Genomic DNA, 60,948 nt, shown 5'->3' with positions numbered 1-60,948 from the left:
TACATTATATATGGTTTTATTCACTTAGTTTTACAAAACAGATAATAAACAAATACGTATTTCCTAAAAAAACAAAGATACACAGTATTATTTATACTTCCTTTTTCTAAACTACATGTAAGTCTATTAAATCCTTATAAATGTATGAAATCCGTCCAAATCTTGCTAATATGGGAATCTTCAACAGAAGCTAATTTAGGTCTACAGTAGTCACATTATCCATATATCTAATGTATATCACTCATCACGAGAGTTATGTCTTATATGGAAAGACCTATGAAAATATCATACCTTTAAAATCTTGTCGTTTAATAATGAAGCTTACACTTAGGTCCAGATTCTACAGATAAGAGCACTGAGAGATTTCCTGGAACCTCTGATATAAATATCTCATTATCATAATCATTCTGCATTTGTGGACAAATGGCAATTAAGAGAACTAATTCAGCAACTTACTTCTTACTTTTTCTCCACCTTCTCCTTCCCTTGGCCTCATGCAGCAACAGGAAGCAGGTCTTTCATTTTTCATCTACTATATCCTTCTCACTCTTTTTTCTTTTACTCTCTGTCTTCTGGTTTTCCATGTGGATTATACTCTAATGTGAAACAATCTTTCTCGTGTTCACACAGGTTTATGTAGTTGAGTTGTTCCGAGATCACAGCATTCATAGTGATAAAACAGATGAAGTTGAGAATACCCATCACGCTTTTTTGCTTTCTGTTAAAGAAACTGAGGAGGAAGCACGAGCTTCCCTTCTTTATAGTTACAAACACAGTATCAATGGTTTTGCAGCATTGCTTACCCCAAAAGAAGCCAATGAGCTCTCAGGTAAAGCTAAATAATTCTTCAACAGTTTTGGTTTTAAGTTTTTTGTTCCTCTTTGAACCTCTTTTTATTTATCTGTATGTCTAACCTTGGAAAGAAAACATGGACAGAAATGGAGGGAGTGGTTTTTGTGCATAAGAACCAGCCAAAGATCTACTCTTTGCACACCACCAGATCATGGGAATTCGTGGGATTGGATACGCCTTTGAATCCATGGAAAGAAAACTCAGATCAGAAAAATGGAGACTTGCTAAGCAGAGCACAATATGGGAAAGATATCATAGTAGGAATGATTGATAGTGGTAAATTTTATCTTCCTTATATGTCTATGCTTTAATCTTGAAAATAATTAAATAAAAGATTGTTATTTACAACATTTTTCCACAATGTTTCTTTTCTTTCTGTCTCTTATCATTATATTTCGAATATATCTGATTTCATAATTTTCTTTCCTTTCTTTATGAAGGTAATATAGCATTACTGTAATTATCGGTGTGGCTGTTCTCATTTTACTCTATTTATCTAAATAATGTGTTATGTAATTATATAACTAATCAGTAGCATCAAACCAAACCAGTGAGCAATGTGTTAATTAGTATGTGCGTGTCTGCACTGTGGTTCTACTTGCAGGTGTGTGGCCAGACTCACTGAGCTTCAGTGATGAAGGAATGGAGCCTGTTCCGACGAAATGGAAAGGAGAATGCCAAAATGGAACTGCTTTCGATTCATCTCGATGTAATAGGTGACATTGCTTTTCTTTATACCACCTATGAACTTCTAAATTTTTTTGTTAAATTAGGATGATATATGTGTTTATACATAGTTTGGAAATAAATATACTTAGTTTGATTTTATCTTGAAAGCTTTAGAGATGACAGTTTCTAAAATAGAGTCTTTGTGATTTCTGAACAAGCTATTCAGTGTAGCTTTTTCACTATAGTTACATGTATTATAAAATGACATGACAATTGTCTTTTCATATGAAAGTTCTTCAGTGAACTTTGGAACCTTTGAATGGTTTTCTTTATGAGTTAGTCAGCATTAGTGGTTTCTTTCTTCATTTATTTAATCTTGAACTGAACACTGAGGAATGGCTTAAATATTACTAAAGTAAAAGTTCAATTCACTATCTGTTGCATAAATTATAATCATGTCATTGTCAAGGTGTGTGAATATTCATATACATCTATTTAAAAGATAACGAAAAGAAAGTGTGCATGGGAAGGAAGATTAATATATATTAAAGGGATAATATATACTGTGAGATATTATACTTTTATATAAAATAAAGGGAAACATTTAACTGAAAGTAAAACATTATAAAACTATTCCTAGGAAATTGGAGATGCAAAGAATTATATAATAACTATTATTCTTGGAGTAGATTTATCAGATTAATTCAGAAGCATATAACTGACATGTAACATGGTTTTCTCTGTGTGGTCTTTTTCGTTTCGTATACATATTTGTATTTCGTTAATTTTCTGAAAAAACAAAATGATAGAGAAAGTATTTTGAAATACTACTTTGGCGGTAGGTGGGGTTAAATTCTAAATAGAATATCTATTGAGGTTGTGAGTGTAGATAGATATGATTTGTAGCTTTTTTGTCCTTTTGACTTAATTGTTTTTGGCTTGTTTTTATTTTGCATCTCGTGAGTTTCTCTACATGTATATCTGTGTCTTTCTTTTGTTTTCTTTGTTTGTTGGGTCAATGTCTTTTCCCTTGACCTGTGGTGTGTGACTATGCACACCACTCCCATAGTGTAGAAGAAGATGATTGAATTATTGAAGAGGTATACACTGAAATGATCAGTGCATGCCAAAAGACCCAAACATGTGAACGAGAGAGAAAAAGAGTGACATGTAAACTAGGGGACAACATTTTCATCTGTATGTATTGGGATGATACACTCAGCAAAATTATGCACTTCTGACATGTCTTTCTTTCTTTGGTGTTGCTCGTGATGTTTCTCAATCTGAGTCCATTACCATGGGGTTTTTGAATGAGATATTTTATACAATAAAATCGTATAATCATTTCTACAAAACTTTTTTTTTTCAACACATTACTTACATACAGTGTCACATTTCAGAGACAAATTATATAAATTTCATTTAGATAATCAATGAGATACAAAAAGTTCATTATAGCTTCTTAAAATTTATTTGATATATATTGTCCATTATTAGTATATTATGCTAATTTCATCAGTTTAGGAAATATATATAGAAAAATCACGTGAATGATATAATTACTTCTAAAACTGACAATGACAGTCTAACCACTACAATTAATCTCACAGAGTTACATTTTAAACACTTAAGAAACGAATATTACAAAAAATCACAAAAAAGGTAACCTAGAGCTACCAAAATGGGTTAAAATCTGCAAACTAATTTGATTCATTATGGATTTGGATTGGATTGAAATTTTTTTATAAATTTCAATACAGATTGATTTTTTATTCGACTCATCTAGAATCCGGCTCATCCGGGTTGAATCCGTAGTGAGCCGAGTTGGCTCACCAACCTGCAAATAAAAGATCACACACATATCTTTTGTTAAGTTGGGCTTTGTATTTGGGTTATTATATTAGGTTGTTTTTTTAGCCAACACATAGATAATTTGTATTTTTGTAATTTTGGTTTATATTTTTATTGTATTAAAATTTATTTAAATTTTAATTAAAATTATAATTTAGTTTTGACTCAAAAAAATAAAAATAAAAATTATATTTTTTTTAATTAAGTGAGTTCGTGAACCAACCCATTCAACCCCAATGTGCGATGGACCGGGTCGGGTTGAAATCTTTTTGACTCGCTAATTAATGAGCCAGATTGATTTGGCTCACTAAGTAATTAGCCCGTGATAAGTTAAGTCGAGTCGGACCGAGTTATCCGTTTTGACTGTTGTTAACACGAGTGAGATGGTGGAAATTTGAAACCAAAACATTTCCTTAGGAAGAAATAGAAGGACATGGACCATAACATCTGATTTTTTATGAATCCATAATAAACATGAAGTTTGCATATTTTGTGCAGGAAGATTATAGGAACTCGTTACTACTTGCGCGGTTACGAGAGTGCATTTGGCCCTCTAAACGAAAAAGAGGACTACAGATCAGCACGTGACAAAGATGGTCATGGAACACACACGGCTTCAATAGTTGCAGGGCGTGCAGTGGCGAATGCCTCAGCCCTAGGAGGGTTTGCGAAGGGCACTGCCCTAGGTGGGGCCCCTTTGGCCCGTCTTGCCATATACAAAGCATGTTGGCCCATTAAGGGAAAGTCGAAAGACGAGGGGAACGTATGCACAAACATTGACATGCTGAAAGCTATAGATGATGCCATTGGTGATGGCGTTGATGTTCTGAGCATTTCCATTGGGTTCAGTGAACCCCTTTCTTATGAGGAGGATGCGATTGCTAGGGGTGCATTGCATGCTGTGAGGAACAACATTGTTGTAGTGTGCAGTGCAGGTAACGCTGGCCCTTCACCTCAAACTTTGTCAAACCCTGCACCATGGATCATCACTGTTGGTGCCAGCACTGTCGATCGCTCCTTTCTTTCTCCTGTTAAGCTCGCCAATGGCACACTCATTGAGGTAAGACGTTAAGTTTATGAAACTGTGTGTTTGGTTGCATTTCTATGTGAAGAAAAAATGAGTCTGAGGTATGCATATTTATAGTTGCTCTTACATCTGATAGTGATTTTGAAGTGCTTATTAAAGGAGCCTGCAACATGCATGATTGATGAAAAACAAATAAACACTTGGAAGATGACATTCATGTTATAAAAAAAGTTGCTAAAATTTAGTAATTAAAATATGATTATCATAAGTAAATATCAAACATTAAATCATTAGGTTTTATTCTACAAAACAATACCTTACTATTTCTTTTCATAAAGAACTCAACTCTCGAGCACATCTTAAAAAAAATACATACCTGACATGCAACATTTGTTTGTTTATATATATAAAATTAAAATTTTCAAATATAATAAAATAATATAGAACTCGTATATTTTATAAACCTAAAAATTAAATTAAGTAAAATTGTCAGTATAATATTGTACACAAAATTTTACTTCATTTAAACATTCATAGATATGTAATTAAATAGTAACCATTTTATATTTTAAATAATATATTATGATTAAAATAAAACAAGACGATAAATTTTTAGTTACATAAGATTAGTTAAGAAGATTCCGATAGTGAAAATTGAAATCCTATTGATCTATCTTGTTCAATTCTGGTAAAATACAATGTCACAAAAATGTTAGTGTATATGGGGCTAGATGATGAACTTTCGATTCGTTGAATTACACACTTCTTTTTTTTCTATGTTAATATCAGGGTCGATCGATTACCCCAGTTAACATGGGAAACAACTCTTACCCATTGGTTCTAGCTAAAGATGTTGAACTTCCAGGCCTGCCTAGTAATAATTCTGGGTAGATTTTCAGCACTTTCTTTTTCCTAATAGATTATGATTCTGTGACTGATATAAAATTGAAAAGGTTTGTTTGATTGTGCAGGTATTGCTTGGACAATACCCTTGAACCTAACAGGACAAGGGGGAAGATAGTTATCTGCCTCAGAGGACAAGGTGGAAGGTTAAAAAAAGGCTTAGAAGTTCAAAGGGTTGGGGGAATTGGTCTCATCCTTGGGAACAATAAACTAAATGGAAATGATGTACCCTCTGATCCTCATTTTATTCCAGCCACTGGACTGTCCTATGATAATGTCTTAAAACTCATTGACTATGTCCATTCTACCCCAAATCCAATGGCACAAATTCTGCCAGGAACAACAGTGTTGAAAACCACACCAGCACCCTACATGGCCTCTTTCTCTAGCAGGGGTCCAAATATAATTGACCCTAATATTCTCAAGGTATCATCACCAAACATTACATTTGAAACCTTGTGTCGTGTCATCATGCAACTGATATATCAAAAGTAACATGAAAATTTTTGAATCATTGTTTTCTTTCAGCCTGATATTACAGCCCCAGGAGTAGACATATTAGCAGCATGGACCGCGGAAGATGGCCCCACACGAATGACATTTAACGACAAACGAGTGGTTAAGTACAACATCTTCTCTGGAACTTCAATGTCATGCCCTCATGTTGCTGCTGCAGCTGTTCTTCTCAAAGCCATACACCCTACTTGGACCACTGCTGCTATAAGATCTGCTCTCATCACTACAGGTAACTTCGACATGCTCATGATCCACCCCTCTTAATTGGCTACCATTCCCTTAGATGATTCATATTTAATTAAAAATTTATTGATGTGTTTAGTTCTATACCAAGTCTAACTTCATCATGAAAATAAAAGTCTATAACAATAGCATTCCCAATTTTACTGATGCAGCCATGCCAACGGACAACACTGGTCATCCATTGATTGATGAAGCTGGAAATCTTGCAACACCTTTTGCAATGGGATCTGGGCACTTCAACCCCAAAGGAGCAGCAGATCCTGGTCTAGTTTATGATGCCTCCTACACGGACTACCTTCTTTACACTTGTAAACTTGGAGTGGCTAAAAACCTCAACATTACCTTTAACTGTCCAAAGTCGTTTCTTGAACCCTTTGAACTCAACTATCCATCCATACAAATCCATGGACTCAATTACTCTAGGACTATTAAGAGGACAGTCACCAATGTTGGTGGGAGCAAGAGTATTTACAAGTTTAGTGCCTCGTCATCAAAGGAATTCTCCATCACAGCCACTCCAGATACTCTTACATTTAATCATGTTGGGCAGAAAATGAACTTCATCATCACAGTGACAGCAAACTCGAGTCAGATACCAACCAACCATGGCCCAGATAAGTACTACTTTGGTTGGTATGCATGGACTCGAGAACATGTCGTTGTAAGAAGCCCACTGGCAGTGTCTTTTATATAGAATAATATTGTGTCTTCTTATTTTCATTACTTTATTGAAGTGTTTTTTCCTTTGACATTTTTCCAAAGGCCAAAGGTCTAAAACAGTTGGAGAATCTTGGGGGAACAGCAACAGATAAGATACAGAATATTAGAGTGGTGGTGATAGCACGATAAGCTTAAGAATGTTATTTGAGGATTGATAACAATTCAACACTAATGAAATCATTGTTTTTATGCCGCTTCTTTTTCTATTGAATCCTCTCAAAAAAAAAAATACTGTGCATATATATTCTGAGTCTATGTACTTTTTTGGTCAAATCTTCCTAGCTAGTTGACATCATGGTGGAGCCTTGCTTTAAAGCACTCCTCAACAGGGGCCCATGTTATGAGGATCTTTCAATCGCTTTAAAATATATTTATTACTCCTAAAAAATATAATTTGAAAAGGACTACGGACGCCGTTAGTGTGGCTCTGGTTACCTAAACGTAAAACAAAAATCCAAGTTAAGGAATCCAATCAGTAATCAGTGGTTTGGTTTTAAAGGGTAAGAACCGAATATCAATAGAGAACAGATATAATCGGTTAGGTACATGTTCGACCCTATTGTGAAGTGACAAAGAAAAACACTTCAATTAATTTGATTCAAATTGTCAGATTCATTAGGTTGATCCAGTGTCAAGAATATACTTAAACAGGAATTAGTATATGCAGAACTAAGAAATTAGTTCCGATTGTAGACATCAAGTCTTATATATTAACAAGTTTTGCTCTGAATACATGCCTAAGCTAACTAAGTGTCTATACATTACAACATTGTCGTTTTTCAATTTAGGGTGCAGAGCCCCGATCCCTCAATGTAGTACAACTTCTGGTTGATCCGTGGCTATGTTGGACCTGGATGCACAGCAATGCAGCAGATTGATGAGCCACTGATGCAGCTGCAGTAGAACGCAACAAGTAGTGTCCTCGTTGGCATAATTGATTTACCCATTTCAATTGGTTGATTCATTATCATCATATGCTTCTGTTCTAACTCTCACCCGTTCGCGATTGAAGTGAAGGTACTTCCATTTAATCCCATATCGTTTTATAACCAATTTCTGCTTCTCTTCTTCGCCTAGTTCTCTAAAAGCTCTTGCCACTCTCCTGACCGTATCTTCGTCAGGTTTTACCCGCAACTCCTCCATGTCTGCAAATACCTGAACTTACACGAGTCTAGTTAAAATTGCAAAAAAAAATAATAATGCGAGGTCAAATGAGAATAATGGTTCAAAGAAGGATACCTCTATGATCTTATCCGGCATATCATGATGATCATATATCGATATCATCCTTGAAAACAGTCTTTTAGAGACAGAGCGCAAGTGGGTATGTATGATCATATTCCACAATGATTCTGCCTCATCTACCCTCTGGTCCATATCAAATGCCAGAAGAAGGGTATCAAACGTTCCCATCGTTGTTCCTTGTCCTTTGCTTAGCATCCACTTTGCTACCTGTGATTTACCGAGGAGTAATAATCAGTAAGATTCTTTACCGTTCCTCCTAAGTAACGAAACATGAGGTCATCAGGTCTAGAAGGAAAAAGGGTCTCATTCACAGAGCACAACTTCATTTAAATCATCCAAATATGTCTGAAACTTTGCCAATCCTGAGATGTTAGATAAATGCAGTTAAAAGTTTTGCATATTTTTACCAACTAAATAAACTTGATGACATTCCCAAAAAAGGATCAAACTATGTCAATATTGATGGATGAAACACAATTAAGAAAAGAGAAAAATATAAAAGCGTATGGATATATGGAATCCATAAAATATATCATGGCCCCTTGTAACTACAAATACATACTTTTACTTCGACAGATGAGGGGAAAAAATTTGAGATAATGACCACTTTCATTTATTCAGTACCTAAAACCAGATCCAAAACTATAAAAACAAATGAGCAATTTCAGTATTAGTTAACAAGCAAATTCATTTATCAAAAGTTTCAACAATAAACCACCATCCATCAATCATTTCTTGAGCTATGAAAATTTTGAATCCCAGAGAACTTTGCACGAAGCGATATCAGCTCTAGGGCTTGTTATGAAAACACATTTTCAATCATCAAACAAACAGAATATTTGCTGTCAAATATTCTTTAAAAATCAATAAAGGCACTCAAAGCGCTTGGTTTGATAGAGAACAGGAGCTATTTAAAGTAGTTGTATTCTTACCTGAATTACACGAACCCACTGACCCCTTTTCCTTAAGATTTTTAAAGCCTTAGCTGCTGCAATCACTGGAAACTCTGTTTCCCAAGCTGTCCATTTGTCTAATGCCCCATAAACAGCTTCTTTCTCATTAGGGAGTTTAGAAACCTATCATTTCAAGTTCAATCATGTAAAAAATAAAAATCAACGTGATACTATAACATTAAAAGAGCCCTCCCGCTGTTCATTAAATGAAATTATTTTCTTAGTACTTCCTTAGTCAATTAACAGTATTTAATAAATAGTTCATTTCCTACCCTGTATTACCGATTTCTCCACATTCATCCGCACCGCACCTCCATGATCCAATAACTAGTAAGAAATGAAGAATCGGTAGAAGAATTGTGGAAAAGCTCAACGAAACTCCAGAAGACAGAAGAAAAATAAGAGAAAGGAGATAAATCACTGTGTTAGAGAGAAATCAATGTGCTCAATCTATTAACCGATCATAACAGGCTGCTTTTTATAAGAAAGATGTAAGTACACTTGAAGACACAAACAAAATAAATGAATCTTACAAATCCAAACCAACCCCTAACTGACAGACTAAGTTCAATTTTGAATACACTAGGTGATAAAATATCAGGTTATGGCAGTGCTGGTGAATGTGGAAGAATCCAGTAATACCCCAAATCCAAAATTCTGACTAAAAGGATATCAATGGGTGACATACAATTCTAACAAGAGTGAGGGCCTTTTGGCCAGACTGAGCTGAATCTCTACTTTTCCACAAGTGGTGCTCTTTCTTTCCAGTTGTCTTCTTCCCTTTTCTGCATTCCAGGTAAAACAAATAATTCACATAAACAAGAGTTCATTGAAAAATAATGAAAATAGAATAAAAAACCTACTTCTTCTCCATGGGACCACCACCTTCTGGGCTAACTTTGGATCTCTTAATCACGCAGTGGATACAACTTCTCTATAATCAAAAGCAGAATATTTCAATACTTCAAAGCCAAATACAAGAAATGCAATTACTATGCTCTTTTATTGAGCTTTTGTTTACCTTCAGTGAGACGGTTATTGGAATTGTTGATAATTTATTCCCCCATAGAAGGGCTCTTGTTTTATCCATCTTAGCCTGGGTCAGAAGAGAAGAATAAGCAATTACAAAAAAAAAAACAGCTTTTTTCTTGGTCAAAAGAACAGCATTACCTGACATATTTGTGACAGGGGCAGAGGAGAAATAATTGAGCTTAAACATGTCATGGGCATCGTGCTTTTCAAATTTGGAGATGTGTTATCACAGAGTCGAAGGGATAAGTACACTCTAGAGTTATCGAAACTGCACTTCCTGCAATTCAATAATCACCATCATTCCTTTTGATTGAACAAAATCTACTGTAAAACCTATGGCATATCATTTATCAGTATCTCTTCAGTTTAACGACTCCCATCCCTAAACTCATCCTTTGCTGCTAAACTTTTTAATAACAGCAAAGAACCCTGTTTACACTCCTTCCCACGTACACGAATTGGTAGCAAATTTAAGGAACAAATTTCTTCATATTTCGTAACCTTTTAGGCAGAATCTTTAATTTGTTTTTCTGTTCAACACCACTATGCTGTTACAGAGTGTAATTATCAATATAACATGTATCTACCCATTATGCTCAAAATTAAGAACTCACTCACTCCGCTACCGAAGTATGCGCATAAAAATCAATAAATTTAGAATACAAAAGCTATACTGTGTAAAACTTTTTACACTGTAAACCAATTAAAAACAGCCTCATAAAACTATAGTAAAAGTTAACAAACCTGACTGACATATATGAAGATTTGGTTAGAGTGTAAAAATGTTTTAACCAGTCAGAGAAGAGTTTATTTCCACTTCAATTTTAAACCAGTGAAATTACCACACTTCAGAATACTTTCTTGTTATGGTTACGCCGAAGAATTTACCTTGTCTGCATTCTGACAACCAAACTATTTAAAGATAAAACTTCCTCGCTTTTCAGTTTCATTTATGCATTCCTTCGAACACTTGATAGGCAATATAAACCAACTCTTACTTATTTCAAAATAAATAACTTTGACAAGCTCAAGAAACTACTGTTATAGCAACGGAAAATTGATCAAAACAGAAACAGCACAATAAGAACATGCAGGAAACAAACTCATGGTAGAAGGGAGCACACTTGGGCTGATTGCACGGTTAAATAATACTGCGGCCAATACTTACCCAATAAACTAAAATAAAAAATTAGTGCCCTCTGGGTCGATTTTTCCTCGGCATCAGATACGAATTTTGCACCATTGCATATTGTCGGAACTGATGTTCTTCATGACCACGCTGTTCAGTTAATTCCGTGCTTCTGTCTGCTGCAATTCTGCTTGTTTGGGTATGGACTTTCATGCTTGGTTCGCTCTGGCCCCATTTCTCATCGGGCCCAGAATAAGGAAAATGTTGTTTACACCACCTTTTGTTAATCATCATACCTCCCTTATGGTAGTTTTCCACTATTTTCCTCCAAACAGCCTTTTAATATTAAAATTCCTCCATTAGAGTTTCTTTGCAAACAAATGGACAAACTTTTTAACATTGGAGTCATGCCAAAGTTCTCTTTTAAGTAGAGATGGTAAATAAACCCGTATCCGTGGGTATTGTCCGAACTTGTTCCCGTTTTGACGAGGAATCCCCGCATTGACTGGGTATGGGTACGGGTATGGAGAATCTCCGATTTTTTCAATTGGGTATGGGGATGGGGATGAATATATCCCCGCCATAATACCCGTCCCCGCCATATCTCCATCATCATTTAAATTATTAAAATATTCACAATTAATTAAGTAACCCTATATATTTATATATATATATATATATATATATATATATATATATATATATTTATATATATATATATATATATTCTTTCTATTTTTTATTTTTTCTAAATATTTTGTTTGTCATGAAACTCATTCGCATTTCCAATATATTTTTTTATCTTATCATAACTTTTATGTAATTATGTTAAAATGATGTATGTCAATTAAAAAAATTTTATGTCTAACATTTGAATATTTCTATTATTTTTTAATATTTTTATTTATTGTATATTTTCCTTTCACCTGAGAATGTTTAATACTCTCAATTTAAGTGTTTAATAGCATAAACATTTCATTTACAAGGTAATATACAAAAAATTACTTATTATTATTATTTTTTGTTTCATTTGAATAACTCTTTCATTTCGCTAAAATTTTTTTTGTTATTTCTCAACCATTGAGTGTATATGTTGATATTTGAAAAGTTTCCTTAGATCTCTAAGGTGTTTTTCGTCTTATCATACCATTAATTATACATTTGTTTTTCTTTGTGCAATTCCTTCCAATAGTCTCCAAATTATTTGTAAGACACACATTTGTTAATTTTTTAATATTTTTATTTTTGTTTATTTTCATCATATAGAATACTATTTTAATAAATTTTATATAGTTATTTTTTATTTTCTAACTCATTACAATCATACTTTAATATTTTCAATGTAATTGTATAAATAATTTTTATTTACTACAATATAAAAATTTAATGTAATTGCCATGAATATATTTTTATCACCATCCAACATATATTGGAGTTTAAAAGATACAATATCTATGATAAAATTTTATTATGTTTACTATTTGTTCTTTGCGTCATTTTTTTTATCAACCATTGAGTATATATATGTTGATATTTGAAAAGTTTTTTTAAATCTCTAAGATATTTTTCATCTTATCATAATTTTAATTATATATTTATTTTCCTTTGTGTGATTCCTTCCAATAGTCTCCAAATTGTTTATAAGACACACATTTGTTAATTTTTTTATTTTTTTATTTTTTTTATTTTCATCATGTAGAATACTATTTCGATAAATTTTATCTAATTATTTTTTATTTTCTAACTCATTATAATCATACTTTAATTTTTTCACTATAATTGTATAAATAATTTTTATTTACTACAATATAAAAATTTAATGTAATTGCCATGAATATTCTTTTACCACCACCCAACATATATTGTGGTTCAAAAGATACAAAATCTATATTAAAATTTTATTATTATATTTATTATTTGTTCTTTGCGTCATTTTAATCAAGTGATGTATTATAACTTTTATTAGTGTATAAAAAATAGATTCATTATAATTTAAAAAATTGAAGTAAACAAACATTTAAAATATATTTTAATTTAAATATTTTTTTCCTTTTATATTTTTTAAAAAATATTTTTTCCTTTTATATTTTTAAAAAAATATTTTTAAAATTTATCAACTAGGTTTCATTAATGTTTGCAAATTTAATAAATGTTTTGGTTCTCATTAAATTTTATTTGGTATTCTAATCTAAAATGTAAACAATTATAATTTATTTCAAAGTATTTGATATCGAAGAAACAACCATACTCCTAATATTGAATATTTGATAATATTATGTTTCCTTTACCGTAATTTTTTATTATTTTATAAAAAATAATTAAAATTAATATTAAAGTAGTAAGAAAACGGGTACGGGTATGGGTACGAGATTATACCCGTTACCCGGTGGGGATGGGGATGAGATAAAAGTTTGATATCCGTTGGATTTGGGTATGGGGATGGGGATGAATTTTTGTTACGGGGATGGGTATGGGATAGTGAAACCCGTCCCCGCCCCGCCCCGTTGTCATCCCTACTTTTACGTGCATTTATTTACTGTTTAGAGGGGGTTAGAGAGTGATTTAAGGTATTTACTTGGGGATTTGAGAGAGAGGAAAATAAAGAAAAATAGGAATTTGATTATTTTATGATCCTCTCTCGTATAATTTGAAGGTGATTTATATAAGATTATATAATAATTTTAATTATTTTTTGTTTTTTTAATTCAAAAATAATATAAATATAACTTCTAAAATTATGTTCACAACATTAATTAATATTTTCTACTTTTTATTATTTATCAAAAAAAAAATCAATACATAAACATATCGTATTATATTATGTTTTTATTAAAATAAATATTTTTCCAATTTATTTATTAAATATTTTTTAGAAAATAAATATAACTCAACTAAAATATAATCTTATATTACTTTCAATCAATTTCATGATTTTGTTTTTCTTTCAATTAAACTTAAATTTTAATAAAGTTGTCAAAAGAAGTTATCACGTCCGATACACTGAGGTCCCGTTCTTTTGAGAGGATTAGAGATGAAGGCATGGAGAGTGATCACCTTGTTCTTTTTGGGGTGATGCAAGGGAATGACAGGGATGGATTAGAGGGATGGCTAAAAAATTCAATCCCTCTACTATGGAAGAGATTAGAAGGTCATGGATACAAAATTACCATTTTATCCTCGTCATATTTATTTTTTACCTCTCGTATCCTCGTAAATTTTTGACGCGTGTTCACATAGTGCTGTCTTCTTTCTTATTTCTTCACATAAATTTATCTTTTAATTTTAGTTTTAATTTATTAATAAAAATAAATAAAATTTTATTATTAACAAATATCTAAAAATCTAAAAGTTAAAAATATATAAACAATACATAATTCTATAAAATTTGAAAAAAATAAAAAAAAATTATTAAAAAACGTTACCTATATTATTAACAAACATAATCAAATTAAAAAAGATATGTTCATATCAAATAAACAAAAAAATATATATTTCAAAGACTTAAAAACAAAAAATATATATAACATAAATAAATTATTTTTCATGTAAATATTAAATTGATAAATGTTAAATTTAATTTCATACCAAATAAATTTGATTATTATTATTTTATAAATATATTTATATTATTTCACACAATTAATAGAAATTAAATAAATTATTCTAAATGATTTATATAGCATTTTATATTACTTTTAACATTAGGGATATTTTGATAATCTCATTTTTTTATCTATTAATTTTTTTTTAATATGTCACATCATTCAATTCAACCACAAACTTTCACAAATTTCACTCTCTAATCTATTCTAAAATCACCTCCTAATTCCTTAAAAGGAACAACATCAACTTCATCCTCTGATCCTTCCCATCTCTTCCTCTCCCTCTCCTTCTAATTCTTCCTCTCAAAAGAACATAGCCTGAAGGTTGGTCACCTAGTGAGTCGATCCAACTTGGTTCACTTATTAACGAGCAAAAAATAACAATGAACCTGGTTTGACCTACCATGAGTTGGTGAGTTAAACAGGTTGGCTCACTTAATTAAAAAATATATATAATTTTTCTCCTTCAGTCTAAAACAAACTAAATTATAATTGTGGAAAAAAAATCTAAATAAACTTCAATATAATTCAAATAAAATCCAAAATAATATTTAATTCCAAACCAAAATCACAAAAATATTAGGTTTGCATTTGTCAACCTAATATGTCGAGAAACAAATATCAGTCCAACCTAACCTAAATACAAAACAATTGCGTGATCTTTTATTTGCAAGTGGATTGATGAGCCAAAGTGGCTCACCATAGGTTCAACCTAGATGAGCCAAGTTCTCGGTAGGTGGGGTCAAAAGTCAATCTAGCCTAAAGTTTGTAAAAAAAAAATAACCTCATCCAGCTCGAATATGTGGTGGATTGGGTTGACCCACAGATTCTGATCCACTTTGACAATTCTAATCTTTAATCTATCACATCAATTAAATTATTCACACACTTTTACAAGTTTTATTCTAAATTCACCTAGTTTCACTTTTAAACCACTTAAGTAAACAATAGAGACTTCACCTCTAATTCAATTAAATTCATCATCTTTCTCTCTCTCAAATCAATTTTCACACACATTTTTTTATATATTTGGATGAGCTTTTCTATAAACTCTCTAGTTGGAAAAGAAAATTAAAGAAAAAAATTGATCTGAAGTTAATTGATATATAATTTTTTAAAATTTATTTTATAACTTTTGTATAAACTAATATTAATTTGTAGAAAAGGTTTTTTTCTTGTAAAAGAGTTATAAGTGAATTAAAAATCCAAAGGAGGGTCATGTCCAAGGGTAAAGATATCCGAGTAAGTGTTCTTTTGGAAGGTACTGGTTGTGATAAAAAGAGTCTAAATAAGGAATAAAGCGGTATTTCTAGATAGATTACTAACAAGAATCGACACAATACACCTAGTCGATTGGAATTGAGAAAATGATGTTCTCGTCATTATATAACAACATATGCTAAAGAAGAAAAAAAAATACAAATCCTTTATTATAATTATATTTATTGAAATCAATGTTATTTTTGGAATATGAATAAATAAACTATGGAAAAATCTAAGCGACTCTTTATTAAATTCAATTGATCTTTTCGTAGACGTTTGCCCCCGATTCAGGGAGAAGTTTGTCCAAATAAACTCTTGATTTATATTCATTTCATTGTGGTCATAAACTACCTTTCATCATCATCAAATAAAGGTCTCTGCTTTAGAGAATAAATTATAAACCATGAATCAAAACCTTTCAGTTCTTGAACCTCTCAAATTTCCATTTATTCTAACCGTGAATTTGCCATGCAAATTAAATGTTTGTGACTATGCCTTCTATAAAACACTAGCAAATAAGTGTGAGAAATAATAAATGTGATTCAAAAGTCTGGCATGGCACCACATTTCTTGAGTTTTACTTCAGAATTTGTATCTCGCAGACTGATCTCATGTGTCTGCCTTAAAGGTTACAACAGCTTCATCAATTTTCAAAATTAAAACGAGGTTTCCTTCAAAAGCATCTCACACCATTTGTAGTTGTATTAAACTAATATGTTATATCTCCTTCAAAACAAGTGATTGAATGTTTTTGTAGTTCAAATATATTGTACAGTGCTATAAAGTTTAGATGTCCAGATCAATATTCAAAATATATTTAGTCAAACTTTATTTTATGCAAAACGTATTAAAGACTCAATAAATGAACAAAAATAATACTGTTAACATTTTATATATAATTATAATTTATTATTTAATTATTTTAAAGGATGTAAGTGTGTAATTGGAAAAATAATTTTTTTTATTTTTATTTTTATTTTAAAGATCATGAAATATTTTAATTGAAAGTTAATAATGTTAATAAGGGTTTATTAACTAAAACAAGTAATTTTTAACGTAAGCCCGTCTAGCTCAGTTGGTAGAGCGCAAGGCTCTTAACCTTGTGGTCGTGGGTTCGAGCCCCACGGTGGGCGTTTTTTGTTTCCTTTAGTTCAAAATGAACACAAACTTAATTTTCTCCCTTCTTTCTTAACTTACGACGTATTTATATCAAAAATTATTTTAAAATATTCTATTTAGTTTGTCTTTTAATTTTCTAAATTACTGTTTTCAGTTTGAACATAAATTTATTTAAAAACTCATGAGATCTCAACTTTTTTAATAATTTTTTACTCTTAAAAACCCTTATAATTAAGTTTTTCCCAGCATGCCTGGGTATCTCACAAAGAAAAACATAGAGAATGCGAACCCATTTCATTAACCAGTGTCACATGTTCACTATTTTCAATCATTGTCGTACTGTTAGACATCACATGCACAATCAGATAAGCCTTTTTGGACAATCATGCATATCAGATAACCCAAAATATGAATTATTTGGCACTCATTAATCATTCACAACAAAAAGGTGCAAATCTTTTATGTTCCGTCTCAATTCCCAGTTCCCACGATGCTAAAAATGATTTTCATTTTTCATTTTTTTGGTTAAAATGAAAAAAACTTGAACTTTACAATTTAGTTATTTGTTGGCCAGCTTTTAGCATCCATGCAGATTATATACCATGTATAGTTCTTACAATTTTATGATGTTTTCCTAATTAAACAACGATAGTTACGTTTTTTGATGAACAACCAACACAATGATCAGGATGAAGGATAGTCGGATAAACATAATAAATTAGGATCTTTTCATTGTCAAACAGTCTTCATAGTGGAAATTGTATCCACACCCTTGAGCCTTTTTTTCTTTTTATTTTTGCTTTTTTATTTTTCCATCATCACACCGTAAATAATAAAAAAAAAAAGCTTTTACAAAGACATAATCCTTTTGTAGAACTTATTCAAATGTTAACATTTTTAAAACAATGATTCAATATCATGTCAGAAAGTATGTATGTAAAAAGAAATTTGTATCTTATTTATATATTATGAAACCATCAAACCAATTTATAAGAAGAGGATTTTTACTGACTTATATATTGTGAATTGACCTTATCTCTAGTCGATGTGGGACTTTTCAACATACCCCTAGTATATTCATTTCGTGCGTGGGACAAAAAATTAGTGGATGGTCCGTTAACGGATGGAACAGAATGTCCAAGAAAGTTCGCTAAGATAGTCTCTAACCAGGTTCTGTTACCATATTAAAAGTGAGTTTTAAGCCTAACTCAACGTACAAAACAGGCTTATAAGATAAGAATTACATCCACTTATATATTATGAATTGGCTTTATATCGGGTCAATATGAGACTTCTAATAGTTTGTACATATTACCGACTCATGTAAATCTTAATGTTGTTTATGTGACATATTCCTTTTATAATTTAGATATAATTCATTTTATAATTGAAGTTCAATTTAACCAAGAATTTGACTCGTTAAACAAGGTTGTTGTTACTTATATATATTATAATTTAATGGTGTTATTAAAATAATTGATTGACATTGAGGCGTTTGATAGACTCATTAGATCTTGGGAAATAATGATCTCCCTCAAGTTTTGAGTTTAAGAAAGTTGTGGTAGATGAGGATTGGACAAATAAGTTTGAGAATGAAGGAGAAGAAATGGCAAAGCAAGAGCCTTCCAAAGAAAACCAACAGAAGATTGCTTGGAGAGGTGACTTCACCAGCATATTCGACAAACATAGAGGAAACTGAAAAGTAAGATAAAATAAAATTATTATTGAGATAAAGTTAAGAAAAATTATGGTAGTAGTGTATGGAGACTTGCACGAAAACAAATAAACGACGTGGGGAACGTAGCAGCGAAGCAGGATTAATGATGAAGAGAGTGGAAGCCTTGGAGCACGTGGAAAAGTGGGCCGTGACATCATCATTGAACACGTGTAGCGAAAGTAGTGGGTGGTGAGGTTGGAAATCCTGGTACGCAGAGGTGACAGGTATATGCGGATGAGGCGTGGGGCCCATGGTGCAGAGGCTTGGCTTGAGATGCGCGCGTAGGTGTAGTAAAACACAGAGAGATAGCTTTATTGCCACGCTTTTTACACATTCAATCATTGTTGTGCTTCCCAATGCTGCTTTAGCCGCTACCATGCATAACATAACATAATTTTCTTTTTCCATTTTTCTCTTATTAAAACTTTCTATTTTTTTTTCTATTTTATTTGCAAATAAATAGAACGTTAAATAACTCATTTCAATATCTATAATGTATGAGTTTGTCAGTCATTATTATTAGAAATCATCAAATTGAAGGAAGAAAACTCAAATAAACTTTTCAAATGCTTGTTGGATATAGTGTTATTATTATATGATTATTAATAAGAAGACCTAGTTGTACACGTAAATATCAATTAACTTAGGAGGTTTTTTTGACTTCGATTCTCAGTTTCTTACAAGGTTAAGGTTGACTTCAATATGTGAATGGTATTTCTTCCGCTAAGTTTGCCCGTGCATCACCTAAAATAATACTTTGAACATTTCAAGTCTAATATAAGCTATGATATCAACATGTAAGTATGTGATTTACCTTATCCACAAAGGAAACCTAATTGGTGACATTGTTGATTGAGTATTGGGTTATAGATGTTAGTTTTGTACACAATAAAAATTTCAATTTGTCAAATTAGTATAAAATTAAATAGTATTAGTGTAAGTGTTTTTTCTTTTCTTTTGTATCTCATTCCTCCATCATAGTTCTAGACTATTCTGTAATCTTCATTATGATTCAAACTGGTGACATAATATCGTGAAGTCCAAACACAAAAAGGTCATCGGAAAAAAAAAATGACACCATTATGCTTACACAAACCAAGTATATATTTCAAACATAATAAAATAGTATTCAATAATGTTGCCATAAATACACAATGACGAAAAACTGTCATTAGTTTTATAGAAAAGAGGAAAACACAAATTTTGGGACCATTGGATCATTTTCTCATATCAAACTTAAATGAATGCACATCCAAAACATGGGAAGTGAATGATTTTTTTTTTCTTTGCAATATTAATAAAGTAAAAGGTCAAAATAATCCAATTCGTAAATAGTATTAATAGGGACCACATATGTACTGTCTTCTAAATACGTTCAAACATTTTAATTAAGTACTGTTTTGAAAAAAAATTACAAAATATTATCTAGGACTATTTTAATTTAAAAAATGGAGTAAAAATAATTATCTTCTGAAAATGTTTTTCCTATTGTAAAAATATATATCATACTAGAGTAGAGTGTGTATGTATCAATGGTGTAAATGAAAAAATGTTTTATATGCTAAACTTGTTGATTGAGATGTATTATAGTTTAAAGATTATATTAATGATCATTTTTCATGTATTAGTATTGTGTGTTTTCTAATGTTTTGGTACATATTACTGATATACAATATCACCAACCTTCTTGATCATTCTTTTTTTCAATATTAATATTTGTAATGAGACATTTGATTTCAATTTTTTATTTACAAAATTATAATTCAAAATGTTATTATTATTTAAGAGAATCAAATTATCACTAGAAATAACATATTCATAACAATAAACAAAAATTAATTTTATTACAATAAACTAATATAAAAAAAACTAAGATAAAATTATATAAACTAATATTACATGTTAGAGTTTGATTATCACAATAAACTTATTTAAATTTTAGAATTTTAAAAAATAAAATATTTTTATAGTTTTGTATGATTTTTTCTATTATAACTTGTAATATCATATGTTACATCTGAATACTTAATTATTTTAAACCAACACATAATATGAGAAAAGAATGTATACATGTGTTACAGTATATTCAAAACTCAACAATTATCCAATTGATTAAATGTTAAACTTAACTGTACTTACTTATTGTGATAGCATATTTTTCAGAAACTCAGCTTTGTTTTTACAAACTTAATTCACTTACATTATTAGAAACATCCAATCTTAATTAAGATTTCACAAAAAAATAAAAGTAAAAAAATAAATAAATACTAATACAGACCAAATACTTACTATAATCAATAATTTATTCAGTTTAATAAAATATTTTCACTTCATTATGTACCATTTTAGAGATATATTTTATCACCACAGTATATTTTTCACTTTTAATAAAATAAATGATAAAATATTTTATATAATGTATCTATAATGTTTTCATCGTTTTCTATTTAAAATTGATTGCTGACAACAAATTTAAATTTTTCTCCTTATATTTTGAGAATAAAAAAACATAATTTTAATTGCAGTATAATTGTAAATATACTACAAAACACAATATATTACTTTGCTCATAAAATATAGAATTACGGTTCTAAGACGTGCATTATTGAAATGCATACTAGCAAATATGAATTATGCAAGTAAAATAATTTATAATGAAATAAACTTCTATTTTGTTGTATGATTATTTCACATTTCCGTATTATCATCATCTCATGATGTAATTGGTCAATGGTATAACATACTTAATATTTTTATCAAATAAGAAATTCAATATATCATAAACTAATTAACAAAATTTGTCAAATAAATTCAAAATTACTCAAAAAATTATAGGGCTGTGGAAAGTAAAAGTTAAGTTATGTTTTCTCTTCCTACAATATTAATTTTTCATTGAATTTTGATAATATTTTATTGTCATCTCAAAATTAAAAAAAAAAACAACAACACTTTATCCTCTTTAATTAATAATTTATGAAGAAGAATGGTAGTTGATTGATATTTATTATTTCCTATTATCATCAGTTAATTTTAAAAATTAAACTTATTGAAACAAAACAAGTACCATCTATAAACGAGTTAATCAGAAAATACCAAAGATTATAATTTATTTTTCACATATTTATCTTTATTGTTATTACATTTTAGTAATTATTTAAAAAATATTAGTATTAATTTTAATTATTTAATATAATAAAAATTTTAATATTGTGTATTAAAATTAACCTCATGAAATTTTTGTATGACATTTCCTTGTATAATTTACATTATTAAATATTGTGGTAAAAGAATCTCCATACCAATGAATCAAGTTGAAAATGTTAATTATCTTAAAAGTTTTACACAAACACTTTGTTGTGTTACATAACTGAAAAAATGTAATTAGTTAAACTCAGTTTTAGTTATAAAAAAAATATGTTACAAAAGTATATATATTTAATAGTTTCGATACTTTCACAGTTTAACATACAGAGATTCTTTCGATTCAAAGGATTTGATTTCCGAGTTGTCATCATTAGAAAAGGGTTACACAAAAAATAAGAAAGGTGTGATGGAAATAAATTGACAGAAATACACATCCATAGCGCATTGATTAGAACAAAAACAGCTACTTTTCTTGTCTCGACGTCTTCTTTGCCAGAAATTTTATTTTGCCAGAGAAGAACACTGTACAAAAATTTATTCTCATTTGAATTTTACTTTGTCAGAAGAAAACAGTGTACAGAAATTTTTATCATTCCACGACACGCGCTAAGTTAAAATCGTGTTTTAACTTTCTGCTATTTAGATAACGATGAACCAGTGACCACGTGTGTAAGCAATCACACTTATGCCTTATGTTTCTGCTTTGATCTTCGTTTAGACAGTTAATTAACAAACAATTATGTGTGTAGGTAACAGCGATCAACTTTTGTATATAATTCATTGTGTTTGGAGAGTAACAGAATTCTTAGATGAAGTAATCATTTAAATCATGTGCTTACCGTTTTAAAAAAACATAAACTTTTGACTTAATTCATTCAATATAGCTTATTTTGGATAAACATTAAAACTCAGCATTCAACAATAATGTAAAAAATTCATTAGATTCGGAAACATGGAATAGGGTAAATGAGGAGAATTAGAAAACGTAGAGACACAAAATTGAAGTTGAAAACCAAGACGAAGGCATGTGTAATTAAGATAAGGCAATAGGTGAGATTTTAAATTGGGATTAACTATGGAGAAGGCACAGAAGGAGTTAATTGCAAGAAAAGGAAATGTGATGGTATTGAAATGAAGAAAACAAAAGTGGGACCCACAGAGGAGAAAATTAGGAGCTGGATTTGTTCACAAAATTGAGCCGACTCAGTGAATGAAACAAATTATAATGACGCCATCTGACAACACAAACCAATCCAAGTGTACCCTATACGTTTCCAAGGATTCCCTTCCTGTTCTTATAAATAAAACCCCAAACCTCCACTGTTTCATTCCCAAACCTTACTTAACCCCCAAAACAATTCATAAAACATTAACCCAACCAAATGGCTGAGGAGTTTACGGAATCCGAGGTTGTTTTCTCCGACCACAGCCTCCGCCAAGGAGTCAAGGTGGCGCTGCCCCCGCCGCGGAGGATGCCAACATCAAAGCCTGTGAATATACCGGATAGAAGGGTACGGCGGTGGGATTCCGGTGAGGAGGAGGAAGAGTGGAAGGAAATGAGGCCGCCGCATGAGATCGTTCGGCGGAGGGTGGCCGGGAAAATGGCATTCTCAGTCTGCACCGGTAATGGGAGGACTTTGAAGGGACGAGATTTGAGTCAGGTCAGAAATTCGATCCTCAGGTTGACTGGGTTTCTGGAAGCTTGACATTGGAAAAAACAGGGAAAATTGAAAGCAGAAACGAGAATTTCCTCCATTTCTTGCTTTGTTATTGATTGGTTGATTAATTGGGTTAGCTTAGAGATCTTTTTTGGAATCTCCTTAATTGTTTGTAACAAGGAAACATTTGAAGTTTAGAAATAAAATAAATTGATTTACAGGTTTCAATTATGCTTTATTATTTAATTTCATAGCATTCAGTTTTCTTGCGGAATTGCTTGCTTCTGCGTGTTGGATGTTCTAAGGTGTGCGCAGTGCACCTAGTTCTGGATATTTTTTCCTTCTTTTGAAGATGGATTCAAAAGGAAGGTTTTTTCCTTCTTTTGAAGTTCAAACTTCAACACTCATGGTCTTCATGTGTCGGGTGTTTTGCCATTAAAATGAAAACTTTGAATAATCACGGGAGAAGACAGCTAAGAAGGAAAATTATTAAAAGAAGGAAAGATTTTAGTTCACAAGCACATTATTATCTTAATAAACTTTATCGCTTGCTTTTGTTTTTATTAGCTATGTGATTGACATTTGGATCAAATTCAATTTGAAGTAATTAATCCCACAGATTGATTAATGAGGGAGTAATTAAAGCACAAGAGTGAAAAATTGCAAGAGGCTCTTGATAATCAATCGGCTGAGGAATTCTAAATATTCTAAATATTTTTTAAAGCATGTTCCGTAAAACAGAAGGACTATTTAGGAAAATGATATTTTAATCTACTTTTTTTGACCCACTTTTAACCCATTGTTTTAATTATCATTAGATCATCTTTTTTTATTTTTTTTAGTGATGTGATGTGATGATCTAATGGTGATTGAAGTGGTGAGTTAAAAGTGAGTCAAAAAAAGTAAGTTAAAGTATCATTGTCCGACTATTTAATATATATTTAATATATTGTTCAAAATGTACAATTGTTTAATATTCTTTTAGACTCGTTTATAAATAAAGTAAATAAATGTTTACGCTAATTACAAAATAAATTAGTATCGTTCAATTCTACTACTGACATTTAATTTTGTTTTTGGGGCTATATAATTGATCAAGATACAAAATAATTTAAAATTTACTTATATGTGTAATATAGTTTAAAGAAAAATGTTACTTGTAATTACATAATAGAGGTGATCTTGGTACATTTTTTGTCAAAGTATTAAAGGTTATTTACTATACTTCTTTTGACCGTTCTTATAAAAACAAGTTTGATTTTACTGTTTTTATGAAAATTAATTTAAAATGTTTTCTATGGTATTTTGTTTTTGTCCTATATTCTTTTAAAGTGTTATATTTATGGGAGTCTAACTTTACCTTGATTAATGACAATACTTTGACTATTCAGTACAACATGAATTAAACTTAGAAATAATAAATGTACGAAAGCAAAAATAAATTAAGAGGATTAAAACTAGTAAAAAATTAAAAGCACGTCTTGTTAATGGTCAATAAAGTTTAATGTCATCAAATAAAAACTGACAACTGTTTAATTATACCAAACTAATTAACTAGCTCTTATGATTAGTAAAGAAAAGAAAATCAATGGCATTAAATATTTTTTTAATTTATGTATTTGAACATCTAAACACATGGAAAGGAGGTAATATAAAATTTAATAAGATGTATGATTTTGGGTGGGCTCTTTGAAAAGGAAATCAATATAGTAACATGGGTTTTATTTTATTGGTGAGAAAATACGATAGACATAATTATTTAGTTGTCTCCTTTTCCCTGCATTGAAAAAAAGCAGATTCTTAATATATTAATAATGTGAGGACAAAATAGAATGCTTGAGAACTTAGTTTGGCATTCCACGTACCCCACCAATATTACTATTTTTTGTTTCTCATCTACCATATCATTTGTACTTATGTAACCAGCGTAATTTTTTTCCCTTCAATATAATTTTTGAAATGAATTAACGTAACAGTAATAATTAATAGCTTTATCATGTATCATATTTTAAAGTTGAATGAGAAGTAAAAATATGAATTTGAGTAGGATAAGTAAACCGAAAACAATACGAGTGAACAATGTACCAATTTGTAAATTACGTCTAGATACAATGTCAACCTTAGTGTTTCTTATCGTTTTACTGTTCATTTTTAATTAATTTTTTAAAACTTTTTGCGCATGGATATAAGTTCATATTATGAAAATATGCAATAAATGCTTTTTTGCGTGTGTCTCTGTTTAAATTTGCTAAAGAAAAAGACTCTTGAATAGGTTTGACCTCTCTGAATCATAGTACGACACTTTTGAAAATAGAAAAAATAATTGTCTATTCATGTATATTAGTGATTAAACTATAATTTTGTAATTAAAGTGGCAAATAGAGAGTTGTAGTGAAGAGATTATTCTAAAGACAAATCTTGAAATCAATAAGAAATAACATAGTATGATGATCGGGTAAAAATTACACCAATGATCGAGTTTTGTTGATTGCACAATAAATCAGTTGATGTATCATACTAAAATGAAGTTCCTTTTATAAATTATTTTTCTGTCTTTTGTCTAACCTTTTGGATCCGACTTTTATTTGTTTGAATATTAGAGATTGGACAATGATATGTTAATCAATTTATTTATTTATTTTTAAAATGATAAATTAAAAGTGGTTTAAAATATTATTATCTATCAGAGATTATCATTAAATTCATGGTGAAAAGATTTATATTTTTGACTGATTAAAATTTGAAATAGAACGAGTTTACTTTTTCTTTTCTAGTTCTAGTTACTAGGTTTAAAGAGAAGTTGGATATTTTGTGTAGCTTATATTTAATTTATTTTTGAGTGAAAGAAAGTAGGGTCAAAAGGCAGGAAGGAAGTTGAAAAGAACGAAAAGGATGATTCGTGGCATTATCCATTTGGACAAATTGTTGTTTTGGTGCGAGCGTGGATAGAAAGAGAGGAAGTTTCGTGCGGGGAAAAGTGTGCTAATGTAATGGCTCGGGGTACTTGGTAGGTTTATTGGAAAGGTAGATTGGAAAATAGTATAAAAGTGATTTGAAAATGAAAAGTTTGGAAAATGATTGTGAGAGATAGTTATAAAGGGATTTCGCTTTCGGGCCTTTACATTGGGATATGGTTTTGATGGCCCCTCACACTCCACCACATTCTTTCATTTTAGTTCTCATACTATCTACTTCTTACTTACCTTGCATTTTAGACACGGACTCTCAGGAACAAATCATTTTTTTATATTCATAATTTGAGTTTTGAGTTTTTTTGTTGTTCTTTGTTTAACATTAAAAATACACCATAATAGTATTTTAAATATTTTTTTAATATATTTTAAAATGTTAAAATTAATAATAATCGGTGTATTATGGTGTATTATGAAAGTATAGTAAACAAACAACATACGAAAAATCAGTAGAGAATCTAATCACTCATTATTTAGATATATATAACTTTTATTTTCTATATTGTAATGCTTGCCCGGCCTTATCTCCTAATTACATCACAATAACATTAGTAATTACAAATGCAAAAGATTGACGGAACTCAAATTTGTTTTAATGATTATAATAATTTTGTTATGATGAATTTTGGACTTGTTCCCCAAGATTCAAGTTAGAACGTAAAATTAATACAGAAGTTTTTATAGTAATAGGAGTAGAAGGGTGCCAATGTGATGGTCATGTGAATCACGGGTAGTTAGTTATGAATAGGATATAATTTTTGAGTAAAGTTTTCTACTTCGAAGAAAAATTCAAGCAAGTATGAAGTGAAAACTTCGCAATGTTATCATCTAGATGTTTGAGTAATCATCTAATACACCTAATTCAACTTAAAAAAAATAGAAAAAAATAATAATAAAAGTGATGTACAATAGTGTGATAAAAGAAAATTAAATAAAAATAATATTTTTACTAATAATATTAAATATTTTATGTATGAAGAAAGATGACACACACTCTGAAGTTTCATTTCAGAAAATACAACAAATAAACAAAAGAATTACAAATAAAATGGTTAGAAAAAGCAAACTTTAATAAAAATGAATGAAAAAGATAATTAAAAAATGAAAAAAATATAGAAGTAAAAAAGTTTATGATATTGTTTTTGTTGTAGTGATTTCCTTAATTTTGATGATCTATTGTTAATATTTTTTTTTATATTTTAATGTTTATTGATTTTATTCTAATCCACTTTTTCAGATTTGATGATTATTACGGGAAGGAATTTGAATGTGCTTACTCGCAGATAATATATATATATATTTTAATTTATTCCTTATTTAGAACCGATTACAATCATAGAAAAGCTACAAAGAGAACTTTCAGAAGAAGAATTAAGGTAATGAGAAGGAATATATTCACTCGTTTTTTATAATATTATGCAAGCAACCTTAATTTTAAAAGTAAATTTTATATACAGTATTACCTTGATAAAAGTAATCATGAATTAAATATTTATTTATAGTAGCAATTTTAGCACAATAAAAAAACGTGGAGGTGTGTATTTTATTATAACGTGTCACAAATGAAAAAGCGCCGTATAAAGGTGTCACGTTCATTTTGCAATTTGCCAGGCTGGCAGCAAGAATTTGAAACGGGCCGAGGAAGCCCAAAATCTTAAAGCAACCGTAATCGTACCTAATTATTAATGACATCACTCCACGGCGTATATATCGCGGTTTAAAATTTAAATAAATCTGGGATATTGTGTTAAAGATAGAAAAGTATTAGATATTTCCTTTATTATGAAATAAATATTGGCTCTTGATAGATATTTCGTTGCTAAAGAATCACATCACAATAGTAATTGAAAAACCTTTATTATTCGATTTCCCTTTTTTTCCTTCTGAAATAAAAACAGTAAATAGAGAAAGAAAAACGCGGACTAAAGCCCACGACGTAAAACAAGAGCCGTATCTATAAATAATTAAAAGGGAAAATAGAAAGTCAAGGCGACTCGTCGATTAGCAAAAACCCTAGAAACCACACTGCTACACACACTCATCGCACACTGTGGTTTTGGCAGCGCGACTCATCTCCCTCCTCGCGTCGATCTGCGAGAGGGGCTTCCTAGCCCACTCTCTTCTTCTCTCTCATGCAATTCAGGTAAGTTCGATTCCAACCATAATTTGGATTTAGTCTAAAACTCGGTGTAATTCCGCGCGTTCTTTCTTTTTCTTTTTCTTTTTTGTTTATTCACTGCAGTTTTGGTTCGCTTTGTCGATTTGAAGAACCTCATAATTTTTTAATTTTATTCGACGTGAATGGACTGAGTTGTTGTTATTCATGTCGGAGTTCTTGTCTTCGTTTGTTCTTTTTATTTGTTCGTGAATTCTAATAGTTTCGATCCAATTCTTTTAAATTCTGGGTCGAGGAAATTGTTTGATTACTGTTAACGATTTTGGCCTTCAATAGCCTGCGGTGCATGGTCTATTTGTATTTTGTAATTTATTTATTAATTTTTGGACAATACGCTGTATACTATATTTCCTCTACACGATTTCCGCTATTTTATTTAGCTATCTGGTAATCCAGGTGATTTTGGAGCATTGCCTGCTTGAAGGACTCCGCACCATTGTCTCAGAAGTTGGGGTTTTCAATTTTTATTTCATCAGCATGATTACCACTGAAATTATAGCACCAAGTGCTAAATTGAAGATCAAGTTCTCAACCAAAATGATGGAGGTTGATTCTGTGGCGAAACGTGAGTTTGGACGGGAAGTGTCTCACACTGATGAAAGAAGGCGTTTTAATTCGAATGGAAAATCGTCTGGGCTGAATTCCAACAAGAGGGGACAACCAGATAGTAACGAGGGCCAAAAGGTGAAAAGACAGAGGGTTGATCGAAAATGGTCAGTTCAGTGTGCTACGATACTGAAGAGTTTAATGGCTCATCCATATGGTTGGGTGTTTAACAATCCAGTAGATCCTGTGGCTTTGAATATTCCAGATTATTTTAACATCATAAAAAGTCCAATGGATTTTGGAACAATTAAAGCTAAGTTGGAGAAGAACGATTATTCGGGCACCGAGGATTTTGCAGATGATGTCAGACTGACTTTCTCAAATGCAACGACATACAACCCTCCCGGTAATGATGTTCATATGATGGCGCAGGCTCTACGTAAAATATTTGACCGAAAATGGAAAGATCTAGTCAGGAAATTGAAGTGTGAAGATGAACGCAGTAGAAGCGAGTCTGGAACAATCAAGGAAGCTAGTGGAAGAAGTCTTGACACAATGCATTCCCGGCATAAGGATTCCTGGCCGAAAAACACACACGTATCTGAAAAGAAAGGAATTCCCAAGAGTATATCATCGGCCTGCAAAGATGCTAGTGTAAGTGTAATATTCAACTATACAATATATTTCTCTGTGATGCATTTGTATAGTCTCATGTTTCCTTTATTTCTCTGGTGTTATTTTTTCAATGTGTTATATTGGCAATGTTTAACTTGTAGGTGGAGGCACCTAAATTATCACATATTCCTTTGAAGTTTATGGAGAAAGACTTGCACAAAGGTATGATGCTTTAAGAGTGCTGTGAAGGTTTTTGGCTCTGGAAAGGAGCTAATAACTGTGTATTCTATAGGCAGCAAAGGTAACCGTGATAGAGAACAGTCTGCTGGGTCGCTAAAGGCATGTTCTACTGCGTGCCCTGTCACATGCAAGTGTAGCATTTGTGGTGATACCAACTGCCATTGTCTAATTCGAAGCAACTCAACGCAAGTGTCATCAGGTAGTTAGACACTCTTCTGGCTGCTTATCTGATGTGCCACTTGTTTCTTTATTGACTTATATCTTTTTACTGATTTAGATATATCATTTGAAGGATCGGAAGGAAGGGACCTTACTGTATCTGGTGCTGATACTTTGAGACAGGTACTAAAAATATTATTATCCATATATTAGTCAAAATACGTTTTGAGAAATCTTTTTTACATGTAAATCTTAGAGAAACTCTTTGCCTACTTCCAGGATTGCCTGACTAAAGGTTCCTCACCCATGGAGAAGAAATCGGATTCTGATGGTGAGAATAATTTATAGCTTCTAATAATTAGTTATCTTGTATCTTTTCCATGCATGCTGATTTCATATTGTTGATGTTGATATTTTACACAGGGACTGTTAGTTCTCTGGACAGTGAACATATTTGTGCTAGTTCTAAGCATGTAACTTTTACCACTGATGCCTCTTCTGGGGAAGGTCAGCACCTCGCTTCCTATCAAGTTAGCTGCTGCTACCTTCGTATTTGAATTGATATGGTGCTAATATCTGTTTTTTTGCTTTAGTTTGGAGCACGGCTATTTTGCCTGTCCAGCTATCTCCTAAAAAGGCTCTTCGTGCCGCTATGCTTAAAAGCCGCTTTGCAGATACCATATTGAAAGCACAGCAAAAGACCCTTCTTGAACATGTAAGACTTATATTCAGGGTGTCTTGATATCTGAACATTCTCCTCTTTCCTCAGTAAAGGATACTTTTGAATGTCGTCTGGTTTTCTAATTTTTATTATTGTTTCTAAGGGTGATAAACGTAATCCTAAAAAAATGCAGCTGGAAAAGGAGAGATTGGAAAGAATTCAGCGTGAAGGTGAGTATAGTATATCATTTATATTTCTTGGCACATAGAAACTTCTTTGGTAGAAACATATGTACTGTTTGGAACTTTGAATGCTCTGTTGTGAAATCGTATGTCCATTTTCCTTTTAGCCTGTGTACTTTTTCTATATAAAAACGTGCTTTGTGTAATTTATATTTTAATATTTGTCATCTGTTTTCTGAAAGCAACCATTTGCTCAACTTATTCATTGTATGTTGCATGCTTAACAGAAAGAGCTAGAATCGAAGCTCAAATTAAAACTGCTGAGGCTGCTGCAAGAACGAGGGCTGAGGAAGAGTCAAGACAACGAAGAGAAAAGGAAAGAGAAGCTGCACGAGTTGCAATAGAGAAGGTTTTATTCATTATTTATAATTGGTTGCAAGTTAAATCTTCCTTGATTGTGTGATTGAGTGTTTAATTTGGTGTGTTTTGTAGATGAAAAGAACTGTTGATATAGAACATAATATGGAGATCATTAGAGAACTGGAAAGTTTGAGTGGATGCACGCTATCTTATAAGGCTGTGGGTGGCAGAAATGGCTACAAAGTTGCATTGGACACATGGGATAAACCTCAGTTTGAGAACCCATTGGAGCGGCTTGGTCTATTTATGAAGGAAGAGTATATCGTAGAAGACGAGGAGTTTCTGAACGGAGTCAGAGAAGAAGGGGAAATTTTTAACTGATGCAGTTTAATACCTTTCTACCTACTAAGTGTTTATATTAGACAGGGAAATAGACCACTATTGTAAATGCACTTACTGTGTCGAATCAAGCCTTTTTGAGTGTAACTGCCTTACTACCCTTGTCTGGGAATAAGGTGAACTGCACGCTACCAATTTTGTTTACAATCCTAAATCATTCATTTGAACACGTAGAAGGCCTTTTTATACGTGTCTCTCTATAATGTAAATATTTAGATTAATATCCCAGAAAACGATACTCTTGATTAAATAATTGGTATAATGTTTTTGCGTACGTGTGTACTATGCATGTATGAATTCAATGCTTTTCTTTTTGTACAAGTGGTAGGAACATACAGGTCAATTTTTTTTCTCCTGCCTAGGAATAAAGTTTGTTTTTAAGAGAGATGTGAGTTTAGTATGTCAAACTTAATCTGTTAAATTATTACATTACTGTTAAATTATTATTATATAAATTTTTTGTTATGTATTAATCTGTGAAAATTATTGTAGTTGTTGAGTTTTGGTATAAAACTAAGAATAAATTCCGAAAAAGTTCTTTGTAGTTATAATTGTTATAAATTTCTTGGTATGTTAATTTGTGAAAGCTATTGAATATTAAGTTATATGTAAGAAGAATTACATGGTGGAATAGCGTTTTTAAATTGAAAAAGAGTATGTTTAGACCAATAAATTTACGTGAAAATAGTTAATTTTAGTTTATGGAAAATTGCTTGGATTGCTCTTAAAAGTTCTATGTGCCAAAAATATTTGATTGAAGCATATCAAAGCTTCATATTAAAAATACGCATATTAATGTGACTTGCAAAGTTCGTATGAAAGCTGTCGAAATAAAATTTTAAGATATTGCATAACATTTTCCAGGGTATTTTGAACACATAAAATTAATGTAAATTAATGTTGTTAGTAAAATATTAAGTGTATTATCGGAAGCTTTAAGAAAGTTTAAATTTAATAATTTCAAGTTGGTATTTCAATCTTAGAAATCCTGCATTTATACTTGTGCACCACGGTTTTGGCTGCTGTTTTTATGAGTTAATTAAAGTGCACCTTGGAATTGCTTCAATTTTATAGTACACAATTTATTTTATTGCTTTATTTCGTTTATTATAATATTATAATATTACTAAATGTCTTGGTTGTATTTATTATAATGTTTCTATCAGTGTAAAAAAAAAAAAAAGGAAACATGTAACGTCTTACGCATTTTCCTCATCTACTACTATTCCACACATAGTATAACGTCTGAAGTTGTAACCACAAGGAATTAGATAGATGTACCAAAAAGTATTAGCACTTAATAACTGGCGGCCTCTGTTATATTTTTGTATCATCAATTTTAATATTTGACAGTTAAGTTTTCCGTTTGAAGGAGCTTCATACCTTGGATTTAAAAGTGGATATTGGAGAGAAATATCAATCCAAGGATGCAAGTTTAGTTCCATTTTGTAACTAACGGTACATTCATACCCTAATCACTATATTATTGATGATGAAACATCTTCAGTAGGAAATATTCTCCGAGCACAAGAAATACGAAAGTACTACAAAGATATAAGAGACCAAAAGGCCTTAGAATTCAGCTCAGCTACTGAGCATCTAAATGCCAACTCTTCATGCAAGAAATGTACCGCATCCTTCATTTGCCACCACTTTTAAAACGCTATACACTTCATATCACGTATTTATTTTTAGCACCCCTCTCATGCTTCTTTGCATCCTCCTGGAGATCACGGGGCAACACAAATAAAAACCCAAAATACGAAACAGATTAACCAATTTGAGATTAGATAAACACAAATAGATTTCCACTCACATGAAATATAAAGCCTATTGTCTCATTGTAATCAAGAAACTCCTTCCACTGCTTTCCAATGCTCATCTGCAAGAAGAAAAATGTTTGATATTTCTCAAGTTAACACAAGAATTTGAGAGAAGATTTATGGGACATTTTAAAAGCATGCTAAAGTGGTTTATGGACTTTCTAAAAATTCTTTATGACAAGCTTCGTTTAGAAACTTACCTATATAAGGTTTTTTTCAGTCAAACTTATTAACAAACTCTCATTTTATATGAACTTGTTGGAAGTTACTTAATTAAGTTTATCACCCAAACTCGTCTTTGAGCATAAGTAAAGCAAGGTTTAGAAAGTCACTAAAGATCCTCACTCGTAATGAGAACGAACATAAGTAAAGTAGGGTTTAGACAGTCACCAAAGACACTCACTCGTAATGTGAACAAATATGATGTAGTTTTATATATTCAGTGTAATCAAAGAAAGTCATCTTGGAGAGTTCAAGAGTAAATTAGATGAAGTATGTCTAATACACATTCCTCAATAATTCTGACATAACATGAGTGTCTAATTAAGATTAGCTAAATCTCCCTCCAAACTTACAGAAACCATAGACAATAAAGAAAAGACAAACCAAGCAAAATAAATACGTAAAAGAAATGTCACCTGAGCAGCTTCATTTGAAGCATTCTTAGTCCAAATAGAAATTTTATCCTGCCTATTTCTGACATTCACAACAGCTCCACAGATTTCATCTCCGTGATCAAACTGTTCTCCAATCATTGCCAACAACTAGAGGCAACAAGAACAGAGAAAACAAAAGCACTATTAGTTTGGTCACAAATAGATAATTTATTTTACATACACTACTCAATGTAATTTTTTTTTTTTTCACTCAAACATCCTTTCAGATTTGTTCATTTCCTGTATAATCCAACTCACTAATAGAATATAAAATCCAAACCCTATCACTACGAAACACTCTACAGTGTCAAACAATAAGAAAATAATTTCAATTACGACTTTTAGAATAGCTATTAGAAACAATAACTAGCCATACATGACAATCCCTGACAACAGTAGCACATGCTAATTAAATTCATAAGTTATACTCCACAAACAAATGAGTTTTGGTATCACAAGCAGAGGGTAATGTAAAACAATACCGTATACAACCAACTGGTATCAGATTTTCCCCTTTGGAAAGTCATAGTCCATTTTCCACCATTGGCGCAGATAGGGTCCTCCCATTTGGGCTCGATCTTATACTTGAAGCAGTGAAAGTCCACCCGCACACCCAACTTGCTCGGATGGTGAATGTTATTGTAAATGCTGAACAATTTTCAAGTAAAAAAAAAAAAAAAACAAGGGTTAGCATTTGCAAGAATCAAGAAAGATGCAATTAGGTTAAGACCCAGAGCGAGGGAAATTGGGAGAACGGAGGGGAAGGGAAAAGATCAAAGCTCGACCTCCAAAACTCTTCGACGGTGGCGAAGGTGTATATAGGTCGGATGGAACTGCCCCATTCGTCTTGTTTGGACTTGGCGGAACGGTTGTCGAACCAGAAGGTCCAGGAATTCTCGAGAGGGTGGGGGTTGCGGAGGAGTGCGGACGGAGGCTTGGAGGCGGCGGAGGCGGCGTCGTCGGCATCTTCGAGGATCTCCCCATCTTCAAGATCTTCGTCGTCGTTGTCGACCCTGCTAGGGTTTTGGTCATCGGTGATAGTTGATTTTTGTGAATCTTCCACAACCATTTTTAAGTTCACACTTTTTCCCTTTCTTTCCTTCTGTGTTCTTTGTGCTATGAGATGCAAATAGATGAGTGCATTTCGTTTCGAATCACTGATTATAGGTTGTTTTTAATGACAAACAACAAGAGAGAGAGGGAGACACTGCTGGGCTGGGCTGGGCTGGCTTGGGCCGAACCACTCACAAGATTGGGCTTCAAGCCCCATATAGGTAATCTATGTCGCTTATTACCGGTTGAAAAGTGAAATAGAAGTACCATAATAGTTTTGGACGTATTGTAGCTTAAAGTTAAAATTCATTTAAAAATTATAAATATATGTGGTCCTCAGTTTTTATTTTGAGTTTTTTTTTTCTTTCTAATTTTAATAAATTAACTAACCATAAATTATGTGCTAGACAGCTTGGTACCAATACTTTTCAAGATAAAAACAATACTACTGGTAATAACTAATTTTTTCTGTCACATTGCACCTGAATGTGCTAAATATTATTTGTTGAAGTTTATTAGAATTCACAAAATTACACGGGATTTTACTCTTTTAACGAATCTCACTTATAATTTTGAAGCTTTTAATAAATTTTAATTAATAAAAGAGTACGAATGAGAAAGAATATGGTACCAACACTCCTCTTGATCGAGTGATATGAGAAAACTTACTAACAACTTTTATTCGGTGGTTTTTGTAGAGATGACAAATAAATTCGATTGTAATCTTTTCACTATAATTGTATAAATAACTTTTATTTACAACAATATAAAAATTTAATGTAATTTTCATGAATATTTTTTATCGCCATTCAACATATATTGGAGTTCAAAAGATAGAATATCTAAGTCAAAATTTTGTTATTATGTTTATCATTTGTTCTTTTCGTCATTTTGGGCAAGTGATGTATTATAAGTTATAACTTTTATTAGTGTATAAAAAAGATATTCATTAGAATTTAAAAAATTATAGTAAACAAACATTTAAAATATATGTTAATTTGAATATTTGTTTTTCTTTTATATTTTTTAAAAAATATTTTTAAATTTTATCAATTAGGTTTCATTAATGTTTGCAAATTTAATAAGTATTTTGGTTCTCATGAAATTTTGTTTGGTATTCTAATTTAAAATATAAACAATTATAATTTATTTAAAAATATTTGAAATCAAAGAGACAATCATTCTCCTAATATTGAATATTTGATAATATTATGTTTCTTGTATTGTAATTTTTATTATTTTATAAAAATTAATTAAATTTAATATTGAAGTAGTAAAACGGGTACGGGTACGAGATTATACCCGTTGAAGTTGGATATGAGGATGAGGATGAATTTTTTGTCTAAATATAGGTATGGAATAGCGAAACGCGTTCCCGTCCCCTCTCACCCCGTTGTCATTCCTAGATTTGCATACAGTAACTTTATGGTAATTTTACCTTAATTGTGTAATATAAATTTATCCTAAAGCCAACTTGGGTCATTCAGGTAAATTTACCTAATAAACAAACATTTATTTTTTTAAATGAAATATTCTAAAAAAAAGGTTTAACCGAACTGTGGCAAAATTATTAATAAAATGAAGAAATTATCCTTGTAATATAATAAATGGATTCATTCGAAATTAACAATTATACGAGTAAATAGTACTTGTGTCTTTGTTATTATTATATTATACTATTGTACAGTGGTAAGTATATCAACAAAATTTAATATCTTTATTTAAATTCTGTAAAATCATTTAAAAAAAATAAGAATGACATAAATGTCTTACATAGAATTATTTATCCGAGTACTCTTCTGAAACGTGTGACTATATATTAAAACATAAAGAATAAAAAATAAGTAAAAAATACAAACTAAAATATAAATAAAGTAGCTTATAAATTACAAATTAAAATATTTTCAAAATAAATTATTTTCAATACAAACCATTTTATAAGGCTTAAACTAATTTATAAGCTAAGATCTGTTTAGTAAATATCCATACTTATATCAGGCTTGGATTGTTTTACACGAATGCAAATCCAAAGTTTTCTACAACTTTCTCAAATCGCCACGTCCCAAAAGAACAATCCCGTTTGGTCTCACGGCAACCATATATTTTATGATGGTCTTATCTTCTGGAGAAGCCATCATCAATGATTTGGTTGAAAACATCAATGAAGGGAGATTATAAAGGTTTCAAGAGTTTTTTTTTTTTTTTTTTTTTTTTTTTTAAATAATTGTCACCATATTAATCATATTAAGTTTCCAAATGATAAAACTGATTGAAATCGTCTTCTTATGTAACTACTTTAAATCATCCCAATAAAAAAAAATGCTTTTTCATTTTACATTTGTTTAGAAATATTTGAAGTACCAAAACTCTAGAGGTGGTATTATCATACAAATAAAATTATTACTTATTACAGGAACAAAATGCTTCGAATCCTTGTGAAGGTTTGTTTCTAAAAATCCATGACCTATGAAATATTTGAAGGATCAAGGATTTGTTTGCCTCGAATTATAAATGGGGTAATCGTAAAGTTGCTGCTGCAGCAGCAAACAGATTTTTCCATCAATAGTAACATACAACATATTCTTAGCATCATATCTAAGCATGATTATTAAACAAAATTTTTTAAAACATCTCAGTTTTACGTGCTCATTAAGCAGTACACTTAGACTCCGGGTATCGGATACTGAGTAGTAAGAGCTTCAACTTTCCTCCGCAATTCTGAGACCTTCTCTCCCAAAGGAAATTCAGAAGATGATACAAACTTCAAAAACTCTTGGAGCTTCGTTCCTGAGACCAAACTTTTGGCTTCAAGACTTATTTGCACACCCTCGTGAATTAAATCTGCAATAAGTGCAAATTCTTTCTCACCAAGTCCTCTTGTTGTCATTGCAGGTGCCCCAATGCGAATGCCTCCCGGAACAAGGGCACTCTTATCACCTTTTATAGTAAGCACATGTCAGAAATAATGGGACATAAATATCACGGTGAACAAGCATAAATGCCAAAGGTGCACGCAATACAAACAACACAGCAATAAGATCTCACCAGGCACTGAATTTTTGTTGAGGGTTATTGAAGCCATATCAAGAATTTTCTCCACCCGAGCACCATCAAGGCCCTGACGAACATGTTAATTAATATGAAACATAGCTAACGTACAAAAATGATCATATATCAACTCGGATATCATGCCTTTTTGCATTGAAACACGAGCAGAAGAAAGTGGGAAACGAAGTATATTTTCTGTGACACATTAAAGAAAGGAACAAGAAGCTTACAGAAGGCCTTAGATCAAGAAGAACCAGGTGATTGTCACTACCACCAGAAACCAGTTTATATCCATGCTCAACTAACCGCTGAGCAAGAGCTCTACAGTTAGCAACCACCTGCAGGATAGTATTATTATGAGTGTTAAGTGCCATGTGCCAAACTCTATATACTACGCCCGGTGCACTTTTTTGTTTAATACAGACAGAGTAGCAACCTTGGTTGATTCAAAATTATGCACCAAAAGGCTGTTTAAAATGATCATGTACACACCCTTATGTCCAATGATGAAATGGGCAATCGATATACCTGATTCTGGTAATTTTTAAACTCTGGAGACTGGGCATACTTCAAGCAAACTGCTAGTCCTCCAATTGTGTGGTTATGAGGACCACCCTGGACAAATCTATCACTATCAAATCACAGAAGCAGGAAGGTATAGAAGACGCGTGCATCTTAACTCCATAGGAGCACATGATCCATGCACCTCAATTAGAATAGTTACAATAAAACTATTAAGAGAATATTCCTAATTTACCTGTAGACCGGGAAAAACAGAATTGTTAATGGCAGGCTCCAGATCAACCCCATGCACAGGATCTTTCTTGAAGAATATCATACCACCTCTTGGACCCCTCAAAGACTAGAAGAAAATATCCAACAGACTATGTCACAGGTGTGCCAAGTGTAGCAAAGAATTGTATTTACTTAAGAGTTTCAAGCAACATAGCATCCAATTTGTACACAAACTGAATGCAGATTCTTCTCTTTTTCATTTTAAATGCAAAAGTGTGGCATAAAAATATCTCAAGCCAAACCTTGTGGGTTGTGGTGGTCACAATATCACAATAGTCAAAGGGATTAGCAAGTACAGATGCAGCGACAAGCCCACTTATATGAGCCATATCCATCATAAGAAAAGCACCTACTTCATCTGCAATCTTTCCATGCATAAAAGATGTGATTAGCTTCTTGCCAAAAAGAAAACCATATAATGAGCAATATATAATTCCATATTACTGCATATATACAAAACATACTTTTCTCATGCGAGGGTAATCAATGTCCCGAGGATACGCACTAGCCCCAGCAATGATCAGCTTTGGCCTGAAGAGGATAGCAGTTTTCTCCAGCATATCATAATCAATTAGACCTATCGTGATGCCAACATGGGTTAAAAAATGAGTCATCTCACAAATTTGCAATAACTTTAATGAGAAAACAAAAGTACCTGTTGATTCATCAAGTCGATAAGGCATAGATTCAAAATAAATTGAAGTAGCAGATACACGTTTTTTAGGCGTCATGAATCCATGAGACAAATGTCCTCCATGAGGCAAGTCCAAACCCTGGTAACAAACCATTGCACATCAGAACAATTACAATAATGGGCTGGGAATTGGAATAGCCAAACAAGATGAAGGATAGGTCGAATAGTTTTTACCATAATTCGATCATGTGGTTTAAGAACTGCAGTGTATACTGCAAAATTAGCTGGGGATCCAGATAACGGTTGAACATTAACACCCCATTTATTTCCATCTACATGAAATGCAGCCAGTGCCCTTTGTTGGCATAGGGTTTCGAGCTCGTCAATGTACTCATTCCCACCATAGTACCTTCCATGTAATGAAATTTTAATTATTAAAAAATGAATAAATCAAACACAGTGCCCCATTTTCCATGAACGAAGTCTGGTTACCAAAACAAACATAAAAAATTATATTTTCTTAAATCAAACAGATCCTTACCTTTTACCTGGCAATCCTTCTGAATACTTGTTTGTGAGGCATGAACCAACTGCTTCCATCACAGCTCTAGATGTAAAATTCTCAGAAGCAATAAGCTCAAGACTTTTAAATTGTCGGTCCTTCTCCTTGTCAATAATTGCACGAACCTCAGGATCGGCTTCAGTCAAACCATAGTCCAGGAAGCTACTTCCATCACCTAATATTCGCAATTGCATGGGATTCAATGGACAAAATAAATCATTTACTCATATATACAATTACCAGTATACTGGAACCAAGCCAAATTATTAAACATCAAAACGAGAAAATTAGATAGAAACAACTATTCCAAAGTCCAAAGCTATTTATTATTGTGAAAGAGATCTGCCAAACAGTTAAGTCTCAAATACATACATACATAACTTGATTACCAAAACAAACAAAGGGCCATTTTTAACACCCTGCCAAATATCAAGGAAGAACAAAAATAGAGAATAAGATCAAACACCAACAAATAAAAAGAAAAAGAACCTATAGAGCATAGCAAAACCGTTAGTCATTTCAAATAAAAAAGAAAATAACAGTCATTCGGACAAGACAATATTTCAAGAAGATGGTAGATTACAGTTACCTCCAATTTCAGGAACAGAGTAAGACAGAGATGACGGCTTCCCAGTGACTAAACTCCCTTCAACAGGAGAAGCTTTGCATGGCTTCATATTGCAAAACTTCACTTCAGGTACAAACCCGTAGGTACTGCCATACCCCTTTGCAGGGAAATTCATCCCCTTAGTCCAAACTGATTGTTGCAGAGAACCCATCATTGTACAGGCTTGCATCTTTTGCTTCAGAACTTACGCGGGACAATAACACCCCCTTCCCTACATAGTGCAGTAAAATAGAAAAAAATGGACAGATTAATACACAACATGCCACAAAAGTTACTGTAAAATAAGGATTGAGACGATACTTCAAAAGATGCATGCAAATAAATTTGATTTAATAGTTTTGAATAGAGAATTGGTACCAGATAAACCCGACACCAAAATCAATTATATGTTTAGGGAGAGAGTGAGAGGGAGAATTGGCCCACTGGTTAGGGTTTTGATTGAAGAATTTTGGAAGATGAGTGAGCTTAAAAGACAAACGAAAACACACCAAAACGACATCATGTTGAAAGGGGGAATAGATTAGCTTTAATTTATTTGATTTAAGAATATTTTTATTCTCTTATGGCATAGATTGATTATTTTAAGATCTTTTACAAATTTTATTTGTATACAAAAGTTTCATAAAAGTCACATCCTTAATAATTTATTTATTTATTTATATAAATATATGTTAAAATTAAAAAAAAGGTTTTCATATTTTTAAATTAAATTTTATTTAAAATATTGATTTTGTTTCATTTATAATATCAAGTACTTTTTAGTTGACTCAATTGTACCTACCAAATAATAATAATAATAATATTATTATTATTATAAGTATAGACACATCTAATATAAAATAGTTAAATATTAATATTATGATTCAATCATTTGTAACATAGGTGTTTTTAAATTTAGAAAAAAAAAAAAACTGTTTTAAATTTTAAGAAATAAGTATACCGTATTTTTATCATTTATCGTTTTTATTCTCAAATAACTAATTATTTATCATTCATTAAATTACCATAGTTGATATAATTGTTTTATCTTTCATTCATGCAAAAGTACCATTTAAATTACATAAATATTATTTCCATCTGAAAACGATATATAATTTCTTAATCAATATTAATTGATATATAGTTTTTTGAATTTTTATGATTTTTAAATATTTTTAGAAAAAAAAACATGTGAACAAAAGAGGAGCCAAAAATAAAATGAAGATAAAAAATGAAAAATGAATAATAATAAAATATGCATGCATAAAACATAGTGGGGTGCAATGAGTAAAGTCTGAAAATGAAATGAAAATAAATGGAAGGTATGAACTGAGAAAAACAGGTGCAATCAGCAAATCAGCAAAGGCACATGAAGGTTTGCAAACGTAAACTGGGGGTGGGGATGTAATAAGCGCAGAGAAGAAAAACACAAACAGTTTTACAAATCACACAAAATGGGGGTGAAAATCAACCGAGGAGGTGCGTGAAGAAGGATGGATCTGAAGCCTACTCTTGGTCCAAGTAAATGAATTGAGAAACCCTAATTAATCTAACCCTATTAGCAAAGCAGATCCCCAAATCACCTGGATCTCTTCTCTCTTTCACCTCACCGCATGAACAAAACAACACCCATCTACGCTGCAACCATTCTGGCCGGCGAGGGGCCCTAGCGAAAACGTCGATCACCGCCAGGAGCTTAATCGGCAGCGACACATCCTTCTCTTCCTTCTTCCCCAACGCGAGATGGGGGCGGCTTCCTCCTCGCGTGACCACAAGACAACACCACTTCCCTTCACGGCCGCAAGGGCCCGCTTGCCGGAGACTGTTATCAGCGATTCCAGCCGTCGACGGCGTCCACGCCGGCGCCCATTCATCTCCAAACCTTGATTCTCTTCTTCCGCAAGAGAGAAAAACGCCCTAGGCCCTCCTACTCGCTGCCACCGTGCCATCCACCGAGACTGGGTCCGCGAGCACCACGGAAACCAACCCTCTGGCCGCCGCTACGATGACCGCCTCCATCCGAGTCTCCGACTCGCCGGCGGCATAGCCCGCGGCGATTGTTTTTCCTATTTTCTTCTCTGTTTTCTTTTTTCTTTTTTAAAAAAAAGCTTCTCTTTTGGAACTTGCTCTGTTATTCCGTGGATTGGTTTTGAATGATAGTGGTATGAAAGCTGAATGATTCTGGAGCTGGAAAATGGTGTGAGTAGTGGTGCGTGAAGGCTCTGTTAATGTATAATAAAAGGTGAAAAACGAAATATGGAGAAGGAGAAGATTAGAGTGCGTATGTTGACGGTGGCAGTGTGAATGACCATGTGTGGGTTCTGCTTTTGGGTCTCCTGCAGGCGAAAGGTGTAGGTGGTTTGCACCGTCCGAGAATGAGAATGAGTGAATAGAGGTTCTCTGGTTTTGGTTATTTTGTGCAGATTGGAGATGAATGGGAGAATGAGGAATCAACAAACAATAGAGCATAACACAACAATACATCATGTTCGACATCATATTCGTTCAATTCTCAAGTAACGAACTTACCTCTTGGTGCCTCTTTCTCTCGTGCTCGCCCACCTTCTTCTTTCCTTTTCTCTTTTTCGTTCTCCTTTGTGTGCTCCTTTTCACTTCGTTGCTACTGGCCCCTTAGCTCATACTAGTTAGGGTTTTGATTGAAGAATTTTGGAAGATGAGTGAGCTTAAAAGACAAACAAAAACACACCAAAACGACATATGTTGAAAGGGGAATAGATTATCTTTAATTTATTTATGATTTAAAATATTTTTATTCATAGACCGATTATTTTAAGATCTTTTACACATTTTATTCGAATACAAAAGTTTCATAAAAGTCACATCTTAATAACTTATTTATTTAATTATATAAATATATGTTAAAATTAAAAAAAAAAGGTTTTCATATTTTTAATTTAAATTTTATTTAAAATATTGATTTTGTTTCTTATATAATATCAAGTACTTTTTAGTCGACTCAATTGTACCTACTTAATAATAATAATAATATTATTATTATTGTTATTATTATAAATTAGGTAACACAGACGCTATTGCACAATAACGTTTGTGTGTATAATTTTTTAAATATGTGTGATATTATATTAATAGGTGATAATATTATAATATTATTAAGTTAATATATATATATATATATTAAAATTATATTTATTAAAAATAAAGTGAAATATATCAGAACATATAAAAGAATAACCATTGATAAATAAAGAAGAATAGAAGAAATAGAAATATCTGATTTTATAAAAAAATTGTAAAAGTAACGGTCAATTTTTAAAAATTTAATAAATTATTATATTTAAAGCGATAAAATCGATATTTTGAAAAGTGGACACAAAAAAAAATCTCTTTATATATTATTATAGATATAGACACATCTAATATAAAATAGTTAAATATTAATATTATGATTCAATCATTTGTAACATAGTTGTTTCTAAATTTAGAAAAAAACTGTTTTCAATTTTAAAAAATAAACATACATTCTTTTTATCATTTATCGCTTTTATTCTCAAACTAGTGTAAACACAGGCGCTATCGCGCCTGTGTGTACGCATTTTTTGAATTATATTAATAATTGATGATATTGTAATGTTATTAATTTAATAAACAAAATAACAAAATAAAAGTATATTTATAAAAAATAAAATAAAATGTACGGAGAAAATAAGAGAAAAATAACTGTTGATGAATAGTAAGAGAAAAAAAGAAAAAGGAGATAAGTAAATAATTTTATAAAAACTTGTAAAAGTAACCGTTAAATTTTAAAAATTTAATAAATAATTAAATTATAAAGGGTAAAGTTGGAATTATGAAATGTGGACACAAAAGAGGGAATCCCCTTTATATATAGTTATAGATTTATATATAGTTATAGATAACTAATTATACTTGTTTCTTAAAAATTCATTGATGATGTTTATGAATTGGTTTTTCATATTAACCATAAGATATCAGGTTAGCGGGATCAAATTTAAAAAAATAATTTAAATTTAAATACTAAAACATATTTAAGATTTTTTCTATTATGTTTAATTACTTGTTTTAGTCTCTCTTATTATACAAAATTTAATTTTTTTAATTTATATTCTTACCGGTCACTAATTTTATTCTTACACGTATATTAAAGAAAAGGTAAAGTTAAGATAACTTTAACTTGACTAATCGAGATCATCCATTTTGTCCAGTTCTTTTAATTTGCATGTTCAAATATTTGAACACATTTTCAATGATCATATATAAATAGGTGATGATCAAGTTATTTATCAGTTTACATTAAATGATCATCAAGTTGTTTATACATTTATATTTATAGTGATTAAAAAAATGTGTTTTCTCACCTTTTAATGCGTAGATGCTTTGTTGTTTTTATGTACCAGAGGAGACAAACTAAATTAAAATCTTGATTTATCATTCATTAAATTACCATAGTTAGTAGAATTGTTTTATTCGATTAACCTTTCATTCATGCCAAAGTACCATTTAAATTACATAAATATTATTTTCATCTGAAAACGATATATAATTTCTTAATCAATATTAATTGATATTCTATCTTACCTGTTAAACAGGTGAACCTTTTTCTTTTTATAAAATTTCCTTCATCACAAAATCTTTACATGAAAATTTGTTTTTTAAAATCTATACACTGATCATTTTTATGCTTTGTAATTGATTACAATATTATAAAATTAGTAACAAAAGTAAATTATTTAAATTAGTAATTGTTTACTCATACTCAGAGTCTTTTTGTATAGGATAATTGTAAAATTATTTTATATTTTGTTTACAAAATAAAATAATCGTAAATAAACACACCTGCGACCCTGTCTAAATCATTAGTTAAAATTTGATAGAAATAAGAAATTCTAAAAAGTTGAACTTGTTATTTATTTTAGTTTTATGATTTTAATAAACCTCGTCCTATTCAGCTGAGAAAGAGACTCTCCTTCCTTACCTTGTTCTTGCTTGTGTAGCCAATGGAGTTCACTAAGGGATTTGTGTGTTGTTAATACTAACCATTTAATAGTAAAATTATTTTATATTTGGTTTACGAAATAAAATAATCTTAAAGATGTGTTTATCTTAGTTTATTAGTAATCCAATTGATTTGATTTATTAATAGTTTATTAAGAAGAAGAGTAGGAATTTCGATAACTACTAGTGCGGAGATAATATTTCCAGGTCATGATGTTACGTTTGTTTTGTTTTTAGTTCAGCTGTGGATAAGTTGCTGTGTAGGATTAAGCTCAGAAATTACATTATAACTTTTTAATTCACTTTCGCATTTTTAATAAAAGTATTTTCAGTTGATTTTTTCTTAAAAAATTGTTTATTTAGTATTTGAAATTTTTATACATTTTCAATTAAGTTTCTATTGTTAAATTTCTTAAATAATTATTTTTATATTTTTTAATCAAATTTTATAGTTAAATTTTGTGATTAATGTAATTAATATATTATTCTTATCTTATATATTTATAATCACTCGTTGAAAATATAAGATTTTACAATTTATGTGAAATTTATATTCCGTTGATATAAAAAAAATGATGATTTTTATTGTTTTCATAAAAAACATAATCGAAAATGAAGTCTTCATGTTTTTTATCTGCTTCCACAACATCATTAAATCGATTAAGTGATTGTGTTCCCTCAGTCGATAGTACATTTTTAATAAAAACAATAAAAAATAGTTATTGTTTTCCATAATGTCATTTATATTAATGATATAATTTCATATTACTTAACACGTAAAGACAGGTAAGTAAACTAACGACATAAAATAATTGTCACATCACTCAATGAAATAATTAAATGATAATAACTTAGTGAAAAGATATACAAATTTTGAAAATTAATTAGAGTTTTAAAAAATCTATATCGAAAATATTCAAATCTACTTATGATTTGAAACTTAATAAAATCTAAAGTATCAACATATAATTTAGTTGTTGAATGTTAAATTTGATTAAACACAACATATTCTCTTGTGATATTTTGTATTATATATCTGTGTCTTAAAAATATATTAATTTTAATATATTAAAAATTGATATATTTTAAAATATCATTGTTATATCTTATTTATCTTATGTGAGTAAATGATATGGAATTAGAGATGGCAAATAAACCCGTTCCGGCGGGTATTGTCCGAACTCGTTCCCGTTTTGACGGGAAATCCCCACATTGACTGGGTATGGATATGGGTATGGGGAATCCCCGACTTTTTCAATTGGGTATGGATATGGGTATGGAGAATCCCCGACTTTTTCAATTGGGTATGGGGATGGGTATGGGGATGTACATATCCCGTCATATTACCCGTCCCCGTTTAAATTATTAAAATATTTCTAATTAATTAAATAACCACATATATATATATATATTATTTTTTATTTATTCTAATTATTTGGTTTGTCATGAAACTAATTTTGTATTTCAATTATATTTTTCATCTTATCATAATCTTTATATAATTATGTTCAAAAATATGTATGTTAATTAAAAAAATTTATGTCTCACATTTAAATATTTCTATTATTTTTTAATATTTGTAATGTATATTTTTCTTTCACATGAAAATGTTTAATACTCTCAATTTAAGTATTTAATAACACAAACATTTCGTTTACTAGGTAATATAAAAAAAATCATTTACTTATTATTCTTATTATTAGTTTTTGTTTCATTTGAATAACTTTTTTATTTCACTAAAATATTTTTTGTTATTTCTCAACTACTGAGTATATATGTTGATATTTGAAAAGTTTTCTTAGATCTCTAAGATATTTTTCAACTTATCATACCCTTAATTATACATTTGTTTTCTTTTGTGCGATTTCTTTCAACAGTCTCTCAAATTGTTTGTAAACATTTGTTAATTTTTTAATATTTTATTTCTTGTTTATTTTCATTATGTATAATACTATTTCGATATATTTTATTTAATTATTTTTTTATTTTTTAACTCATTATCAATCATACTGTAATTTTTTTACTATAATTATATAAATAACTTTTATTTACTACAATATAAAAATTTAATGTAATTGTCATTAATATTTTTTTATCACCATCCAACATAATTGAAGTTCAAAAGATATAAGATCTATGTTAAAATTTTATTATTATGATTATTATTTGGTCTTTGTATCGTTTTGATTAAGTAATGTATTATAACTTTATTAGTGTATAAAAAAGAGATTCATTAGAATTTTAAATATTGAAGTAAACAAACATTTAAAATATATTTTAATTTGAATATTTGTTTCCTTTTATGGTTTCATTAATGTTTGCAAATTTAATAAATGTGTTGGTTCTCGTGAAATTTTATTTGGTATTATAATCTAAAATGTAAATAATTATAATTTATTTTAAACTTTTGTTATGATTATTATTTGTTCTTTGTATCATTTTTATCAAATGATGTATTATAACTTTTATTAGTATATAAAAAAGATATTCATTAGAATTTAAAAGATTGAAGTAAACAACCATTTAAAATATATTTTAATTTGAATATTTGTTTTTTGCTTATACTTTTAAAAAAATATTTTTAAATATTTTCAACTAGGTTTCATTAATGTTTGTAAATTTAATAAATGTGTTGGTTCTCATGAAACTTTATTTGGTATTATAATCTAAAATGTAAACAGTTATAATTTATTTTAAACTTTTATTATGATTATTATTTGTTATTTGTATCATTTTGATCAAATGATGTACTATAACTTTTATTAGTGTATAAAAAAGATATTTATTAGAATTTAAAAGATTGAAGTAAACAAACATTTAAAATATCAATTATGTTCTTTGTATCATTTTGATCAAATGATGTATTATAACTTTTATTAGTGTATAAAAAAAAAGATTTATTAGAATTGAAAAGATTGAAGTAAACAAACATTTAAAATATATTTTAATTTGAATATTTGTTTTTCTTTTATATTTTTTAAAAAATATTTTTAAATTTTATCAATTATGTTTCATTAATATTTGCAAATTTAATAATTGTTTTAGTTCTCATGAAATTTTATTTGGTATTATTATATAAAATGCAAACAATTATAATTTATTTTAAAGTATTTGATATGGAAGAAACAATCATCATTCTAATATTGAATATTTGATAATATTATGTTTCCTTTATCATAAAAATTTAATTATTTCATAAAAATTAATTAAAATTAATATTGAAGTAGTAAGAAAATGGATATGGGTATGGGTACGAGATTATACCCGTTACCCGGTGGGGATGAGGATTGGTCAAAAGTTTAATACCCGTTGGGTTTGGGTATGAGGATGGAGATGAATTTTTTTTATGGAGATGGAAATAGGTATGAAATAGCGAAACCCATGCCCGCCCCGTTGCCATCCCTGTATGGAACAATTACATTATTCTTAATCAATAATAATAGTGACTCCTAACTCTATTTTAGGAAAAAAAGCTTCGAAAATGATGAATCTAACCATAGGATTAGGGACTAGGGACGGAGGCTAATCCCCACCCCTTAAAGATCCACCGATGGTAGTTTATGATGATTTTGTTAGTTAATATGGAGATTTTGAAGATTTTCATTTTTCCTGTGAGAATTTTAAGAATTTATGGAGTTATTGGTGTATGAAATACAAACAAATACTAATTAAGTGGAGTTGATTATGATTACAAAATCATTTGTATTATCTATATTTATATGAGTTTGTGTTGAATATAAAATAAATAGATTTAAGAAATTTTTGTTTATTAAAGAAAAATTTGAATGCACAACCTCTCTCGTCTTCTCTGGTATAAAAAAAAAATTCATAAATTTATTATCTAAAAGTTTTATATTTATATGATATTATTATTTTATACGATTTTAACTTATATCATATTTAATACCAAATTTTTCTTACGAATTTCTAAAATCACATTTCTTATGAATATAATTTATTTATTTAGTAATAACTAAAATCATATTTCTTTTACTTAATAAAACTTCTTACCAAATTATTAGAAGTTACGATGCAGATCTTTCCTATTTATCTTTGCAGTAGATAAAACTCGTTGTTTAAAAGAAAGGATAAAAAATAAAGATAAAGTTACAAATAAAATATTATATTTTTAATTACATAAAAAGTATATAAATCAAGTTCAGATAAATAATTCTAATGGAGTATTTTATTAAAAAATTAAGTTTAATTAAATTTTTATTTTATTATTTTTTGTTATTTTTTTTCATTTTTCTATTTTTAGTCCTTGTTATTAATAACGATTACGTCTATCAAACGTTGTGGTGATAAAATCACATTGATATGTGACTAAAATTATTCAGGGTTTAGGATTTGTTAATTCAAACTATTGTGATATCATTGGTTCACCCTTTCATTCTAAATGAAAAAACAATCATATGCAATACTTTTTCTTTACCTTTCGAAAGTCACAATAACTTTTTTTTTTTATCTTCCACCAACGAAGAAAAAACAAAAAAAAAAAAGAGAAAGAAGAATAGGAAAAATAAACAAATAAATAACTAAATAATCACAATCTTTATATTGTATTGGGTAACTTATCACACAAAAAATCCACAATCTTCAAATCGTTGTTGTAGCTCTCAATATCGTCAATACCATCAAGACACCATTAACAAAAAAATAAAAAATCACTAATGTTAGATACACGCACAAAAACTAAAAATAAAAAAATAAAAAACATCTAACATTAATTCAATGATTTGATTCGAAGAGATTTTTAACTATTATTAAAAAGAAAAAAAAAATATTAGAATAAAAATCTTCCAACGAAGAACAAAAGTAGTATGAAAGAAAGAAAAATATTTTGAAATATTAATTAATAATATTGTAAAAGAAAAATACCAAGAGAGAGAAAAACAATAACAGAAATACTTCATTCAAAATAAAAATAAATATCAGTAACCCACTAAATAAAAAATATATATAACACAATTGTTTATCAAAGTTTAATTTAATTGTTAAAATATATTAAAAATATCTAAAGATATCTTTCTATAAATTTAATTGTTAAATTCTTATATGTTTAATAGAATCCTAATGATGCAAACATTTTAATATAACTTATTATATGGCCTTAGTTTGGGCTGAAAAAATATATTCCAATACCCTCTTTTTTTTTTTATACAAAGATTGAATACTACTTTACTAAAAACTGGGCTACGAAAAAAATGGCCACAGATATTTTCTATCCGAGTTTTTCTTTTTCTGCCGAAGTGAAGAGTTAAATCTTATCCTCACGAATGATTCCTCACTTTTCTTGCACTGCAGCCAAGATATTGAATAATTCTTCTTCATTTATATGATAACCTCATACAACTTTCCTTAGCTAGAAGGTAGAACTGAATTAGATTCGCTTCTTTTACCAAAGACAATTGCATCTCAACCTTTGGCCATCAACATCAATTTCATAGCTAAAAAACGTAGCCGACCCTCTCACTGCCTTTTTCTAAAGGGTTTATTCTTCCAATAGCAGAGAGAAACAATTGCTAATGATTAGTTTTTCATTTGTTCTATAAAATATTTAAGATTGTCATATTCATCATCCAAAGAAACAGTATATAGCCACATAATTCTTCATGTAATTTACATAGACTGCAGGACTAGATATTTCATAGCATAGTATTGTATTTAACCAGGTCCAGCTGTACTTTCTCGTCTTAGGTGGGTGGAAACAAGGGGAACAAGATTGGGTTGGGATGGTTATTAAGTAAACAAAATAAAACCAGTAAATGTGTTTCATTCTATTTGTGAAAGACCCCCGCCACTTTCAGCACGTGTCCTACAAAATAATCAAGTGTTAGGAATTACCAAGATACACAACTGCACCAAAGTGAAGCCCATGAATACTAGGCTCTCAACCATTGCAATTAACAAAAACATGCAATCTTATGAATAAACAGATATCCGCTTGCACACACAGAGAGTAAATGGGTGGGGATGAGTCTGCCCGAGATGCACATGCATGAGGTAACTATGCTTCACATGGACATCAAAACAAACATGCATGAAACATTTTAGGATGGACATTACAGGTTTACAACCGATAAATGCATTTAAATCTTGATTTCGCGCTTTTCTAAACTGACCTAGAGGACTCTTACCAATTTTTACAGGTTCTAGCCATTTCAAAGGCTATATAAAAACTAAGATCAATGAAGTTGAAGAAGAATTTTTCTAGAGGGCAGTGATTTGCTAATAGGACAATATGTTGCAATTAAGCAAAAACTGGGATAAAAATGCCTAATTTGGAGAGTCCAACATCATTGTTGTGTCCCAACCAAATTTTCTGAAATGATATTAGGCTAACAAACTTGTTAGCCTCCTCCATTTTAAAAATGAATGCCACGGAAGGCTATAAAAGATAATTGACTATCTAATAAAGCCAAGCGTTCCATACTTACTTGTGGTCAGAAGGATTTGGCAAAAGCTCATAAACAATATTGGCAACAGCATCCCTTTTCAACTACACAATAAACAAGAACGTTAATAATCTCACTAAACTATAAACAACAAGCAACCTAGCAGTTAAAGTACCTGAGTGGCTTCGCCTTTAAAGCCAATGTAGTATATTTCAGTTATGTCACCCCCAAAGCTCTCTGGAAAGTGTAATGTAATATTTGCCACACTTTGAAATTTAGAATATCTAACAAAAAGGATATATGCATTAAAAGAACATACTGAAAAGAGAACTCCAATGACACAAAACAATACTGTCTCTTAATTAGCTATACCAGTATAGGAATATGCTACAGTAATAATAAAGAAAAAAATGCATAGCATACACGTATTGTTGCCTAGTTCAATATTTCACAATATTTTCGGGTACAAGAGTTTGTAGAAAAGACCAGTGATGGAATAGCTAAAATGAGAAGTAGGTGAGGGTTACCTTGTCTGGTATTCCAAAACTCCTTGCATATTCTCAACCAAATCCCATTCCTGCGAGAGAAAAATAATTGTTGCATAAAAGTTGTGGTGTTGACTTGTCAATGAATTCCTTGAAAAGCTTAAAAGAAACTATACCTGAACGGCTTGCATGCTTTGTGCATCTGAAAAGTCAATGCCCTCTCGGTTGATGAACCTAATTCAAGTTGAACTGTTCAGCCATTTTTGAGTAAGAGAATACTTTACACAATAAATTACTGTAATTGAACATTTAGTTCAATTATACAAATTTTATTTTCCAAAGTACATATTGTTAGATAGAGGTGGCATCAAGAATGCTCACTGAAGATGGAATAGTTGGCAAATATTAAAAGCCTTGCGGGCCCAAATACTAAGTGCGATTTTTATTTATCTATAGGATAATGATATTTTGACTCACTTTTAACCCATCACTCCCATTACTCTTAGATTATTTATTGTGATTCTTTTTAGTGGTGTGATGTGATGATCTAAGGATAATTGGAATGGTAGTATAAAAATGGATAAAAAAAAAGTGGTTTAAAATATCATTATCCTTATCTTTATGTAAAAGTAAGTAACAGGGAAGAGGTTGACAAACATCCCTTTAAATTCCTAAAATATTAAATACGCCCTCAAAAAAATTACGTATTATTCCCGCCCCTCTAAAATCTAAACATTAATTTGTAAATAATAAAGATATACGGAAAACTTACAAGGGTCTAAAAATAATCTTAATTATGCATCTAAGGAAAATCACTTTTAATTATAAAATGCATGAGTTAAAATCATCATTCACATCAGCTTTCCATTTGTCATCATTACCAACATGACCTAAAAAGTGTTTAAATTTTAGACAGATAAAAATAATACAAATTTTTTAGGAGATGTATTTAATATATTTGAAAAATTACATATTTCATCCTTTCATGTTTCATCTTACAAAGTCTCCTCTTGCTCAATAAATAAAATTTACAAGAAACTTCATTAGGTATGATCATTATTAATAAGATATTTATACTAGTTGCTCTGAAATCCAACTGAGAATATGAACAATTTAGTTGTACAAGTACTGACAAAAGATAGCATTAAGCAGACAAACAACACATCAATCAAACAGCACACAAGATGAGGAAAGGATAACAGAGAATATGGTATCTAAAACAAGGCCGTACCACATAAGTATGCACACAAACTTAATAGGCTGTACTCGAAAGAAAAGTAGAATCACAAATGTGAGAAAATCAAATATTATAAATGTCATAGAAGGAATATTTCAAATAACAAATGGTAACCAAAAGCAACATTCATTTTAAACTCAGTTATTATCAAAGCCAACAACAAACAAAAAACTTGCGTCACAGAGGCTGGTAATTTCTATAATCATAAAATAGAATTATTTCCATAGAACTTACACTCTCATCTTGGAGGGACTTGTTCCATAAGCTCCACCAACAATGGATATGCTCTTAATCTTGACATCTGAAGTAAACCTATACATAGAAACATAATAAGTTCTGTAAGAACTTATGGAAGATGTTACAGCAAAGTTGTTGACATTACTTTTTTTAGCATGGAGTTGATCATACTTAATATGAAGGTTGGCAACATACAGGAAAAGCTTTACAGTAAAAAGAATCAATATTCAAGACATTTAAACACTGTCACAAACACACGTTTGTGTTGCTTTTTATTACAGTATTTTAAAATGTTGACAGAATTTTTTACAGTAAAGGTACAGTTAATGCCAAATGGTCTCTGATTCATGGAACACAAAAATAGTAGAGTTATTAAGAAAGTATATACTTCTTTTCTTCTTTTCCCTTTTAACATCAAAGCACACGTTTGCTAGAAACATATTATGTAATTCAGTCCCATTTCAAAGAATACTTATTCATTCACACCCTTCAATATTCCATTTGACAGTTTTTATACAAAAAAATAAAATAAAATACAAACTTTGGCTTACTTAGAGTAAGATATTCAATATTCAATATCCTAGAGGCAGTGCTTATTCAATATTCAATATCTTAGAGAGAAGTAGGATAAGTCATTGAACTATCTGATACGCATTTTTTAACTAAGCCTAATTGCGAAATGTGGTCCATAGCCCTAAGTGGGATATGGCTTCTGCTGTTGCAGAAGTGAGGTTAAATTAAAATCATAATAAGCTGACTGTTACATGTTCAGATAAAATAAGCAGACAACACATAAAATTGAATATGTGCAATAAAATTAAGCTTTTGCAAGGGAGAACCAGAACCAGTAATACTACTAAAAATACACAGATGGTTAGGTGGTTCAAAATGTTAGCTTCTTTAGAGGACCCTAAGGAGTTTCGATGTGATTGAATCATAGACAAACTCATATAAAAGACTAGAACACCACTTATATCATAATGGTGATCCTTCCTTTCAAAATGTGCTCCATGTAGTCATAAGTGGGATGAGGCCTCTGTTGTTGCAGTTGTAAGGTTAAATTAAAATCAGAACTAGCTGACTGTTACATGTTCAGATAAAATATGCAGACAACAACTGGAACCAGTAATACTACTAAAAGCACATAGATAGTTAAGTGGATGAAAATGTTAGCTTTTTCTAGAGAAGAGAATGAAGAGTTATGACACATCTTTAATCCAACATCTTAAGATAATAAATTTATTGGTCTTTCTACTTCTATTTATATATTGTCTATCTTACTTATTTCTGATCAATGTGGACTTCCAGTTCATCTTGAATTCCTAAGAAAAAATTCTCATAGCTTTCTAAGACATTAAAATGGAAGTATTTGAAAATGAAAACTAAATACATAACAAATATAAACAAACAATCCATTCCACGCATGCATATACTAATACAACACTAAAGGAAAATAGCTCATTAAAAACAAAATAAGACATTTAATACATCATATTAGAACTAGGGAAAAATCAACTCAGTTGGACGGAAAACTAATCAGACAAGATTACTTGATTACTTACGGAATGAATACAAGTAACTCAGGATCACCCTCATTGCTTTCCAAGTGTTCCTGTTGAAGCAATTGCTAAAAGTAAAGTACAAAATACAGAAACAGTGAATCCTAAGATTGAAGTGAGCAACTGGAGAACGCATTACCCCAGAAGTATTCAGCCTATCTTCCCAAGCTTTAAAAACTGATTTAACACTACCTGGCGTGGCCTCATTCAAAGCAAATACCTGACCATATTACCAAATCAGTGAATTAAATCTCATTCCCTTGTACTATTTAAAATTATAACTAAAGATAATACAGTCACTGAAATGAAAATTATGAAATTCACATTAATGTATGAGATAGAAAAACCTTGGAGAGATCTATGTGCTGATAGAGAGACCAATTAGAGGAACAGTCATGTTCTTCGCAACTGTGGTCGTGTAAGCACGCCATCTTCAGTCACTTGCAATGCAAACCGAAACCGATTGATTCTTTTTCCTATGATTTGTTATATACACCAATACAACATTCTAAAACGACACTTCCCTACACCGTTTTGTTCCTTATATATAAACAACAGTGCACAGATATTATTGTTACCAATAGTCTTTATTTAATCCGATTTATTTAAATAAAATTATACTAATAATAAGTACATACATAAAAAGTTAATTGTTATAATAGAAATATATATACATAAAATAATTATATTTAATAATTTTTATTACATTCATATTTATAATAATATAATTATTTATGAGAATAAGAACAATAAAAAGGTACTTATTCTAAAAACCAACTACACAACACAATCTAATTGTAATTAATTATCTTTACATAAAAAAAAATTCACAGCCAGATAAACCCTTATATATATATATATATATATATATATATATATATATATATATATATATATATATATATAATAAAAGGATACAAATAATATTTACATAAAAAAAGTAGTTATAGAAAAAAAGTATTTTATGTTTTTATTTACTTTAAGTAAAAAATTAATAAAATTGATGGCTAGTATTTGGATAATTTATAATTTTAAAATAAAATTTTAAATAAAATAAAAATATTAAAAACACTTCTTTATATATTATTATAGTTTTTTTTAAATATATTATAAAAAATATAATTATATATATATATATATATATATATATATATATATATAAGTAAATAAGCTTTAAATTATCTTTCATAAATATTTATAATAGTAAAAAAAGTCAGAATGAAGTTGTGTTTATAGAAAAACTGGTGCATTTATTCTTTTAGTTGCAATCATTCTCTTATTTATTTTCTTTAAATGGTCAAGTAATTAAATATATTACAGAAAGTATTCACTTTAAGTTTTGTAATTTTATAAATACTTACAGAAAAATAAAAGTTATCCAAATAGCATTATATTATAAATGTATACAACCAGCTAATCAAACAATAAAATAGAAATAGTATACAGTTTAAATTAAATTAAATCAATATTTCAATTTAGAATTTTTTGTGAACTTTGTTATTATAGATTTTAAATTTTATAATAAAATATTATTATATAAAAATACATATATGTTTTTTATACAATTTTTATTATATTTGTAATTTCAAATTTAATTGTATAAATTAATCAATATGAATTTACTATCATACTTGGACAAGTATAAATATAATGTAGATAAAATACAATCAAAACCAAATTTTTTTTAAAAAGATTATATATATATATATATATATATATATATATATATATATATATATATATATATATATATATATATATATATATATATATATATATATATATATATATATATATATATATATCAATTGTTAACTAACTCAGATATAATTTAATCGTAATAATAGACAATTTGGTTTAGAATTTATTTCAATCCAAGTTAAAAAATTTGGTTAAGAAAAAAAAAATTAAACCAAAAGTAGAAGCAAAACACAAAATAGATAAAACGAGAAAGGAATTGTAAAAGTTTGGATCAAGATTCAATTAGAGGCATTATATTTACCAAATATTCTACTATGTGTGTTGTAAAAAATAAAAGAATTATATTTGAAATAAATAACAAAAGGGATTATGTTTACAAAAAGTAGATATTTTGTGTAGAAAATAATAATAATAATAATAAATCACTTATAATAAATAGATATAAATAATTTTATTTCATTTATTTATTCAATATAAATATTTTTATTCCATTATTTTTCTCACCGCATAATGCTTATAGGAGGAGATTGATATGTTAAGTTTAACTATGTTATTTAATTCCTCCTAAACCAAATACTAAAGGCCCAAATTTTATACTGTTTGAAAAAAATGATTGTAGGGAAGTAACTAAATTAGATTGTATTGGATGATGAAACACCCGCGTTACTCCTAATTTTTTCTTTAAAAAAAAAGAAAAGAAAACTTTGTTTTCATTCAAGAATTATAAGATTATTAATTTCAATCTTATAGTAAAAAGTTTTTTCAAGTATGTTTCCAATTTCATGTGAAAAGGAGTTTTTCAAACCATTTTCATTTGTTGAAGCTAGTTTGTTGTGTCCTATTTCTAAGAAAATAAATAATTGAATATCATGAATTAATTCGAATTTTCAATCCACTGGTTTGTTTATACATAGACTCTACAATTACATTTGTAGTAGTATTATTTATTAAGAAAATATTAATTGTTTTTTAACAAGACAGAGTAGTTATGCAAGTATTAAGGGAACAACAACTGTGGGCTTTACAATTAGGCTGAGCCCAATGCAAGTTCTGTACTGAGACCCAATGTCATGAGATTCAGTTCATACAAGTGATGTAATATTAAACTCATTATAAGGTAACAGTGTAAATATATGTGTGTTCATATATTATGATAATAGAAAATAAAAAACATTTTTTTATTAGGGTTAAATATGTTTTTATTCCTCAAGTTTAAGTGAATTTTGGAATTAGTTCTTTTTCGAAACTTTATACCAATTTAGTCATTCATTTTGAAAAATGCGTAGATTTAGTCACCAAATTTTGTTATGTTTATTTGACATTTTAAACGCATTTTATTATAATATTTGAGTTAACATTAAAGCGAAAAGGTGTGAACGGTGTAAACAATTTAAATACTATCGTGAAATGCGCTTGAAACGTCAGATAAACTTAACAAAATTTTGTTAAAATGACTAAATTCATGTATTTTTAAAGATGAAAGATTAGATTAATTCAAAGTTTTAAAGAGGGACTAATTTCAAATTTCACTGAAACTTGAGGGACCAAAAATATATTTAACCATTTTTATTATTGTGGTTATAAAATTAAAATAATTATTATAACTATTGTAAATACATTTTATTTATTTTTTAATAAAAATAGTTAATTTAAAAAATGTCAAAATAAAAAAAATGCTAAATTTAAAGAAACAGTTATTTAAAAAAGTAAAATTCATAAATAATTATTTTAATTAAAAAAATATTTAAAAGATAAAATTAGAAAATAATTGTAAATACTAAAATAAAGAACCTTTATATATAAGTAAAGTATAAATACTAAAATAAAGAAGCTATATATATTTTTTCTACGTTGGAATTTAACTCATGTGTCTAATGGTATGGGGCAATATATATTCTTTTAAAACTTCATACCAGCTATTATATATAGTTAAATTGACACGTTAAATACTGATTCACGTTAAGTCACGTTAAGTATAAGATGACGCTGTGTTAAACATTTTTTGATGGAGAAGGTCGTATTAAACATGACATAAACAAATCAGACTTTTTGTCACACATCATATAAAAAATAAAAAAAAGAGATCCTTATAAAACCTAACTAATTTTTTATTTGTGTTCTATGTCCTAAGTATAATTTATTCTAGTTGGACAGTTTATAATGTGTTTTAGATAGAACTTTTTGTGATTATTCTATTAAATGTGACCAAATCCAGAATAGGCGAAGTTTGTATGAAAGGATTGAAAATAATTAAGAGGAGATAGTAATGAATGATATCTTGAACTACAATCCAAATGTGATAACGTCTTGGTTATAAATTTGAACATGAATAGTAGAAGGGAACATCTTAGTCAATCATATGAACCAATTAGTGTTTGTACGCACTGTATTGAATAATAATATTTGTGACAGAGTAGTCAATATTAAGCACGTTTTACACAACAAAAATACTTTTCATTCATAGAAAACAAGTCGGCAGAAAATAATACACATCAAGCCTTAGACCTTAGGAAGCAAGTGGGGATATTAATATACACGTGTCATCTTTATTTTCTCCACCCATTCTACCAACTGCACGTGAAAATGTAGGTCTTCCATTGGATTGGATCAAAATATTAATTTTACGATATAACTCAAGCTACCAAATTATCTGTAAACAATTCCAAACCATATAATATCTACATTACATTATTATTTAAATGAGTTACTTATCTTCGTTTTATAACTCTCGCCACCATTTATAAACTTAAACATTATAAAACTAAATGTTACCATGTGATTATTTAACATAACGTTTGTATCCACATTTTTAAAATCTGATCAATTGTTGAAGTGCTCAAAATACTAGAGTTTTGATCATTTAACCCGTATTGAATCGATATTGATCAAATTATTTAAAATTTTCTTAACAAGAATATTAATGACTTGATTAGTTCTTTTTGGAACAATTTTACTGGTTTGATACGGATTCCACCAATTTGAGATCAATATTGTCAATTTTGGTTCACAATAGAATCGAAGGACCGATTTTCGATCGAACTGCAATAATCATGAGAATCATAATTTATACCGACAACAATGCTTTTATAATAACAACTTCCCATTCTATTAATTTATGATAAATGTCGTTAAGTAACATTCATTAAATTAAAACAAAATTTATGCGTGGGTACCGAATATATATATATAAGTTTTAAAATAAATT

General features: G+C 29.8%; 7 protein-coding genes and 1 non-coding gene across 12 annotated transcripts; 4 read left to right on the top strand and 4 right to left on the bottom strand.

Annotated features, from left to right (window-relative positions):
- Positions 1–355: 355 nt before the first annotated feature.
- On the top strand, positions 356–6,970 carry LOC114187248 (subtilase family protein). Its single transcript, XM_028075440.2, has 9 exons — positions 356–513; positions 631–829; positions 937–1,128; positions 1,457–1,568; positions 3,871–4,432; positions 5,189–5,286; positions 5,371–5,728; positions 5,831–6,047; positions 6,214–6,970. Exons 1-9 carry the CDS (start codon positions 424–426, stop codon positions 6,753–6,755), a joined length of 2,370 nt encoding a protein of 789 aa, XP_027931241.1. The 5' UTR covers positions 356–423; the 3' UTR covers positions 6,756–6,970.
- A 451-nt stretch (positions 6,971–7,421) lies between these two features.
- On the bottom strand, positions 7,422–11,384 carry LOC114186742 (Pentatricopeptide repeat (PPR) superfamily protein). Of its 3 annotated transcripts, none has more exons than XM_028074734.2 (8): positions 11,180–11,384; positions 10,150–10,288; positions 10,001–10,075; positions 9,843–9,913; positions 9,668–9,764; positions 8,959–9,102; positions 8,021–8,233; positions 7,422–7,936 (listed from the first exon to the last, which is right to left on the bottom strand). In XM_028074734.2, the coding sequence occupies exons 2-8, from the start codon at positions 10,207–10,209 to the stop codon at positions 7,730–7,732; spliced, it is 867 nt and encodes a 288-aa protein (XP_027930535.1). In that variant the 5' UTR covers positions 10,210–10,288; positions 11,180–11,384; the 3' UTR covers positions 7,422–7,729. The 3 variants fall into 3 exon arrangements, with proteins under 3 accessions (XP_027930535.1, XP_085530878.1, XP_085530879.1); XM_085674752.1 differs by having other exon boundaries at positions 11,208–11,359; XM_085674753.1 differs by lacking the exon at positions 11,180–11,384 and adding an exon at positions 10,900–11,146.
- Positions 11,385–17,065: 5,681 nt separating this feature from the next.
- On the top strand, positions 17,066–17,138 carry TRNAK-CUU (transfer RNA lysine (anticodon CUU)). Its single transcript has one exon. It is a non-coding gene; the product is annotated as a tRNA-Lys (tRNA).
- Positions 17,139–23,303: 6,165 nt separating this feature from the next.
- On the top strand, positions 23,304–23,871 carry LOC114188784 (protein S40-1-like). Its single transcript, XM_028077423.2, has one exon. The coding sequence runs from the start codon at positions 23,368–23,370 to the stop codon at positions 23,689–23,691; it is 324 nt and encodes a 107-aa protein (XP_027933224.1). The 5' UTR covers positions 23,304–23,367; the 3' UTR covers positions 23,692–23,871.
- A 4,703-nt stretch (positions 23,872–28,574) lies between these two features.
- Positions 28,575–32,141, top strand: LOC114188157 (DNA-binding bromodomain-containing protein). 2 transcript variants are annotated; one of them, XM_028076708.2, is made up of 11 exons: positions 28,575–28,758; positions 29,188–29,991; positions 30,114–30,174; positions 30,245–30,391; positions 30,485–30,534; positions 30,631–30,682; positions 30,775–30,858; positions 30,945–31,066; positions 31,176–31,242; positions 31,482–31,603; positions 31,687–32,141. In XM_028076708.2, exons 2-11 carry the CDS (start codon positions 29,269–29,271, stop codon positions 31,933–31,935), a joined length of 1,677 nt encoding a protein of 558 aa, XP_027932509.1. In that variant the 5' UTR covers positions 28,575–28,758; positions 29,188–29,268; the 3' UTR covers positions 31,936–32,141. The 2 variants fall into 2 exon arrangements, with proteins under 2 accessions (XP_027932509.1, XP_027932508.1); XM_028076707.2 differs by having other exon boundaries at positions 30,470–30,534.
- Positions 32,142–33,369: 1,228 nt separating this feature from the next.
- Positions 33,370–35,591, bottom strand: LOC114186611 (eukaryotic translation initiation factor 4E-1). Its single transcript, XM_028074564.2, has 5 exons — positions 35,218–35,591; positions 34,915–35,080; positions 34,415–34,540; positions 33,770–33,835; positions 33,370–33,676 (listed from the first exon to the last, which is right to left on the bottom strand). Exons 1-5 carry the CDS (start codon positions 35,499–35,501, stop codon positions 33,626–33,628), a joined length of 693 nt encoding a protein of 230 aa, XP_027930365.1. The 5' UTR covers positions 35,502–35,591; the 3' UTR covers positions 33,370–33,625.
- A 2,411-nt stretch (positions 35,592–38,002) lies between these two features.
- Positions 38,003–43,852, bottom strand: LOC114187885 (serine hydroxymethyltransferase 3, chloroplastic). 2 transcript variants are annotated; one of them, XM_028076282.2, is made up of 12 exons: positions 43,661–43,852; positions 41,114–41,363; positions 40,504–40,699; positions 40,197–40,371; positions 39,984–40,101; positions 39,793–39,905; positions 39,571–39,693; positions 39,291–39,395; positions 39,062–39,148; positions 38,764–38,871; positions 38,531–38,603; positions 38,003–38,422 (listed from the first exon to the last, which is right to left on the bottom strand). In XM_028076282.2, exons 2-12 carry the CDS (start codon positions 41,319–41,321, stop codon positions 38,148–38,150), a joined length of 1,581 nt encoding a protein of 526 aa, XP_027932083.1. In that variant the 5' UTR covers positions 41,322–41,363; positions 43,661–43,852; the 3' UTR covers positions 38,003–38,147. The 2 variants fall into 2 exon arrangements, with proteins under 2 accessions (XP_027932083.1, XP_027932084.1); XM_028076283.2 differs by lacking the exon at positions 43,661–43,852 and adding an exon at positions 41,510–41,649.
- A 7,796-nt stretch (positions 43,853–51,648) lies between these two features.
- Positions 51,649–56,541, bottom strand: LOC114187176 (PITH domain protein (DUF1000)). Its single transcript, XM_028075338.1, has 9 exons — positions 56,390–56,541; positions 56,182–56,262; positions 56,046–56,095; positions 54,481–54,558; positions 53,186–53,243; positions 53,052–53,101; positions 52,700–52,808; positions 52,567–52,628; positions 51,649–51,944 (listed from the first exon to the last, which is right to left on the bottom strand). Exons 1-9 carry the CDS (start codon positions 56,471–56,473, stop codon positions 51,902–51,904), a joined length of 615 nt encoding a protein of 204 aa, XP_027931139.1. The 5' UTR covers positions 56,474–56,541; the 3' UTR covers positions 51,649–51,901.
- Between the last annotated feature and the right edge of the window lie 4,407 nt (positions 56,542–60,948).

Source organism: Vigna unguiculata, chromosome 6, assembly GCF_037176805.1.
Source record: "Vigna unguiculata cultivar grain cowpea cultivar isolate G323 ecotype 2 chromosome 6, ASM3717680v1, whole genome shotgun sequence".
Classification (NCBI taxonomy): Eukaryota; Viridiplantae; Streptophyta; class Magnoliopsida; order Fabales; family Fabaceae; genus Vigna; species Vigna unguiculata.
The sequence above is the reverse complement of the archived record's forward strand: the minus strand, read 5'-3'. Positions and strand labels throughout refer to the sequence as shown.

Excerpts from the sequence above, each read along its gene's own strand:
- LOC114187248 (XM_028075440.2), top strand. The coding sequence starts at position 424 with ATGGCAATTAAGAGAACTAATTCAGCAACTTACTTCTTACTTTTTCTC. Across the intron at positions 514-630 it reads CATGCAGCAACAGGAAGCAG|GTTTATGTAGTTGAGTTGTT; the intron begins GTCTTTCATTTT and ends GTGTTCACACAG. Across the intron at positions 1,569-3,870 it reads GATTCATCTCGATGTAATAG|GAAGATTATAGGAACTCGTT; the intron begins GTGACATTGCTT and ends TATTTTGTGCAG.
- LOC114186742 (XM_085674752.1), bottom strand. The coding sequence starts at position 11,353 with ATGAAAGTCCATACCCAAACAAGCAGAATTGCAGCAGACAGAAGCACG. Across the intron at positions 9,765-9,842 it reads GGTGGTCCCATGGAGAAGAA|AAAAGGGAAGAAGACAACTG; the intron begins GTAGGTTTTTTA and ends CCTGGAATGCAG. Across the intron at positions 8,234-8,958 it reads AGTGGGTTCGTGTAATTCAG|GTAGCAAAGTGGATGCTAAG; the intron begins GTAAGAATACAA and ends GGTAAATCACAG.
- LOC114188784 (XM_028077423.2), top strand. The coding sequence starts at position 23,368 with ATGGCTGAGGAGTTTACGGAATCCGAGGTTGTTTTCTCCGACCACAGC.
- LOC114188157 (XM_028076707.2), top strand. The coding sequence starts at position 29,269 with ATGATTACCACTGAAATTATAGCACCAAGTGCTAAATTGAAGATCAAG. Across the intron at positions 29,992-30,113 it reads CGGCCTGCAAAGATGCTAGT|GTGGAGGCACCTAAATTATC; the intron begins GTAAGTGTAATA and ends TTTAACTTGTAG. Across the intron at positions 30,392-30,469 it reads CTCAACGCAAGTGTCATCAG|ATATATCATTTGAAGGATCG; the intron begins GTAGTTAGACAC and ends TTACTGATTTAG.
- LOC114186611 (XM_028074564.2), bottom strand. The coding sequence starts at position 35,501 with ATGGTTGTGGAAGATTCACAAAAATCAACTATCACCGATGACCAAAAC. Across the intron at positions 33,836-34,414 it reads CTTCAAATGAAGCTGCTCAG|ATGAGCATTGGAAAGCAGTG; the intron begins GTGACATTTCTT and ends TTCTTCTTGCAG. Across the intron at positions 33,677-33,769 it reads CAATAGGCTTTATATTTCAT|GAGGATGCAAAGAAGCATGA; the intron begins GTGAGTGGAAAT and ends CGTGATCTCCAG.
- LOC114187885 (XM_028076282.2), bottom strand. The coding sequence starts at position 41,321 with ATGCAAGCCTGTACAATGATGGGTTCTCTGCAACAATCAGTTTGGACT. Across the intron at positions 39,906-39,983 it reads TCGACTTGATGAATCAACAG|GTCTAATTGATTATGATATG; the intron begins GTACTTTTGTTT and ends GCATCACGATAG. Across the intron at positions 39,396-39,570 it reads TGACCACCACAACCCACAAG|TCTTTGAGGGGTCCAAGAGG; the intron begins GTTTGGCTTGAG and ends ATTTTCTTCTAG.
- LOC114187176 (XM_028075338.1), bottom strand. The coding sequence starts at position 56,473 with ATGGCGTGCTTACACGACCACAGTTGCGAAGAACATGACTGTTCCTCT. Across the intron at positions 56,263-56,389 it reads AGCACATAGATCTCTCCAAG|GTATTTGCTTTGAATGAGGC; the intron begins GTTTTTCTATCT and ends TAATATGGTCAG. Across the intron at positions 53,102-53,185 it reads AAAGCATGCAAGCCGTTCAG|GAATGGGATTTGGTTGAGAA; the intron begins GTATAGTTTCTT and ends TTTCTCTCGCAG.